Source organism: Talpa occidentalis, unplaced genomic scaffold (genome assembly GCF_014898055.3).
Source record: "Talpa occidentalis isolate TD23 unplaced genomic scaffold, MPIMG_talOcc4v2.1 talOcc4.15, whole genome shotgun sequence".
NCBI classification, from domain to species: Eukaryota; Metazoa; Chordata; class Mammalia; order Eulipotyphla; family Talpidae; genus Talpa; species Talpa occidentalis.
In genome coordinates, this window is record NW_023601543.1 from 58,114,757 (window position 1) to 58,186,845 (window position 72,089).

At 39.8% G+C, this 72,089-nt stretch overlaps 2 protein-coding genes across 5 annotated transcripts in view; one reads left to right on the forward strand and one right to left on the reverse strand.

The window, feature by feature from the left end:
- Positions 1-9,459, forward strand: part of ZNF41 (zinc finger protein 41) — a 55,640-nt gene extending 46,181 nt beyond the window's left edge. For both annotated transcript variants that reach the window (XM_037512451.2, XM_054695755.1), the window contains exon 5: positions 1,285-9,459. In XM_037512451.2, the coding sequence (XP_037368348.1) occupies positions 1,285-3,338 (2,054 nt within the window). In that variant the 3' untranslated portion in view covers positions 3,339-9,459. The remainder of the gene's footprint in view (positions 1-1,284) is intronic.
- A 16,341-nt stretch (positions 9,460-25,800) lies between these two features.
- ZNF157 (zinc finger protein 157) lies at positions 25,801-53,046 on the reverse strand. Of its 3 annotated transcripts, none has more exons than XM_037513077.2 (5): positions 53,002-53,046; positions 49,547-49,753; positions 29,786-29,912; positions 29,404-29,499; positions 25,801-28,496 (listed from the first exon to the last, which is right to left on the reverse strand). In XM_037513077.2, the coding sequence occupies exons 2-5, from the start codon at positions 49,616-49,618 to the stop codon at positions 27,271-27,273; spliced, it is 1,521 nt and encodes a 506-aa protein (XP_037368974.1). In that variant the 5' UTR covers positions 49,619-49,753; positions 53,002-53,046; the 3' UTR covers positions 25,801-27,270. The 3 variants fall into 3 exon arrangements, with proteins under 3 accessions (XP_037368974.1, XP_037368975.1, XP_054551731.1); XM_037513078.2 differs by lacking the exon at positions 53,002-53,046 and adding an exon at positions 52,829-52,893; XM_054695756.1 differs by lacking the exon at positions 53,002-53,046 and adding an exon at positions 36,999-37,168 and having other exon boundaries at positions 49,547-49,584.
- Between the last annotated feature and the right edge of the window lie 19,043 nt (positions 53,047-72,089).

Sequence of the window (72,089 nt, forward strand, 5' to 3'; positions counted from 1 at the left end):
CCAGGGGAGGCCCTGAATTGACATCTTATTTCAATTTTCCATTATTGATTCTTCCAATTCAGGAACAAGTTATATATCTCCATTTATTTAGGTCTTTTTAAATTTCTCAGTGATGTTTTATACCTTTCAGTGGATAGGTCTAGGTCAGAATTAGCCCTAAGTACACCATATTTTATGTTGTTTTCCTCTGCTTTATTGATACATATATAACATATAACATTATGTAAATTTAAGGCATATAATGTGTTGATGTGATGCATTTATATATTGGAAAATGATTACCACCATAGCATTATTAGCGCCTCCATCCCAACAGTTACCATTTCTTATTCAGGGTGATAACATGTAATACCTACTTTATTATGAACATTCAAGTGTATGATACAGTGTCATTAGTTATAAATCACTATGCTATACCTCAGACATGGCACATTTCACATCTGCACATATTCTGCTGGCACGAACAAAGTGAGGCTGGCAAGTGTGATGCACAGCTACATTCTATTACTATGAAAGAAGAGAAGAGTAAATTTTGGTGGATGGCTTGCAGTTCCTGCCATAGATGACTTTGCCTCTCCTACTTGACATTTGTTGAAAGAATATATTCCTGGGAATATATTTCAGCCAGCTATAGTGCTGGAGCACAGATATCCACTTGGTGTTTGTCTGTGTCAGAATGGCAAATGTTACCGTAGTTTTTTTCTATATATATAGAGAGAGGAATAGGTGTTTGAGGCATATAAATTTAATGTTGATATTCATAATGATTCAGAGGGAAATGCAAGAAGCAGAGCAATTGGTAAGATTTTAGAGCTGATATATAGTAAGGAGATACAATCTGAAATATTTTTCCCATGCCGATTTTCCCTTAAATGACTTCTGCTTAACCCTGCTTACTATCCAGACCTTCTACATAGTAGATATGGATTTCTATGGTTCAAATTCCATTTCCCTCAATTATTTACTTGGATATTCAGCAAATCACATACTTCTCTGTGCTTCTATCTAGTCATCTGTAAAACATGACTGGGGTACTGGTAGATACCTAATACTTAGTATTAAATGGCCTGTTTATGTGTAAAGCATTCGGAACAGTGCCTGATAGATCATGAATGGTATATAATTGTTTTTCATATAGCAATTTTTTATTGGTACATTATTATTATTTTCATTATTATCAGATGAATTTTTCCATTTCTCGTTCATCCTGTCTGAACTACATATACCCTCTATCCTCCTGTAATTGTCTTTGAGTCATTTTCACTTTTTTCTGCTTCTCTTCAGGTAAAGATATTGGGCAAACCCGACAACAGAGAATTTCTGGAGCAGTTTCATTCCACCATGGGAAATTTGGTCAACCCATAAGAGAAGATTCATTCTGTTCCATTTTAGAAGAATTATGGCAAGATAATGACCAGCTGGAGAGATATCAGGAAAACCAGAATAACCCTTTAAGTCATGTGAAAGTATTAATTAAGGATAGGAGCAACGAGTGTAAAAACATTGAAAAAATAATTCATGGGAGTACCAAACTTGCTCCCGCAATTAAAAAATTCCACAACTGTGATACATTTGCAAAAAATTTGAAGCATACTTTCAACTTATATAACCATAATGGAGGCAGTGCAACAAAGAATCTTGATCTGATTTTTGGAAAAGGTAACAATTTTGCCCATAGCTCTTCCTCTACTAAGAATGAGACTGCTGATGCAGGAGTGAGTTCCTATGAACCTAATCAATGTGAAAAACATCTTGGCCACAAACAAGTCCTCATCCACCACCCAAAAAATCATATTGGGGAGAAACTTTATGTATGTACTGAACGTGTAAAGGGCTTCACCCAGAAGTCACATCTCTTTGAGCATCAGAGAATTCATGCCAGAGAAAAATCCCATAAATGCAACAAAAGTGAGAAAGTCTCCTCTCAGAAGCCACAAATTAGTGCAACTCAGGATGTTTATACAGGAGACAAATCCTATGTATGTACTCAATGTGGGAAGGCCTTTACTCTCAAATCAAACCTCATTACACATCAGAAAATTCATACTGGGCACAAACCATATAAATGCAGTGAATGCGGAAAAGCCTTTTTCCACAGATCTTATCTCTTTAGGCATATGAGAATTCATACAGGAGAAAAACCTTATGAATGCAGTGAATGTGGAAGAGGTTTCTCCCAGAATTCAGACCTCAATATACATCAGAAAACTCATACTGGAGAGAAACACTATGCATGCAGTGAGTGTGGGAAAGCTTTCACAAGAAAATCAGCACTGAGGATGCACCAGAGAATTCACACAGGAGAGAAACCCTATGTATGCACTGAATGCGGAAAGGCCTTCATCCAGAAATCACACTTCAATACACATCAGAGAATTCATACAGGAGAAAAACCTTATGAATGCGGTGACTGTGGGAAATCATTCACTAAGAAGTCACAGCTCCACGTGCATCAAAGAATTCACACAGGAGAAAAACCCTACATATGTACAGAATGTGGAAAGGTCTTCACTCATAGGACAAATCTCACGACCCATCAGAAAACTCATACAGGAGAGAAACCTTATATGTGTGCTGAATGTGGGAAGGCTTTCAGTGATCAGTCAAATCTCATTAAACACCAGAAAACTCATACTGGAGAGAAACCCTATAAATGCAATGGCTGTGGAAAAGCCTTCATATGGAAGTCACGCCTCAAAATACATCAGAAATCTCATATCGGAGAGAGACACTATGAATGCAATGAATGTGGGAAAGCTTTCATCCAGAAATCAACACTAAGCGTGCATCAGAGAATCCATACAGGAGAGAAACCTTACGTTTGTCCTGAATGTGGGAAGGCCTTCATCCAGAAATCACACTTCATTGCACATCATAGAATTCACACTGGAGAGAAACCTTATGAATGCAGTGACTGTGGGAAGTGTTTCACTAAGAAGTCACAACTCCGCGTGCATCAGAAAATTCACACTGGAGAAAAACCAAATATATGTGCTGAATGTGGAAAGGCCTTCACTGATAGGTCAAATCTCATAACACACCAGAAAATCCATACCAGAGAAAAACCCTATAAATGCAATGACTGTGGAAAAACCTTCACTTGGAAGTCACGCCTCACAATCCATCAGAAATCTCATACTGGAGAGAGACACTACAAATGCAGTAAATGTGGGAAAGCTTTCATCCAGAAAGCAACACTTAATATGCATCAGATAATTCACACAGGAAAGAAGCCCTATGTTTGTACAGGATGCCAAAAGGCCTTCACTGACAGATCAAATCTCATTAAACACCAGAAAACTCATAGTGGAGAAAAACTCTACAAAGCCCACGCCTGAAAAAGTCTTCAACTCGAAATCACAACTGAGTATTCATCAAAAGTGTCATGATGGAAAAGAGGCATGTCTTAAGCTGCATTCATTGTGTAGGGGGGATTAGATAAAATGGCTGAAGGCTTGAGTGACTAGACGGCAGCCAAAGCCAAGTATCATTCAGGCGATTGGAAATACAAATACCTGCATCACCACAGTTGGTATGTGATTGTATGTGTAGGGAGACATTGATAAGGCATTTGAGCAGTAGTCCTGTTTGATGTCACTATTCACATAGGAACTGTCAAGCTCCTGCAAATGGTGGAAATAAAGACCCCAGGAGATGACTCATAATCTCTTATGTTTCACTTTGTTGGATAAAAGACTATGAATTCAGCACTGATTAGTTCTTCATACCCTGAGATGTGAAAGTACTCAGTACTGGTCCATTTTGTTTTCAACTTTCCAGGGTGAGGAGAAGAGTTTCCATTGTCCAAATACCTGCAGGGTACTGAAGTCAAGGTGAAAATCTATTTGGGAATGTAGGCCTGTGAGCAGAAGTCAGACTTTTTGTGATCAGTGACATTTAAGATACAGAAAAGATTGCCATGAAGAACTGTTCTTTCTCTTCCCTTTGAGGAGTCACCATAGGATATTTTTAAAACATGAAATATCAATTTCAAACTTAAGGTCTGGCTTAATGAATTGGCAAATTAGACATACCTCTAGCCTACGTACTGGAGTATAGTTATGAAACATTACATACATCTAAAGGTTATCATTAGTCTCTCATTAGTACCATGCTGTGGTAGCAGGTGTTTCACACCTAAAAAAAAAAGTATGCATACCTTCCAACAGGTAGCACATAAACTACTGTTTATGTAAGCTGCAGACAGTAGACCTCTTATTCCCCTGGTAATTGACCCTAAGCCATGGAACTGAGCCACAGTACCTAGGACTTGCAGTCTTTTCCACTGAAGCCTCTTTTCTCTTTGGGATTGCCATTTGAAAAAGAACGGCTAAAAAATGGGTTTCAATATACATAAGTTGATTTTGCCTTCTAATTTGGTTAAGAAATATTGATTTTCTACATGCATATTATAAGTAGTTTTCTGTAGATTGTTGTAGAATAAAATCATGTTGCATTGTAGCTGGATTGTTACATTGTAGAAACCACTGCTTTTTTCAAAAAGCACTGATATATATAGACACTTTCTCATTTTCCCTTAAACATTTTTCTACACTACTCATAAGAAAGTGCTTTTTTCTAGCATGCAATTTTATTTTGTTTTTAGACCTTTTTATTAACATATAATGCATACAGAAAATGCACATATCATTAGCATACAGCTCAATGAATTTTCACAAACTGAACCTGCTCAGATCAAGAAACAGAACACAACCAACAGTTCAGAGGCACCCCCTTACCACTCCAATTAGGAGTCACTATCCTGACTCCTAATAATATAGATTGGTTTTGTCTATTTGATATTTTCTATAAATTGAATCAGTTGTGTTTTATGTTTTTGTAATATACTCTTTGTGTCTTTCTTCTTTCAATCATATGATGAACATGAGATTCATCCATATTGTTAAATGTGGTTATAGATAATTCATTCTCATTGTCATATTATATTCGATTGTGGGAATATATTACAATATGTTTATCCATTCTACTGTTGATGGACATTTGAGTTGTTCGCAGGTTGGGGACATGAGGACTATTGCTGCTATATGTATTTTCATACTATGTATTGGTGAACATATTTATGAATTTCTGTTATGTATAGATCTAGGAATTGAATTGTCAGGCCTACGGTATTCTTATGCTCAGATTTATGTTTTAAAACTAGTTTTCCAAAGTGTCTCTTCCAATATACACTCCCATCAGCACAGTATGCAAGTTCTAGTTGCTCCACATCCTAGTCAACACTTGGTATTTTCCACCTTTTTTACTTTAGCTACTATGGTTGGTGTATAGTGATATTTCAGTGTGGTTTTAATTTTTACTGTCTCATCCCCCAATCCCATCCTAGTAACTTGCAAGACAGATGACTGATGTCTGTAACTTGCAAGACAAATGAGGACCAGGTATGCTCTTCACATGCTTGTACCATTTTACATGCCACCATCAATAGTAAGCAGTTACTAAGTTTAAATCTTCCCACACACAAAAAGTCCAATGCCACTGGCTAATTGCGTTAAACATTTATAATAGAAATAATATCAACATTCCACAAAATCTTTCAGAAAATAGAGTGGAAGGAACACTGCTTAACTCTAAGAGATCTGTGTTACACTGATATTTAAGCCATATACACTTCCCACAAGAGAACTACACACCAGTATTCCTCATGAATGTAGACATAAAAATCTTCAACAAAACATTAGCAAATTGAATCTAGCAATATATAAGGGAATTACACATCATGACCAAGTGGGGTTTATTCCAATGATGCAAAGCTGCTTCAACATTAATAAAATTAGTCAATGTACTATACTATATTAATTAAAGAAAAAATACATGATCTACAGATTTAATACAACTTTATCAAATTTCTAGCAGACTTTCTTATTCAAAACTTGATAAGCTAATTCTAAATTTAATTTAGAAATAGAAAGGACCAAGACTAGTAAAAAGGAATTTGCCAAAGAAGAACAAAGCAGGAGGACATTCACCTCTCAATTTCAAAATTATTACAAAAATACAATAATCAATACAGTATGTTACTGACCTTGGGGTAGTGGAACAGAATATTGTCCCAAGAATAAATCCTTGTACTTAGGGAAAACATGTTTTTTACAAAAGTGTGAAGGCAATTCAGTGAGGGAAAGAATAATCTCTTCAACATATGATGCAGGGATCATTGTATACCCACATACACACAAAAATGAATTTAAGTCTTATTCCATAAAAACACAATAAAAATTAACTCAAATGGATCACAGATATAAATATAAAAGCTGAAACTATGAGAGTTTTAACAGAAAACATAATATATGGTCTCTATGACCATATATTAAGCAAGGAAACTTAGATAGGACACCAAGACCATGATCCATAAAAAAAATAATATAAATTGTGTTTCATCAAAACCAAAAAGTTTGTGCTTCAAAAGACACCATTAAAGTGCTAGGAAAACTAGACAGTCATATGCAGAAAAATGAAACCAGATCATTCTTTCATACCATACACAAAAGTTAATTCAAAATGGATTAGAAACTTGGATGTAAGACTGGAAACCATAAAATGCATAGGAGAAAACATAGGCAAAACACTCTATGACATTGGCTTCTGTGATGTATCTGGGGACTCAATTCCAATGGCACGGAAAACAAAAGCAAAAATAAACAAATGGGACTGCATCAAACTGAAAAGTTTCTATACTCAGAAACTATAGTTAAAATAAAAGGATGCCCTGCTGAATGGGAGAACATATTTGTACATCATGCATCTGACAAGGAGCTAATATCTGATTTACAAAGAACTCATACAGCTCAACAAAAATGAAACAAAGAATCCTATCCAAAAAATGGGCAGAAGAGCTAAATAGACCCTTCTCCAAAGAAGACATACAGATAGCCATAAAGCACATGAAAATAAGTTCAACATTGCTTATCATCAGGGAAATAAATGCAAATCAAAACCACAATGAGATAACATGTCCATATCAAAAAACCCAGCAACAGCAAATGCTGGGGAGGATGTGGAGAAAAAGGAACCCTCCTACATTGTTGGTGGGACTATTAACTGCTCCAGCCCCATGGAAAACAGTATGGAGGTTCCTAAAAATATTAAAAATAGATCTACCATATGACCCAGAACTTCCACCCAAAGAATGCAAAAATACTAATTTAAAGGGATATATGTGCTTTACAGTAGTGAAGTTATGGAAAACAACCTAAGGGCCTCCAAACAGATGAGTGGATTAAGATGTGGTACAGATACATAATGGAACTCAGTTATAAAAAAAAAAATGAACTCTTGCAATTTGCTGCAACTTGGATGGAATTGGATGAAATTATGCTAAATGAAACAAGTCAGGAGAATGATAAATACTGGATGATTTCACCCATATGTGGAATGTAGAAAAACAAAGCAAAGGGACTGACAAAACTATACCAAAACAAACCCTAAAAATATAACTGCAGAACTGAGGCTACTAGAGGGGATAGGAATAGGAACAAAGTGGGTAGGGGACCGACTTGTCTATGATAAAGGACTATGAAAGATTTTGTGCTGCATGTGGTGTGGTGACGGGCATCTGAGGAGGTGTGAACCTATTCCCTTAAATCATGTACAGTGTTGTAAACCAGTGTTAGATAAAAAAAGAGAGAGAGAGAAAGACATCTTTAAGAAAATAAAAATACAAAACACAGACTCAGAGAAAAAATCATAAATCATGTATCTGATAAAGAACTTATTGCCAGACTATATAAAGAACTTTCACAACTCAATAAAAACAAGATAAACAACCCATTTTTAAAATGGGCAAAAGATTAAAGAGACATTTCATCAAAGAACAAATACAAATAATCACATGAAGAGATGCCTAACATCAGTAATCATTAGGGAAATTCTAATTAAAACCACAATGAAAAATGATGTAAAAATATATAAATAAAAAATTCAAAAAAAGAAAAAAAAACAAAGGTATTAGAAAACAAACAAACAAACAAAAAAAAAACAAAAACCAACAACAACAAAAAAAAACACAATGAGGTAGGGCCTCAACTGCCTGGTGCAGGCAGTTGAACACAGCACTGTGAAGCTGTCCGCAGCCTCTGCAGCACAGGTTCGATTTGGCTGGCCACTTGGCATGGCAGACCTCTCCTGTCTCTTCCACTGCTCCCCTCAGCAGTGTATTTCAGCCAGTCTGCCTGTTATGTTCCCCACTCTGTCTCTGGTGAATCCTCTAACCCTCCCACACATCTGGCCTGTACCAGAGTTCTTGTAGCATGAATAAATACATCTTTAAAAAAAAACGCACAATGAGATACAACTTTATCTGCACTCAAATGCCTATAACAAAAAAGACAATTAGGGCCTCCCCGGTGGTGCAGTGGTTGAGTGCTGGGCTGTGAAGCTGCCCACAGCCTCTGCAGCACCCTGCGGCACCAGTTCTATCCCCGGCTGCCAGTGAGGGTCCCACATGGTGCACAGACCTCTCCTGCCTCACCCGCTGCTCCCCTCAGCAGTGTACTTCATCAGTCTGCCTGTTCTGCTCCCCACTCTGGTTCTGCTGAATTCTTTCACCCTCCCGCGCTTCTGACTGTACCCAGTGCTTATATAAATAAATAAATAAATCTTTTTTTTTTTTTTAAAGACAATTATAACAACTGTGGGCAAGTATATGGAGAGTCCAGAATTTTCATATGTTTCTAGTTTGAATAAGTTCAAGTTTATCGCTTCTCGGCCTTTTGGCTAAGATCAAGTGAATAAGTTCAAGTTGTGTAATGTTTTGAAAAATTTTGGTAGTCTCTTAAAATATTGATTATAAATTTACCATATGACCCAGCAATGCTAATCCTCAGTATTTACCCAAAAGATATGCAACATTTATTCACACAAACAATTGCACTTGAATATTCATAACACCATTATTCAAATGTGGCCAAAAGTGGAGACAATTCAAATATTCATCAACTAGTGAGTGGATAAACAAAATGTGATATATTCAACAATAAAAAGGAACAAGTGCTAATAAATAGTAAAACATGAATACACCTCAAAACCATTCTGCTAAGTGTAAGAAATGGGACACAAGAGACCAAATGTTGTGTTTGTATATTTTATTTATATGAAATGTGCAGAAAAGGCAAAGCTATAGAGTCCTGTAGGTTAGTGGTTGTCTGGGGTTAAGAATGAGAACAGTTATTAACTGTAAATTAAAGCAAAGGATCTAAATGGAGTTGATGTAAATGTTCTAGAACTTTATTGTGGTGATGGTTACACAATTAAGGAAATCTAATAAAGCTCATTGAGGTGATCTTTAATTCCTTTCCTGTTTAAACATCTGTATTCCCTGCCATAACATCTGTGGCCATCTCTAGCTAGAATGAAGTGTTGTCTTGGCACCTGTTGTATACCTAATAAATTCATTTTTGAAAAAGTCATTGAACTGAAAATTTAAATATGTAATATAAATCATACCTCAATAAATGTGTTTCTTTTTCAGAGTTGTTTGACTATGTTAGATCCTTCATATTTCTATGTGAGTTGTAGAATATGTTTGTCCGTTTCAGATATGCTATATGACCCAGAAATTCCACTCCTAGTTATCTACCCAATGAACACAAAAACACTAATTTGAAAGGAAACCTGCACTCTTATGTTCATTGCAGCACTATTTACAATAGCCATGATATGGAGACAAGCCAAATGCCCACAACAAATGAGTGGATCAAGAAGACGTGGTGTATATACTTAGTGGAATACTACACAGTGATCAAAAAAGATAAATTTGTGCCATTTACAGCAACATGGATGGAGCTGGAAGGGATTACGCTCATTGAAATAAGCCAGAGGAGAAAGATAAATACCAATGGTATCACTTATATGTGGAATATAGAGAAACCAAACAAAGGTTCAGACAGACAAGCATTAAAACCAACCCTTGAAAGCTGACTATAGATCTGAGGCATCCTGAAGGGGAGGAGAAAAAGGGGTGAGAAAGAGAGGGAGGAAAATAAACTATAGTGTAGGAGGACTATGGTGCTTTGGTGGTGGGAGAGCTATGGTGACCACACCTGAGGGGAGAAATCCTGTACTGTCGAAATGTTAACAAAGTTGTAAATTAATCGTACATCATTTAAAAAATAAATTAAAAAAATTTTCTCCTTTCAACAGCAAAAATGAACGAACAAAAAACACAACAAAAACCCTGCTGATATTTTTATTGGGATTGGTTTCTATCTGTACATTTATTTGACAAGAATTGAAATCATTAACAATTTTGAGTTTTTTTACCCCAAAAGCTTATCTCTCAAATAGAGTATATCTCTTTAAGGATTGTGTCTTAGGGCCTCCCCTGGTGGCACAGCGGCTGAGCTGGGCTGCGAAGCTGCCAGCAGCCTCTGCAGCACCTGCCGGTTTGATCCCAGGCTGCTGGCCTCCGGCGAGGGTCCCACATGGCGCTCAGACCTCTCCTTCCGTACCCGTCGGTCTGCCTGTTCTGTTCCCTGCTCTGGCTCTGGTGAGTTCTCTCACCCTCCCACGCTTCTGACTGTACCCAGTGCTTGTATAAATAAATAAATAAATAAATAAATAAATCTTAAAAAAAAAAAAGATTTTGTCTTAGCTCTCAGGAATATTTTGTACTTTTTAGTGTATCAGTCTTTCACCTCTTCTGACAAAATCTTTCCCTCTTTCATGTTTTTGATGACATTTTACTTAGTGTTGTCTTATTTATAACTTTAAAGTCATTGGATACATGTTCTTGATTTTGTGCTAATTCAGTTAGTCTCACCCTTTGATCTATCTCTATTTTTACTTATGATAAACTTGTGTAGAAATATTTAGCATAGAAATCAGCTGATGTTTAGATAATTTCAGTTTTTCAGGCTATTCATTTTTCTTCAGTAGTATATCCTGAAAAGTCTTTGACTCAATTTCCCAATATATTTGACCATCAATATAAATATAATCTTAGCAACAATGCCAGAGTTAGATCAGGTTATAATGTGGTAGCGGAGGTAACCTGTGTTCAACACTGTACATATAATCAATGATAATATATCGTGTTAACTTTTAAAGATTTATTTTTATTTATTTATGCATACATGAACTGGGGTGTAGGCCAGAGGTTGGGGGGCTGGCTAAGAGGATTCATCACAGACAGAATGGGGAGCAAGTGGCGAGACAGTCCCTGGCCAGGGATGGAACTCAGGCTGCAGTGGTTGGTGAGAGCTTGATAGCGCTGAGACTTTAACCCCTGCACCACCAGGGAGGCCAGAAATATTTTGTTAAATTTTAAATCAGGGTGTTCTTTCATTAAGTGTTCTTTCAAAAAAAAATATAATACAAATAAAATAAAATGATAAAATATATTAAGAGTCAAAATTAAGAGTCAATATTGGCTCATTACTAGAGTCCTGTTAAGTCATCAACAACTGGTCCAGTTCGTCTCCCAAAGGAACACATTCAGCTTTGAGGGATTCCATTCAATTTGGTCAGTTCCCAAAGTAGGAACAGTCTTGGAACATGCGGCTTCATTTTCCTCAGGCACGTGATAAAATTTAGTTAAGAGACAATACTGTCTCTTGCTTTGAGACTCTCGGAGTACCAAGGTAATGGATTTCCCTTGTTACATAACCCATTTAGTCATTCTTTTACTCCAGTATCCTAGCACTGAAGAGATACAACAAAGGGAGGGAGTTGACGGTGATAAATTATTTGACTGCTGTTCCAATCTCCATGTCTTCAGAAAAAGATTCCACGTGGGAATTTCTCAGACTGATTCTTGACCTCTCTCGATGAAACAACTGAAACAGGATGGGAAATATTTCACAGGGGAACTGTGTCAATTTGATAGAAGCCCTGTCGCTCTATGAAGAACAGCTCAGACAACTGCCTTGTCTTGTGGAATTCTCAGGGAAATTGTCCATGAGCCTTCATACTTGGAATTGTGGGTATTCTACCCTTAGGAAGAAAGCTAGACCTTGAAGATCAGCTTTTAATTCTGTTCATTGTATTTTTTCTGTTGAAATTTCCATTTGATTTTAATCTGTATTTTCTTTACCATTGTCAAGACTATTTTTTTGTTGAAACTCTATTTTGTCATTTGTTCCGAATGTGTTTATAATTGTTCATTGAAGCATTTTTACTATGACTGCTTTAAAATCTTTGTCAGATCAAAGGAGCAAAGACTATGCATTGGAGCAAAGAAAGTTTGTTCAATAAATGGTGCTGGGAAAACTGGGTCGCTACATGCAAAAGAATGAAGCTTGACCACTACCTCACACCATACACAAAAATCAACTCAAAATGGATTAAAGAACTAGACATATGACCTGAAACCATAAAATATATAGAAGGAAACATAGGCGAAACACTACGTGATTTGCACATCAAAGACATCTTTACAGACACATCACCCAAAGCAGTGATAGTGAAGGCAAAGATCAACAGCTGGGACTACATCAAATTAAAGAGCTTCTGCACAGCAAAAGAGACAATAACAAAAACAAAGAGAAACCCCACCAACTGGGAGAACATTTTTGCACCCAACACTAATGATAAAGGACTGATCACAAAAATCTGCAAAGAGCTGATGAGACTCAACAACAACAAAGAAAATAATCCAGTCAAAAAATGGGCAGAAGAGCTAAAAAGAAACTTCTCTGAAGAGGAAATGCAAATGGCCAACAGGCATATGAAAAAATGCTCAACATCACTTGTCATCAGGGAAATGCAAATCAAAACTACCATGAGATACCATCTTACACCAGTGAGAATGGCACATATTAAAAAAACTAGCAACAACAAATGTTGGCGAGGGTGTGGAGAAAAGGAACTCTTCTGCACTGTTGGTGGGAGTGCAAACTGGTCCAACCACTGTGGAGAGCTGTGTGGAGATTTCTGGACCTACTAAACATAGAGCTTCCATATGATCCAGCAATTCCACTCCTAGGTATTTACCCAAAGGACACAGAAACATCCATTCCAAAGAGCACCTGCACCCCTATGTTTATAGCAGCACTGTTTACAATAGCTAAGCTTTGGAAACAACCCAAATGCCCAAAAATAGATGACTGGATCAAGAAGATGTGGTACATATATACCATGGAATATTACTCAGCATTCAAAAAAGATAAACACATGCAATTTGCAGCAACATGGATGGCGCTGGAAGGGATCATGCTCAGCGAAACAAGCCAAAAAGAAAAAGAAAAATACCGGATGGTCTCACTCATAGCAGGAATCTAGAAAACTTAAATAAGGGACCAGGAAAATGAATAACTATAAGAAAGTGAAAATCAAAATCAACAAAAAACTATGAACCAGAGACACTTTTAGGGGGGCGGGGGCGGGAGGGGAGGGATTGGGGTCAGAATGGGGGGGCTGCAATTGTATGGGGAATATAAAAATAAAATTTATTATTTAAAAAAAAATAAAAAAATAAATGAAGAAAAAAATAAATAAAATCTTTGTCAGATAATTCTAATATCTTAGTCATCATGGGGTTCACATGTATCAATTGTCTTTTTTCATTCAATTTGATATCTTCCTAGTATGACAAGGGATATTCAATTGAAAGCTGATTACTTTAGATATTATGAGACTCTGGTTCTTGTTCAAGCCTTCTCTTCTAGATGACTTTTTCTGACACCACTCCAGCAGGGAAAAGGAATGGAGGGTGTTGGTTGCTAAAGCCAGGTATGGGGAGAAGTCTGGTTTCCACACTAGGCCTCTATTGATAACAGAGTGGGGAGACTCATTACTGCTGGGCATGCTGGAAGTTCCACTCCCTAGTAGGGATCCACTGATATTTCAACAGATGGGACAGATGGAAGTTCTTCCTTATTGTTCTCCACATGACCCCCAGTGATACCACCCTGAGGGGACAGAGGAGCGCCTTGACGCCTCCGTGTGAGAGAGGAAGTCCAGGCTCTCCATATGGTCTCCACTGACATCATGAAGGGGATGATTTGTTACCACCCAGGGGGGACAGAAGTCTAGCTGCCTAGTCGATCTTTTCTGATGCCCCTTGGCAGAGGGTTGGTGTGCTTTTACAGCCTGTTCAGCGTAAAAATGTAAGTTCCTTGCTTGGCATTTGTTGGTATAGGTGGGAGTTGGAACACATTTTTTGGATGCAATAAAACTATTTTCTCAAAGTCGAGTGTTTTGTTTGGCTGCCCATTTCCTTTAACTTCGAAAAGAAAGCAGTTTTTTTTTTTTTTTTAACATCATTGTTCATTACTGTATAATGTTTGATTTCTCCCCTTAGGTGTAATTTCTGTAAAATACCCACCACCAATTCACCTGTCAACTGTCACCATAGTCCCTTGTGCTCTTCCCGCCTGTTGTGCCCCTTCTCCTTCTGTATGTCTTGGATTTATAGTTTGCCTGTGAGTTTTGTCTTTTCTTCTGACCCCTTGCTTGGTTTCCCTATATTCCTGTAAGGGAAGCCATTTGATATTTTTCTTTTTCCTTCAGACTTATATCATTGAGCATAATATCTTCCAGCTCCAACCATGTTGCTGCAAATGGCATGAGTTTATCTTTTTTGATTACTGAGTAGTATTCCATTGTGTATATGTACCACATCTTGACCCACTCATCTGTTCTTAGGCATTTAGACTGTCTCCATATCTTGGCTATTGTCAATAGTGCTGCCATAAACATAGGGGTGCAGGTTTCCTTTCGAATTAATGTTTTTGTGTCCTTTGAGTAGATTCCTAGGAGAGGAATTCCTGGGTCATATGGTAGCTCCATTTTTAATAATTAGAGGGTCCTCCACGCAGCAGAAAGCAAGGTTTGTAGGGTATTTTTCTTGTCTGGGACCATTTCCTGGTAGCCGGGTCCTCCAGCACAGCCTCCTATAAATGAGGCAAAAAGAAAACCCACACTGGACTCGGAGGTCCCTAGTCAGTCTGCTTTCTTCACTCCGTCATTCAGAGTCATCTTATGTTTGTTTTGAAGAAATAATTTCCAGGGATTTTTGTTGTTGTTGTTGTACATGGTGGGACAAAAAAAGGTATGTACCTCTATTGCATCTTCTCAGGAGTAGAAATCTTACATTTGGTTTCTTTTTTAATAGTTCCATGTCTCTACTTTTTTGAACATGTGGAAGACAGTGATAATAACTGTCTTCCTAATTCTTTGTCTCCTAATTCTAACACCTGTGTCAATTCTGGGTTGGTCAATTGATCATTTTCATTATGTGTCTTGTTTTCCTGACTCTTAGCATGTTGGGTAGTATTTGATTAAATGCCAGACATTGTGAATTTTACTTTGTTGGGTCCTGGATACTTCTTCATTTCTATAAATTATATTGAATTTTTTTCTGGGACACAGCAAAACTACTTGGAAGCAGATTTATTCTTACATGTCTTGCTTATCCAATTCATCAGGTGTATCTGAAGCAGTGCTCAGCCTAGGGCTAATTATTCCCCAGTACTCAGGCAACAACTTCTTGAATACTCTACCCAATGTCCTCTTTTTCCAGTCTGGTTGGTGAGAACAAGCACTATTCCCAGCTCTGTGTGAGCATCAGACACAATTTCCTCTTATCCTTTGATGGTTCACTCCCTGGCCTCAGTTATGTCCGCATACACACGTGCTGACCAGTCCTCTATCAACTACTCAAGGAAGACAACAGGCAGATCACCTGGGTTTTGAGTTCTACCTCCCATTTCCTCTAGACTCTCAGTACATCTCAACCCAACTCAAGGAACTTGCCAGACTTCTTAGTTCCCCCTCGGTATGCAACGACCTGGAAAATGTATCAAGCGAATATTTTAGACCAATTGTAAGGTTCATCTTATTTGTTTCCCTTTTCCCAAGATACAACTGTTCTTCGTTGACCGATGTCCAGTGTCTTCAAAACCCTTTTTGTTTTTAATATATTTTGTCTGTTTTTTTTTTTTTTTTAATAGAGGCATGTTTTTTTCTTTATTTGTTTGTTTGTTTTGTTTATACATGCACTGGGTACAGTCAGAAGCGCGGGAGGGTGAGAGAATTCACCAGAGCCAGAGCGGGGAGCACAGCAGGCAGAAGGACCGAAGTACACTGCTGAGGGGAGCAGCGGGCGGCAGGAGAGGTCTGCGCGCCAGACCTGTGGGACCCTCCTCTGGTGGCCGGGGAGCAGCCGGGGATCGAACCGGCGCCACCGAGGCTGTGGGCAGCTTCACAACCTTGCGCTCAACCGCTGCGCCACCGGGGAGGCCCTATTTTGTCTGGTTTTTGTTTTATTTGTTTGTTCCAGGCACAAAGGTAAATCCAGTGTCTGTGACTCCATCTTGGCTAGAAGTCACAGGCAGGAATTTATAAATTTGGAGATTTGTCAGTGGAGGTTATTAATAAGAGATATGTTCAAGTTTGTATGATTTTTAATGAATGGGGAATATTGTAACCCAAGTTTGAGATACCAGTGATCATCAGTGGAATTATACTTGGGGAGTATTGGTAATAAATAGCAATTCTGGCAAATGTACAACTACAAATAGATGTAAATGAATGGGGAGATATAATAGCAATTAACAATGGAGTATATGTCAACAGAGGTATTTGTGATGGGCATCTTTGTAAAACACCCTCCATATGCCAATAGGCAGGTAGTGCCTCACAAATACAGCAATTTGTCACCAAAGGGTATAAATGGGTTAAACCACTAGCTGGGTATTTAAGAATATAGAGATTTTTTTAATGCGCAAGCAGCAGTGGGATAAATGTTACAGGGGCTATTTATTATTAGAGATTTTCAACAGGGATTATAAATAAGAAACATGCCAAGGGGTATTAATGAATAATAGTTTTTTAATTTTCTTTTTTAAAATTTTACATTATTCTTTATTTTTGTACAATGTGTGCTTTCTCCTCTCAGGTGTAGTCCCTGCAAAATTCCCACCACCAATTCACCCGTGCACCATCGCCATAGTCCCTTGTGCTCTTCCCTCCCCTAGCCTGGTCCTGCTCCCTCCGCCTCCCCTGCAAAGTCTCTGATTTATAGTTGCCTGTTACTTTTTTTAATTTATTATAATTATTTTTCCCCTGACCCTTTATTTGGTTCCCGTATATTCCTCCTTTGAGTGGAAGTGGAACCATCTGGTATTTTTCTTTTTCTTTCTGGCTTATTTCACTGAGCATAATCCCTTCTAACCCCATCCATGTTGCTGCAAATGGCATGAGTTTATCATTCTTGATTGCCGAGTAATATTCCATTGTGTATATATGTACCACATCTTCTTGATCCACTCATCTATTTTGGGGCATTTAGGTTGTTTCCATATCTTACCTATTGTAAATAGTGCTTCAATAAACATAGGGGTTTGGGTATCCTTTTGAATTAATGTTTTTGCGTTCTTCGGGTAGATTCCTAAGAAAAGAATTGCTGGGTCATATGGTAGCTCCATTTTCAGTAGTCTGAGGAACCTCCACACAGCTTTCCATAGTGGTTGGACCAGTTTGCACTCCCACCAGCAGTATAGGAGAGTTCCTTTTTCTCCACATCCTCGCCAACATTTGTTGTTACCTGTGTTTTTAATATGTGCCATATGAATAATAGTTTTCAATAACAGACATCTATGAGTAATATGGTTTTTATTTCAATGGTTTTTATTTCTCAGTGGGGATGTTTGTCAAGAGAGATCATGGATGGAAATATTTTAATAGGTATTGTTGAATGGGGCTATTTATCCCCCAACGAGTTGATGAATGAAGGATTTGCCAATGAGAAGGTGTTTGTGAAAGGGAAGATTCGCCAGTGGGGATCACTGATAGGTATATGCCAATGGAATATTTATCAGTAAGGTTTAAAAAAGTGACTTCAGTAGGCAGAATTCTAAGAATGACCCCTAATATCTCTCACCATTATACAAAACGCTTCCCCTAGAATGTGAGTGGAACATGTGAATATGAGATATGACTCAATGATTATATTACACAGCAAAAGCAAAAATATTGCAAATAAATTAAAGATAATCAGTTGATCCTAAAATAGGGAGATTATCCAGGTGAGCCTAATTAAAGCACCCAACACTCAAAAACACAGTTTTCTCCTGCCGGCGGCAGAAGACGATGTCAGAGAATGTGGAAACAAGAGAGCATTTGGCACATCCTAATTGGCTTTGAGGACAGTGAGGGCCACGTAGCGAGGGATGCAGTTGGCCTCTAGAAGCAATCACTGGCTGTTGCCAGCAAAGGAATGGGAATCTAGTACTACCACAAGGAACATTTGCATTCCATCAATAATCCTAATAAGGCAGAAATGGATTTTCCCTGAGAGCCTCCAGATAAGAGTCCAGTGTGGCCAACACTTGGACTGGGGCTTTGTGAGACTATTAAGCAGAGAACCCAACCAAGTTCACTTGGACTTCAGATTGACAAAAGTGAGATAATAAATGGGTGTTGTTTCAAGATGCTAAGTTTGCTATAAACTAATAACAGTATTTTCCTGTTGGTTGTTTATGAAAGAGGGAATATGCCACACTGAAGAGAGAGGACTTTTGGGGAAATTATTTACCAAAGATTTGGGCATTTGTCATCTATGATGCTGGCTACAGCCGAGCTTCATCAATGTGGGGATTTGTCCGCAATGAGGACAGTATAATGGGGAAGTAATAAGGGTTGAATTGTGTTCTCCATAAACATACACTGAACACATATTTCCTCAGAATGTGACCTCACTTGGAAATAGGAACAAGAACATTACCATTTGGGGTTGTCCTCAGAAGACTTTGAAAGTGTAGGTATTTGTCAATGGGGATTTGCACACTAGGAATGAGTGTACGATCATCCTAAGAAGATGATCGTACACTACATTACAGGGCCTCCCTGGTGGCGCAAGGGGTTAAGCACCACACTGTGAAGCAATTCACAGCCTCTGCAGCACTAGTTCAATTCCCTATCAGCCAGGGAGAAACCCACATGGCAGGGCAGACCTCTCCTGTCTCGCCCGCTGCTCCCCTCAGCAGTGTATTTCGTCAGTCTGCCTGTTCTGCTCCCCACTCTGTCTTTGGTGGATCCTCTCACCCCCTGCATCTCTCTGGCTTGTACCCCAGCTCTTGTATGCATAAATAAATAAATTTTTTAAAAAAAGAAAAAAAAGAAAAAAAACATTACAAATGAATATATTAAATATTTGTAACATCTTTAGGAGAGATTGTCAAAAGAATGAGCAAAATTAAGGATGACAGGGTGCATGAAATTACTAACATACATTATTTCCAATATTGTAAGTTATCATTTCTAATTAAACATTATTGGTAATATTATAAGTTATCATTACTGATAATTTGTCACTACTGAGTTATAATAAATTAAATTATATTTATCATGATCTAATGAATTAATTGTTAAAGATTTTTAAAAATAAATAATGTTTACCATTACTACACTAATAATAATAACTAACAAATACTAATGGAGTCCATAGGTTCTTGGCTACTGCAACTTTAAGTTGTAGTACAATAAAAGCAAGACCTCAAATAAGACTGTTTTCTTCCAAATTGGAAGGGAATTTCTTTTTCTCATCAACAATATTACAAAATGGCATAAAACAACATGATCTTATTCAAGAACCTGTTGTAGTTACAGAGAGCTAGCTAGCTATGTGCTTAGCACTGTTCTACGCACTTTACATATATGACTTTATTTAATATTCACAGTGTTTTGATGAGTTAGGCATTATTTTTACCCCCATTTTACAGACATAGAAACTGAGTCATGCAGAGGTAATATTTCCCCAATGACACACAGAGTAAGGAAAAGACAGGATTTCCCCCCTCAAAATTGTAAAATTGTAATCAGGCACTAATTATAACTTTAAAAAAATGACAAGGACTCAAATTTTAAGATAATGACATAGTTAATTATTTTTATTTTAATATTTTTTAAACTTTATTGAAATGGAATTCACATACAATAAAATTTACCCACTTAATTTTAGTATAGCCACAGTTGTGCAATCATCACAATAGAATTTTAGAATATTTTCATCATCCACAAAAGAAACCCCATACCCATTAGCAGCCATTTTCCATTTCTCCCACCTCCCCCATCCCAAACTTAGACAACCACTAATCTATTTCCTATCTTTATACTTTTGCCTATTCTGGACATTTTATATAAATGGGATCATACATTATATGGTTTTTTGTGACTGGTTTCCTTCAATTAACATGTTTTCAAAGTTCATCCAGCACTACCCTGTATCAGTACATCATTCTTTTTTATACTGAATATTTCCCCTCATGGATGTACCATATATGAGTTATCCACTCATCAGCTGATGGACATTTGCATTGTTTCCACTTTTTGGTACCACAAATAATGCTAATATGAACAATTGTATGTAAATTTTTGTATGGACATATTTTCATTCTTTTTGGATGGATACCCAGGAGTGGAATTGTTGGATCATATAATAACTCTATGTTTCACATCATGAGAAGCTTCCAAAATGGCTGCACCACTTTACGTTCCACCAGCAACGTAAGATGGCTCCAATTTTGCCACATCCTCACCAATACTTGCTGTTGTCTATCTTTGGGATTCTAGTCCTTCTAGCAGGTCTGTGAAGTGTTAACTCATTGTGGCTTTGATCTCCATTTTCCTGATCCCTAGTGATGTTGAGTAGATTTTCACATGCGTGAGCCATTTGTAGCTCATTTGCAGAAATATCTACCGAGATCCTTTGACATTTGAGGTGGATAATTTGTTTTATGTTTTTTATTATTATGCTACAAGACTTCTTTATATATCCTGGATATAACTCCTTTATTAGATATATGATCTGCAAACATTTTCTCCCGTTCTGAGGGGTGACTTTAATTTCTTGATAGTATCATTTTCAGTACAAAAGTTTATAGTTTTGGTGAAGTCCAACTTATCTTCACTTTTAAAAAATTTTTATTTTATTTATTTTATATATATATATATATATATATAGAGAGAGAGAGAGAGAGAGAGAGAGCGAGCGCACATCATTCTTCCTTTTTGTATAATGTATGCTTTCTCCTCTCAGATGTAGTCCCTGTAAAATTCCCACCACCAATCCCCCTCCCCGCCCCCTGCACGAACACCATAGTCCCTTGTGCTCTTCCCTCCCCTGTTTCAATCCTTCTCCCTCCCCCTCCCCCTCCCCGGCATAATGTCTCTGATTTATAGTTGCCTGTTAATTTTGTTTTTTATTATAATTAGTTTTTTTCCTGATCCCTTATTTGGTTCCCCTACATTCCTCCTATTAGTAAAACCATCTGATATTTTTCTTTTTCCTTCTCACTTATTTCCCTGAGCATAATCCTTTCCGGGTCCATCCATGTTAGTGAGAATGACATGAGTTCATTTTTTTGATTGCTGAGTAATAGTTCATTGTGTAAATATATCCGCTTTGTTCTATAATGTGTGCTTTTTGTATCATAGCTAAGAAACCACTATAGGGAGGATTTGAATGCAAATCTGGCTCCAAGTTTATGTTCTTCATCATTATACTTCACTGCATGTCTAGAAATTAAATCACTGTTAGAAATACTGCACATGAAGTTATTTCTCTGAGAATTACATGTGTTTTGACATGGAAAAAATACCCCAGGGGTGAGCACACCCATCCAGCACCCTCCAACCCTAGCACAGACCTCTGAAACATTCTGGGTAGGGACAGTGAGGTTCACCTTTTAGGGAGAAAGTTTGAGGTTCGGGTGAGGGAAGGGCTGGCCCCCAGGTGACCATTTGAGTTGAACCCTGAACCCATGCCGCACACCTCACCCCCACATGTTCTCTTCCAAGCAAAGATTCTCACACTGACTCGTAGAACTCTGGGAAAAGGGCAGGGTAGGGTTGGTCACTTTAATGGATTTTATAGAAGGGAAGATGGGAGGAAATTTAGTGACTCCAGGACTACAGGTGCTCTGCCAGAGCCATGCCATGCTTGTGAAGCACACAGCCTCTCTGTAGGGTCTGCTTCCCTCTGGCAGCAAAGCTAAAGGGATTGACCTCTGCAGCTTACAACTCCTGCTTGTTATTTAATGTGCCCAGCCACAGCCAGTATATACCACAGTCCTCTGCGTTGAGAAACAGCTGGAGAAACCAGAAAATAAGAAGTATGAAGCCTGAACATACTCAGGATTTAGGTAACAACTAGGAAGGGAAGACAATCATTTCCAGGTATTAGGAAACAGCCAAAAGCAGCAGGAACAAACCTGTGCTCCCAGACAATACGCCAGGGCTGAGGAAATATCTTGGGACACTGGAAAACAGCCCAAGGGACCAAGCCAGTCACTGCAGAGATGTGGAATAGTCAGAGACCAGAGGAAAACTCTAGAACAGCTAACTAAAAAAGGAAACCATCTCTAAATGTCAAACAACAGCCAGAAACAACTGGAACACAGTCAGAGAGATTAGGGAATAATCTCAGGCTGAGGGAACAGCCAAGGAAATAGCTGGAGGCACAAGGGGACAGTTTCTGGACCCAAGAAACCACAGGATCACGATCATGAAACCCCTGTAGAAACAAAAGTCCTTGAATTTGGAAGACAATCAGAAGGAACACAAACCAGCCAGAGGAATAAGGGGTAGAGTCTGAGGCCATAGCCAAAAAGCCCAAGGAACAGTCCCTGGAGTGCCTAGAATAATAACATAACCAACAGAGTCTAAGAAACAAACGCAGGGACTAAACAAACAGCCAACAAAGCAGCAGGAGCTATTAGGGAATGATGACTGTACCGAAAATAGGGCCAACGGAAATTGTGGGCCGTGATCACAGAAGGCATTCACCACATTCCTGGGGATGCTGGCCCCTTAGTACAGTGTATCTACACTGACAACAGAAATCAAAGCCACTATACTGATGGCTAGTGGGAATTCAACAGACACAGCCATGGAAGCTAATACAGTGTTAGCAGACATAGCCGAGAACTTATGGGGGTCCAAACACTGCAATGGTGTCTACTACAGGATCACTCGAAAGCACGAAGGGCTCTGATGTAGGGTCGGCACCGAGTTTCAGGCACCATGCCGGACCTATGAGGTCCAAACACTGTACTCGGGCATGATGATGGGGCAGCAGCCACAGGGAAGGGGTAGTGAATGGGCTTCTAGTGTGAGGGAGACAAAATCGCTTTAGTGGGGGCTGATGGCTCATCAGCAGCAGATTAATGTGAGATCAGCAAACACTGGGATGCTATCTTATGAAGAGCAAAGACACCAGACTGATGGGCAAGATCAGCAGACATTAATTAATATAGGGTCAGCAGCAGATACTGTAATGGAGAAATGTGAGGCAAACACAAACCTAGTAGCTGGTAGTCAGCAATCAGTGTTGAGACTAATACGGGGTCAGCACACATAGTGATGGGTTCCACTGCATGGTCAGCATGCACTCTGCTGAGGCACCACTGTGTTCACATGCTGTGCTAGAGGCTAAAAGGAGCTCAACACCACAATGATGAAGGTTAATACATGGTCAGTAAATACTGTGACTGGCACTTCTGAGGATCGAGGACACTACTCATGGCTAAGGGGTGGTCATCAAGGTGAGGCTAGTGTGGGATCAGCAGATACTGTGCTGGAAGCTCATGGAGGTTCATCTGCTCTTTGGCCAACTGTGGATCAGCAGAGAGAGTGATGGGAGCTAAGGAAGGGCCAGCAAATACATTGTTGGGCTTCATGGGTACAGAATAAGCTGTGCTGTTGGCTAATGGAGGATCAAAAACACTGATGGGAGCTAATGTAGGGTCAACAGTCTCTATACTCGCGTCTCAATGTGTCAAAGAGACAATACGAGTGGTTAAGGAAGGGGGACTCTGCAGACCCAGTGATGGGGTCTTACAGGAGAACATACTTTGTACTGGTGGCTAATAAATCAGAAGACACTGAAGCATGGTCAGCAGATACACTCATAGGTCTTCAGTAAGGTCAGAACACACAGTGATGGGAACTATTTTAAAGAAAACAAACATTGCCAGGTATCAGGTTAAAAAACTCAAAACTCGGTAAATGAGGGATCAAAAGAGAGTGACAAGATGATGTGAGTACTGCAGACACTGCTGGGGCTCAGGTCACCAGAGGACCAAGCAGAGGACTCAGGATTAAAGTCACCATATTGGTGGTCAATTGGGGAACAGCAGATTAATAGTGATACAACTGTGCTGTGCTAAGTGTTTGTGGGGGTCAAAGATACTGTAACAGGAGCTAATAATAAAAATCAGTACACAGAGCAATAGAATCTGATGTAGGATGGGCAGACACTGCAATGAGAACTCACGGGATTAAATATATGGTAGCCAAGGGGGGATCAACATGGAATCAAGAGACACGCTAGGAAGGTGATAAAACACAACGCTGAATGCTAATGGGAGGTCAGCTGTCACGTGCTGAGTCTAAGGAGGGCAAAAAGACATAGCACTGAGTTAGTGGTGGACCATCGGTCACTCAGCTGGAGGCTCAAGAGTCAAAAGATACTATGCTGTGAGCTAAAAGGGGAAGCAAACATTGTAATGGCAGCTAAAAAGGGTGGTGAAGAATGATGTTATGAGTTGATGGGGGTGAACAGATGACTCGAGCAAAACGCTGTAAGACAAGATGTTGTGAGCTAATGGTAGGTCAGCAGAAATTCTTTTCTGGACTGAAGGGAATGATAAGAAGTGCTGTTAATAAACACTGTGCTGACAAGTCCAGGAGGGTAAAAACTACTGTGGTGGTGACTGCAAGAGGATCAGGAGAGAAGACTGGAAGAATTGGGGAGATGGCATCTTGATCCATTTAATTTACACTTAGTAAATGAGGGTGAGAGCATGCTGTACACAAAATGCAGAAAACATAAGGTGTATATTCAAGTATATGTTGTATTGGGGGGGATCTGATAATTCAAAAACCCTTTGTCATAATCATTATGGAACATTCAGGAGAAAAAAGGCAAAATGGTATTTAATTGCGCATCAATTGACGTACTGCTGCCAAACACTAAAGGCAAAGCTACACTTTTGCTTATCAAAAAACACGCAAATGATTCCTGCTATGAGTGAGACCATCTGGTATTTTTCTTTTTCTTTCTGGCTTATTTCGCTGAGCATGATCCCTTCCAGCACCATCCATGTTGCTGCAAATTGCATGTGTTTATCTTTTTTGAATGCTGAGTAATATTCCATGGTATATATGTACCATATAGCAGGCATCTAGAAAACTTAAATAAGGGACCAGGGAAAAGAATAACTATAAGAAAGTAAAAATCAAAATCAACAAACAACTATGAACCAGAGACACTCTATGGGAGGTGGGGGGCAGGGAGGGGAGGATTGGGGTCAAAATAAGGGGGTCGCAATTGTATGGGGAATATAAAAATTTAAAAAATTATATAAAAAAATTTAATTTTTTCATTTCAAAAAAAAAAAAGATGCAAATGAAACATTTGCAAAGGTGAAAGGTTTGCCACTACCAGACCTCTACTAAAGGGTATATTTCAAGCAAAGAAGAAAATGATCCCAGGGCCTCCCCGGTGGCGCAGCAGTTGAGCGCTGGGTTGCGAAGCTGCCGCAGCCTCTACAGCGCCAGTTCGATCCCCGGCTGCTCCCCGGCCACCGGAGGAGGGTCCCACATGGCGCGCAGACCTTTCCTGCCACCCGCTGCTCCCCTCAGCAGTGTACTTCGGTCCTTCTGCCTGCTCTGCTCCCCACTCTGGCTCTGGTGAATTCTCTCACCCTCCCGCGCTTCTGACTGTGCCCAGTGATTGTATAAATAAATAAAAATAAATCTTAAAAAAAAAGAAAGAAAATGATCCTGAGTGGAATGCAGAAAAACATTTTCTCAAACTACTAATGAGAGTAAATAATTAAGACTTAGAAGGGAAATATCAATATTTAATAAACCTATGAAGCTTCTGTATCAATCAGAATCCAGCTAGGAAACAGAAATCATACCAGTTATTTTAACAGAGAAACTTACTGTAAGGCATTTTTAATGACTTATGAAGTAATTGACTATGTAACTGAAAAGAAAAAAAAAAGAGCATATTGAAATTATAGAGGCAGAAACTGCAGAGAGCAGTATGGTTAGAATAACAAAGGGAAGAAATTGGAATGATTAAAAGTAAGAAGGTTGGAGGGGTCATCACATGTGACCAGGACTCATCCCTTAAGGAGGTGGCACCAGCTAGCTGCTGCCAGTGTCTCTGAGAGGGTGGTACCATCAGGCTGTTTGGAGAGTATAGAAAACTATTGATTGAATGAAATTGTTGCTGCAGGGAGGAACTAGTGCTACAGAGAGAAGAAACAATGTTGAGCTGACATTCCATGGACAGGGAACTAACAGGAAGAAAAAAAAGAAACAAGTTCCTTCTTCCTTTCCCAGCTTCCAAATTTATATTAATGTCTGTTCTTGGCAAGAACCAACAGGGAGCAGCTGGCAAGACAGAAACACATTCTGCAGAGTCACAGCCCCAACATCACAAAACACAGTACAAAAGTTTGGGTCTGGGACACAATAGCTGAATAATTGGCACAGAGCCTACACCTTTTGCGCCCCATCAGTTCCACTTGTAGATTAAGACACTACACACAGAGATGATACAGATGTCTCTCCCTAGGAGGATGGAGAGACAAAATGAATAAACCAGATCTATATTTATCCACATGGCTAGATCTTGGAAATGTAACATTCCATGAAAAAAAAGAAAGCTGCAGAAGTTTAAATAATGTGTGATACCATTTATGTAACATTTTTAAAAAACAATGTAGTATTCTCTATCACAAATTTCATCCTACACACAAAAATAAACCAAATTCAGGATAGATTAATATTCTAATTGGTGAAAGGAAAACCTTAACTTTATAGGAACGTATAGGAAAATATTAACACCTTGAAACTGATAATATTAAAACATAAAGTGTCGACATAAAAAAGGAACAAAATTAAATTAACCAGCCAGAGTCCGGGAGAAGACCTTTGCAACACACGACTAAAAAAAGGATCTTTATATTCTTATATATTAAAAACAACAAGAGCAGAAAACATTTAAACCAAGAAGGAAAAGATAAGCAGCCCATTGGAAAACATGAGCAAAGGATATAGTCAATGCACATAAAAACCCCAAGTGACCAATGAACAGTAAGAATATGTTCAACCTCACCCCTAATGGGGGAAAACCAAATGAAATGAGAACAATGAGCTACCCATCCCCTAAAAGGATCAGGATATATTATTAAACCAGTATAGGAACCGAATTAATACAGGTGCACTCCGCATGGCCTGGTGATGAGAAGGTCCAAAGGGCTTGATCCAAGGTCCAAAGGTGTGGGGAGACTTTCACGGAGCTGTTTTCTCCACAGTACAATGCAAGGGCCTGCCTATGTGAGTCCGCTTGTGCTCCGTGAGGTGTGCCTTTCGGCAAAAGGCTTTCCCACACTCTTGACATTCAAAGGGTCTCTCTCCTGCGTGAATTCGCTGATGTTCAATCAGGCGTACTTTCACGTAGAAGGCATGTCCACAGTCACTACATTCATATGGTTTCTCTCCTACATGAGTTCTCTGGTGTTGACAAAGGGATTTCTTCATACTGAAGATTTTTCCACATTCGTTACATTCATAGGGTTTCTCTCCCGAATGCATTCTCTGATGTTCAATGAGGCGTGCTTTAACATAGAAGGCATTGCCACATTCATTACACTCATAAGGTTTCTCTCCTGTGTGAATTCGCTGATGTATCCAGAGAGATGAGTGCACTCTGAAAGATTTGCCACATTCATTACACTGATAGGGTTTTTCACCTGTGTGAGTTCTCTGATGATTATTGAGAGTCATCTTCATTCTGAAGAATTTCCCACACTGACCACATTTGTAGGGTTTCTCGCCTGTATGAATTCTTTGATGTTGATTTAGGGATTTCTTTGCACGGAAGTTTTTCCCACAGTCACCACAGATATAGGGTTTCTCCCCTGTGTGAGTCCTCTTGTGTTGTGTGAGGGATATCTTTACTCGGAATGTTTTCCCGCATTCACCACAATTGTAAGGTTTCTCCCCTGTGTGAGTTCTCTGATGGATCATGAGGGTGGCCTTCTCGGAAAAGCTCTTTCCACATTCAGTACATTCATAGGGCCTCTCTCCTGTGTGTGTTCTCCGATGGAGAATGAGTTGGGACTTCCTGCCAAAGGGTTTTCCACATTCATTGCACTCAAAGGGCTTCTTCCCTGTGTGAGTTTTCTGATGAGCAATGAGGTATGACCTTGCACTAAAGGTTTTTGCACAGTCACCACATTCATAGGGTCTCTCTCCTGTGTGTATTCTCAGATGTTCAATAAGGTTTGATTTCCTGCAATAAGTTTTCCCACATTCATGGCATTCAAAGTTTCTCTCTCCTGTGCGTGCTCTTTTATGTCCACCAAAGCTTGTTTTCCTATAGAAGGCTTTCTCATATCCATTGTATTCAACAGTTTGATCCAAAGTTTGAATTCGCTGGTGCTGAAGGTGGCTGTTATTATGCCTGAGGGTATTACTCCCAACAGAACCGTTGCCACATAGCAGTGAGAGAGATGCTTTAAAAACAAATCAGATCATGTGACTTTCACTCAAAACCAACAACGACTTATCTTGTCACAGTACAAAACTAAAGTGTTTAACACAGCCTATAAAACTCCATGATTTGGTCCCCTGAAAACTCTCTGATATCACTTCTTAACATTCTCACTCCCAACCCTCTTAAGCCACACTGGTCTTTGCTATCCCTAGGATATATCAGAGATGAGGCTTGCTACCTACTGTTTTCTCTGCCCAGAAGACTCAAAATCTACATGGCTCCATTTCCCTCACTTCACTGATGTTAGTGCACTAATGTTAACTTTATTTAAAAGCTTCCCTGACAACATTCCATAAAAGCACACACCTAGTCATTGTCTGTTGCCTTGCACTGATTTTCTTTTCATCATCAAACATTGCCTATTAGCTTGTTACTGGTCTATGTTCCTCATTAGACTGCAAGCTCCATGCAAACAGAGACATTATTCTAGGTGTGGATCCTCACACCTAGAACATGGTCAGTCTATAGTAGAAACCGATTTAAGATTCAAGGGATGACTAAATGAATGTATAAATGAACGGCTGGCAACAGACAGCATCCGGGGTGACTGAGATCCAGGGCAACTGAGAATACTAAAGAGTGACCAGCTAGGAATAAATATCTCAGATGACACAGACTGGGAGAGTAGAGTGGTAAAAACTCTACAAAAATCAAGATAAAGTTGGGGAGAAGCACATAAGTATGAGCATTCTACTGGGATATGTAATTTTGTTATCTGAAACCTTCTGTCCTCCAGTCATTTTCAAAGATGCAGGGCCTCTAAAAAGTGGTTCCTGGAAAACAATGCCCAAAGACAACCTTTGACCCAAATTCCTGAGCTCTTATTTCCCCCTCTCTTCTGCTGTGTCTAGCTCAGGCTTACTTACCCGGGTATCCATGGCCTAAAGATTGCTCCTCTAATATCCACAGCTCTTCTCCTTGCTCCAGCTTGAAGATCATTTCTGGTTTGGCCACGCAGAGGCCTGTTAATGGGAAATGGCATAGGATGTGGGCCAAGGTGTCTGAGCTTTAGGGCCTCTGGTAGAGAAGGTGCATCTTCCTGAGCTGCACAAGGAAGGGGGCCCGTTTAAACCTTTCAATAGGGGACGTAAGAACACACACACTTCCTGGTACCCCGAGCTGATTAATCATCTGTGACCCTTGAATCTAAAACTAAAATGTCACTCAACTCTGCAGAGGCTTCATAGGTTACAACAACCAAGAAAGGAACCACAGGCTACCAGGAGTTATATGGACAAAAGTCCTTACCCACAGATGCCAGGTTGCGATAGTTCTCCAGCATCACATCCTTGTACATGGTCCTCTGAGCAGGGTCCAGTATGTGCCACTCCTGTCGGGTAAAATCCACAGCCACATCCTCGAAGGACACAGATTCCTGTAACAAAAATCTACAACCATCAGAATGGAACACATGGAAAACGTGTGTGGGAACTAATCTTCTCAACAGAGCACTATTGAGAGTTGGCTAGAAAATGCTAATTGGACACCTGACTCAGTGGCTTACTTCATTTACTTTTTGGAGGGGAAAAAAAAAAACAGAAAAGTTCTGCTACTATTAACTTCTCAATTCACCAAGAAGACTACTAAGTTACGGTGTGCCCAGATGTCTCAATTGCTAGGGAAATGAAAAGGACTAGGACAAGGGTCCTGCTCTCCAGGAGCTCATGCCTGGTAAAGATACTTTGGATATGAATGGCATTAAGAGCTATGTTGGACATGTGTATAGGTGCAATGGGCTTGCGCGAGGGATAAAACAGGATTCCACTTTGTGTTAACAGACACTTCACTTGTTATGGTAGAGCTTTGCATCTTTAAACAAGAGTATCACCTCCCTCTTGAATATGAGATAGTAGCATAAGGCAGAAAGAGATAAAACACACATGGCAAATAATGGAACTACATACATAGCACAGTATGACAGGAAAACGGTGCTCCAGGCTTTGATGACATAAAGGTCTATATAGGCACTTAGGAACCAGACATGAAGGGATTTCAAACTTTTTTTCTATAGATCATCAGTTGTCCTCCACCAGAGTGTTGTCTGACCATCCCGCAATATGTTTATATTTGTTAGTTACACAGAAGTACTGTCAGGTGGGAGAAAGGCGTAGCTGCATAAGCTGGTGGGCAGAGGCCGGCATCATATGTTGAGATTAGCAAATAGGAGAGACAGTGGGTTGGCAGAAGGGAAAACTGAGACAGATACTGGACCTGAGCTGGGGTGTTTACAGCACATTCTGATAGATATCCAGCTGGAAGATATATATGTTTCTGAAGCTCAGAAGAGAAGGCTTTTAGGCCAAGGATTGGGAGGCAATGATGTTTTGGTACTAGGTGAAGCCACCAGAATAAACTGAATGGCTAAGAGAAAACACAGAGCTTGAAAGAGGCACCAAGTACAGAGAGAAGCACCAAGCACACAGTCCGCAGGGACACCGATATGACATGAAGACTGAAGATAGGTCCCTGAGAGACAGAAAAAAAATAAAGGAAAAATCCTCTTTTCTCTTTTTCATCAAGCCCTGCCACAAAGTCCATCCCAGTGCCAAAGCTGGAACTTTGAAGTAGCAGGTCCCTAAAATTCTAAGGGAGAAGAATTTTTTTTTTTTTTTTGGCCATAGGAACAGTGGTCTGAAGAGTGTGAGAAGGATCTGCATTGCTTCCTTCTAACCTCACACCACTTGGCTGCAAGGGCAAACCTAGTTGCAGAAAGTGAGTGCCAGACTGGAGAGACTAAAGTCCCAACTGTCTAAAAAGGGGACGCTCTGGGGCAGGAGTATAGGGGAGTCCACGCTAACAATACAGCTTCAAGGTATGTGAAGCAAAACTGAGAGGAGAAATGGGTAAATGCACAATTATGGCTGGAGATTTCAAAACCTCAGTAATAATGGGAACGGGTAGACAGAAGATCAGCAAGGATATGGAAAAACTGAACACCACCAATCAACCAACTGACTTGGCAGGACATTCCACTCAGAAAGCACAGTTATGTTTCTTCCAGTATGCATGGAATATTCACCACACTAGCTCATATACTGGATCATAAAAACAAACCTTTACACAATTAAGTGGTGCACTGGTACCAAGGAAAACTGACTTGGAACAAAAAACTCTTGAGATATATCCTAATAAAAAATATTAGAATATAAATACAAAGAAAAACAGTCCCAAGGCCTCCTGGGATAAAAAAGACTAGATAACCTACAAAGAGATTTTGATTGGCATCAACTCCTTATAAACAACCTACAAAGCAAGACATAGTAGAACTACATTAAAAGAAACTTAAGGAAAGATAGTATGCAAAGGAAAGTATATCCAGTAAACTACATCAAGTATCAAGGCTTTTAGAAAATTTTACTTTTTGATTTTTGAGTTTGGAATGTGCCAGAACACTTGGCCTTTTCTAAGGAATTAGGTTGTGCTGTCCCTGGGAGCCATGTGTGGTTTTTAAAAATTAAAATTTTGATTAATTAAAATGGAATAAAATTAAAAATTCAGTTCCCCAGTCTAGGCACATTTCCAGTGCTCACTTGCAACATGTGGCTAATTTCAATACTGGATGGCTAGATAGAACATCCCATCATAGCAGAGGTTCTATTAGACATTGCGATAGTACACGCTGAGCTTCATGCAACCACAAACAATGACTAGGAAGATTTGGGCAAAAAGACTGACACGAAGCATTCCACATATTTGATTGTAAAACTAAAACCAAAACAAGGCTGAACCCATGTATAAACATCAAGTATTCTGACAAAGTAGAAAAATGAAACAAAAAATGGAAGACATAGGTGACAAATTAGATGACAAAAGATTAATAAAGAAAAATGGTAAAGTGGGAAAATCATGAAAAGCAGATAGAGATTCCTCAAAAGAATCAGAATCACCATGTGATTTGGTGATCCACTACTGGGTGTGTATCCTAAGGAAACAAGATCAGTATCAAGAGTTATCTGCACCCCCATGTTCACAACAGCCAAGCTATGGAAACAACCTGTGTCCATCAATGGATGAATAGATTAAAAAAGAAGGGGTGTGTGTGTGTGTGTGTGTGTGTGTGTGTGTGTGTGTGTGTGTAATGGAATGTTACTCAGCTATAAGAGAGAAGGATAACTCACCATTTGTGACAGCATGGATAAACCTGGAGGACATTATATCAAGTGAAACAAGCTAGACCAAGAAAGACAAATATTGTATAATGGCACATATGTAGTATCTAAAAGGAAAAAAAAAGGAGAGGCAGAGACTAGAAGGCAGGGAGAAATGGAGAGATGTTGGTCAAAGGGTACAAAGTCATGGTAATGGATAAGTCCAGAAGTCTAATGTACAGGTATGTACTTGATAATATTATATTGAACAATAGAAATGGGTTCAAAGAGTAGATTTCAGGTGCACTATAACCAAAATAATGGTAACTGCAAAGAGATGATATGTTACTTGGCTTGGCTATCATAATCACTTCACTATGCATATGTATATCAAATCATCATGCTGTACACCTTAAATACACAATTTTTATAAATAAATAAAAAGAAAGCAAAAAAGGGTTGACTTACTATGTCCTATAAAAAAGTACTAACACAAAAGTATTAACATAAATGTAAGCACCATCAATCTTCCTAATTATGAAAAAAAGCTTAGAAAAAACACCCAGTAGAGGAAGCACAGTAATTGTAACATATATACACAGTAACTATCACATAAGCCAAAATTAAAGAATTGAGACCAAACATAACAGTAATACAAGGAAATGTGAATGGGCTTATCTCACCTATTTTAAGAAAAAGGTTTCCATATTGCCCTATAAAGTCAACCCGACACAAGGCTGCACACAAGAGACATGGTTAACACACAGTCATTCAAAAAGCTAAAATGAAAGAGATGCACAAAGATTTACCAATTGAAAAAAATTTTAAGGAGGCATTGAAATCCTGATACAACATAAAGCAGAATTCCAAAAGCAATTACATGGAACAAAGTAGGATACTTTGTAATATGAAAAGCCCTGTCCAAGTAGAAGATTTAATAATAAGGTGTTTGTGAATATCTATGCAAAAAGTAACAAAGCTAAAGCCTATATAAACCAAACACTACAGGGATGGAAGAAGAAGAGAAAAATTCTCTAAAGGAAGAATTTTAACATACCACTCACAAAATGACAAAGATTTAAGTGAACAAAAAAAGCCAATGATATAAAAGCCTGAACAACATAATCAGTGAGGTGGAACTTTTAGATAAATGTATAGTGAACACTACACTCTGAGCAAACAGAATATACCTTTTCTCAAGCCCACGTAGTGCATGCACAAAAAATATCATATATTAGGGAAGAAAGAAAGCAATCTCAGTAGGTTCCTCAAAATAGAAATATTACAAAGGACACGATTAAAAAAAAACAAGAAATTTAAGAATTCAAAATTAACAAGCTGACTCTAAAATCACATGAAAACAAAAGGGACCTAAAACAGCCAAAGCAATTTTGAAAAAAGAAAAAAGTCAGAAACCTCCACCACCTCATTTCAAGACTTATAAGCCTATAGTTCTAAAGACAGTGTGGTATTTTGACACGAGACAAAATAGAGTCTAGAAATAGAACCACACATACATGGTCAATTAATTTCTGACAAAGTTGTAAAGGATATTCAGTGGAGAAAGGACACTGTTCTGAACAAATTGCTCTGGAACAACTGGATTGTCATAGACAGTCCATTCCTGGAGGATAGTTCCTAACTGTTAAGACTGATTATCTCTAGAAGCTAAGAGTATAAGTAATTTTCAAATTAATTTTTTTTTCTGTTCATTTCATGAAGGTAGTGTCTGTGAGATTTCTCCATTGTAAAGTTACCAATTTTCTCTATGTAATTCATGAGTAATCTGTGGGTACCTATCTTGAGGCTATGTGTCTTTTTTTCCCCTAAGTTTCACTGGACATCCATCAACCAATCCTTGCCTGGCTCAATTATTACTACAATGGTTACAAAATGGATATTTTTCTAGCTCTATCATTCTTTCTACACTATTGGTCAATTGGAAATAGACCTTAAGGAAGAATTCTCCTCCATTCATTCATTCATTCTCAGTATGGACATGGTTTATCCTGGTCTCCACCCAGGCTCTACATCTGCTGGGAACCCAAGACCATAGGAACATGTGTGGGTAAAATGGCCAAGAGATAGAGAAGAAACATTTATGGGACTCTTTGGCACAGAAGTATAAGTTACAAGAAAATCTGTTGTTTAAGTCCTAACAGGGGCCACGATTAGAATGGGGAGGATGTAGGGATATAAGTTGATGGATATGAAAGTTTGGGTGAAAATGGAAGTATTTGAGGGACTTAATGTGAAATGGTTGTATCTCCAGCTAAATGTATTATTGAGATGAATTTTAGATCTGACTTGGGAACACCTCTTTTTCTTAAAGATTTTATTTATTTATACAAGAACCAGGGTACAGGCCAGAAGCGCGGGAGGGTGAGAGGATTCACCAGAGACAGAGCAGGGAACAGAACAGGCAGACTGACGAAATACACTTACCCTTTGGCCAGTATTAATTGCACATAATAAATGAGAATCTTTAGAATTGCCTGATCCCATGCAAGTTGTTATTATGAAGCTATAAAAACTACATAGTGGACAAAAGATTACAGCTTTAATTAATGGCATGATAGAAGCTGGGATCCTGATTCAACCAATTATCTTACAATAGTCCTGTGTGGCCTGTGAAAATTGTGGATGGCTCAGACACTAACAGTAACTACAAAGGCTTAAATTAGTATCGGCTAGAGTGTAGCCATAGTTTCTAATATGGCTTCAACAGTGAAAAACTACAGGAAGCTAAAGAAGACTGGTTCTCAGTGAATGATCCTGCAAATGATTTTTTTTCTCTCTATCTCAATATTGGAAAACAGTTACTTTTCCATGGGAAGGATCCCAACTTACATTTATTGTACTACTGCAGTATTATATGAATTCACCAGCTGTCATAATTCAACTGTTATAATTGGTTAGAAGGGATTTGGACTTGATGCAAATCCTAAATATAACAATACCCTACATTGCTAATATCATTATAATATCAGAAACTGAAGATCAAGCTAGAATGAATTTAAATGCAATAATTATATATATATATATATATATATATATATATATATATGTGATCAAAAGAGGCTTATAATCCTACAAAAATCCAAGGGCTCACTAAAATTGTGAAATTCTTAGGAACAGCCAGAGCAGGAGCCACCCAGGATATTCCACAGGCAGCAAAATATGAATTGTTGTTGTTGCCTATCCCTGGAACTAAGCAAGAAATAAAGCACCTGATCAGGTTACTTGGATTTTGCAGAATGCATGTTTCACACCTGTAAGTATTACAAGCTTCTCTCCATAAAGCTACCCAAAAGAAGGTCATATTTGAACAAGGGCCTGAAAAATGTAAGCTATACCTGAATTATAAAATGTGGTAGCTCTCTTGATGCCTTTGGATCTTTATGATCCACATTCAGATGATTTTGGAAGTGTCTGCAACTTGTACTAGTGAAGATTCAGTAGACTCATAAACAAAGTGACCAGGTTGACAAAGATAGAGGTTATACATGGACTCAGCAATATGGCCTTCCACTCACCAAGGCTGACTTGGCTACACCCACAGCAAATTTGCAAGCAGCAAAGACCAACTCTGAGTCCTGGTATGGCACCATTCTGGAGTGTAATCAGTCAGCTATTTAGTGGCAGGTTAATTAGATTGGTTCTGTCTCCATCATGGAAGGGGCAACATACTGGGATGGCTTCAAGGACTGAGCCTTGGGTGCAGAGTGAGAGGGTGGGGGTGCAGGTCCAGTGGCAGAGGACAAAAGAGGCAGGCAGTGCAGGAGTTGGAGGTATGGCCACAGATGCAGAAGATGGAGCCACCAAGAGCCCAAAGCGCAGTGCATCATGTACCAGAGCATTCTTTTTCAAGCGTTTAAAAACTAAAGTGACTTGCTCTGCTGGATTTAAAACTTGCTTGGGACCAATGGTCCCTCTATTCCTTCCAATCTCTCCCTTTTGGAATAGGGTTGTCTATCTCATGTCTGTCCCATCATTGTACCTTGGAAACAGACAACTTGTTTTCCATCTTCATAGATCCACAGATGGAGAGGAAAGTTGCCTCAGGATGGGTCATATCCAGAGTATAATCCCACATATGCCTGATTTAGATGATTTTAAATAATAAGAATTGAGCCTTTTTGAGCTAATGTTACTTAGATGAGTTTTTGGACTTGATGCTATAATGGGTTAAGACTTTGGGGGATGCTGGGATATGAATTTAGAGATCAGGGGATGGACTATAGTGGGCTGAATGGTGCACCCCCCAAATATGTCCACATCTTAACACCCAGACTCTGTAAATGTTACCTTATTTGAGAAAAGGATCTTGCAGATGTAGTTAAGAATCTTGAGTTGAGATCATCCTGGATTACCTGAGTAGACCCTAAATCCAATGACAACTGTCCATACAAGAGACAGAAGAGGAGAGGGGAGTGATGCTGGTTCCAGGGCACCATTCAGGTCACCATCACATTGGCCAAGAGGAGCAGCAAGGTCTTCATGGTGTTTGTGGCTGGTGATGATGACTAGTCTAAACAGATGGCTGCAAGTTGGGAAGATGAGAAAGTGACAGAAGCATCCTTAAACAGTTCTGTTGCTGTTAAAATCAATACCAAAAGATGCACTCACTAGAAGTTAAAGCATCAGTTGCAAACGGGAGTCAGGTAGAAACTTTAGTCTCTGTTTCACCCCACATTTGAACCCAAAAACACTTCTGGAAATTCTCAGTCTACATTGTGTCATATACCACCCACCTCTCCTGACACAAAGTCAGATACTTAAGCAAAAGGAGAAAGTTCAGGCCATGTTACTTGCTCTCAGAAGCCTCTCAGAGAGACCTACCCAGGACTTCACTGCCGGAGGAAAAGAAATAAAACATACGAAGAAAGGAAAGAAAAGTGAAAGAATGTCAAGAGGTTAAGAAGGAAATTGAGGGAGAAAACTGGAAAAAAAAAAGCGTTGGGTGTTAAAAAGGAAGCAAAAAGACTTGAAAGAAAGAATGTCAGTGCAAAGAAAGAAAAGGCCAAAGACAGGGCAGTTTAAGGACAAATCATATAGCAGACTGCATGGACCATGCAGAGTGTTGCTTGTTTTACAAAGGCAAAGAAAAAAGTAGAAGCTGCCGAAACTGCTGCTAAGCTGGAAACAGACAGAAAAGGAATTCAGAGAGAATCTTATGCAAGAGAAAGAAACACTATTACAATTCAATTCTGTCTTCCTGATGGCTCTTCCTTTATATAGCAGTCCCTCTACACTTTCCTTGTAAAAGGCATGACAGTTTGCAGCATAAGGAAGAAGATCCACCACATCCATGATCTAATCTTCCAGTGAAGACATTGGACACTGTTGGCTACAGTACTTTATCAATGTCTTGTCATCTGAATATTGAAGAATATTTCTAATTTAATAACGTTCCTCCTGCGCAGATTCCTTTGTTAACAACATAAGCAAAACACTCAAATTGTGCACCATCTAGAAACTCAGAAAAAAATATGACCAGCCAGAAAAGAATGCTAGAAACACCTGAGGAAGATTTCAAAAAGGAAGGGAAGATAGATTAGCACTGAAGATGATGGTGAAATGAAAAACAAATTCCACTCAACAGATGTAGTGAGACTAGCACAACAGATGCAATCATTGTTGTTTCTCTTATGATTTAATTCAACTAACATTCTCTGGGCAAGTAAACTGCTTTATGCTTCCCAACTAATCTATATTTTAAAGTGTTTCTTTAATGCTGTTAGTGGGTTAAAACTGTCTAAATCAGGGCCTCCCTGGTGGTGCAGGGGTTAAAGACACAGCACTATTAAGCTATTGGCAGCCACTGCAGCATCAGGTTGATCCCCGGTTAGGGAGCTATCCACATGATGCAGCAGACCTCTCCTATCTCACCTGCTGCTCCCCTCAGCAGTGTACTTCAGTAGATCCATCTGTCCTACTCCCCACTCTGTCTGGTGAATCCGCTCACCTCCTGCACCTCTGGCCTACACCCCAGTTCTTGTATGCATAAATAAATAAATCTTGGGGAAAAAACTCTAAATCAGAGAATCAAGAGATAAAATAATCAACTGGCTGTAATGTCCCAGCATATGGCAACCAACTATTTGCAGTCTAAAGTATCTGGAGGTCTGACACAACTTCCCTCCATCAACTTTCTTAGGCAGTATTCCATGAGCTATTATCCCTACGTTCTCAGATAACACGTTCTGTTTAGAGGTATTTTGTTCTAAAATTCTTAAACTCTCACAAAGTAACTGGTATATCATTGAGTATTGACTCTGGGTCAGAACAGCAACCTGAGTCCTCAGGGGAATACTACACCACAGAGAAAAAAAAATCTCCAGAACCCAACCACAAAGATTTCGAAGATCTTTTCTTCCTGTCAGATACAGAGTTCAAAATTGCCATCACAAAGGAATTCAAAGAAATGGAAAAAAAATACAAAAAAGCTCATCAAAGATATAAAAGAAAACTCAGAAAAATGAATGTGATTAAGGGAACAATTCATCAGGAAGACATTACACTCATCAGTATATACTCACCAAACAAAGGAGCACAAAATACATAAGACAATTACTACCCAACTGGAAAATAGTTATTGGAAAAAACATTTATGGCTAGGAACTTCAACACTCTACTTTCATCAATGGACAGAAAACCAGACAGAAAATTTTAAAGTACACAATAGCCTTAAACAAAAAGTTAGATCACATGGGCTTAATAGACATTTATAGAGTACTGCACCCCCCAAAAGCTGAATATACATTTTTCTCAAGTACACATGGGATACTTTACAAGATTTATCATATATGGGTCACAAGACAAGTATCAACAATTTCATGAAAATTGAAATCATAAGCATCTTCTCTAACCAAAATGGTATCAAACTAGAAATCAGTCACAAAAAGAAATCAAGAAAAATCTCGAATATGTGGAGACTGAACAACATGTTACTGTGTGACTATTCCGTTAATGAGGAAATCAAAGAAGAAATTAAGAAAACAAATGATAATGAGGACACAACCTACCAGAACATATGGGACAGAGCAAAAAAATTCTAAGAGGGAAATATATAGCAATACAGGCCCACATCAAGAAACAAGAGCTTAAATAAATAATTTTATCTCTCACTTTAAGGAACTAGAAAAAGAAGAACAAACAAACCCAAAAGCCAGAAGGAAGAAAGTAATAAAAAATGACAGCAGAGGGCCTCCCTGGTGGCACAGCGGTTGAGGGCTGGGTTGCGAAGCTGCCCGCAGCCTGTGCAGCGCCAGTTCGATCCCTGGCTGCTCCCCGGCCGCCGGGCGAGGGTCCCACATGGCGCGCAGACCTCTCCTGCTGCCCGCTGCTCCCCTCAGCAGTGTACTTCGGTCCTTCTGCCTGCTCTGCTCCCCGCTCTGGCTCTGGTGAATTCTCTCACCCTCCCGTGCTTCTGACTGTACCCAGTGCTTGTATAAATAAATAAATAAATCTTTTTTAAAAAATGACAGCTGAATTAAATGAAACAGACATGAAAAAAAAGTCCAAAAATTAATGAAATTAAAAGCTAGCTCTGAAAAAATAAACAAAAGTAGACAAACCTGTAGGTAGGCTCACAAGGAAGGGAAAAAACTCAAATAAATAGGATCAGAAACTAAAAGAGGTTACAACAGACATCTCAGAAAGTCAGAGGATCAGAAGTGATTACTATGAATATTTGTGTGCTAGAAAGTTGAACAACCTAGAAAACATGCATAAACTCTTATCAATAAACAATCTGAGGCTATATAGGGAAGAAATAGAAAAACTGAACAGACCAATAACAAAGTGTATCACACCACACACAAAAATCAACTCAAAATGGATAGAAGATTTGGATGTAAGACCTAAAACCATGAAATACAAAGAAGAAAATATAGGCAAAAATGCTCCATGACAGGCTTCAGGTATGTCTTTGTGAATTCATCTCCAACAGCAAGGAAGACAAAAGAGAACATAAACAGGGGCCTTCCTGGTGGCGCAGTGGGTGAGCACAGCACTATGAAGCTGTCCGCAACCTCTGCAGCTCAGGTTCGATTCCCAGCCGGCCAGGGAGCAACCCACATGGTGTAGCAGACCTCTCCTGTCTCGCCCACTGCTTCCCTCAGCAGTGCTTTTGGTCTGTCTGCCTGTTCTGCTCCCCGCTCTGTCTCTGGTGAATCCTCTCATCCTCCCGCGCCTCTGGCCTGTACCCCAGCTATTGTATACATAAACAAATCTTTTTAAAAAAGAGAACATAAACAGTTGAGACTATATCAAACTGAAAAACTTCTGCACAGTATAAGAAACTGTCACTAAAACAAAGTGACACCATACTGGATGGGAAAAAAATATTTATACAGACAGACATCCAAAAAGGGGCTGATATCCAAGATATACAAAGAAATCATATAACTCAACAAAAAGAAAACAAATAACCTAATAAAATATAGGCAGTAGAAATAAATAGTCATTTCTGCAAAGAGGACATACAGTGGCCAACAGGCACATGAAAAAAAAAATGCACATCATGACTTATAATCAGGGAAATGCAAATCAAAACCACAGCGAGATACCACCTCACAGCTCTGAGAATGGCCCATATCAAAAAGACCCAGAAAGAACCAGTGCTGGTGAGGGTGTGGAGAAAAAGGAGCCTCCTGAACTGCTGGTGGGAGTGCAAAGTGGTCCAGGCCCTAAGGAAAATGTTATGGAGGTTTCTCCTCCTAGGTATCTACCCAAAGAAGACAAATACATTGGGGTCAAAATAAGGGGGTTGCAATTGTATGGGGAATATAAAAATAAAATTTAAAAAAAGAATACAAATACACTAGTTGGGCGGAAAACATGCCTTCCCATATTCACTGCAGCACTATTTACAACAGCCAACCTATGGAAACAACTTAAGCGTCCCAAAACGGATGAGTGGATCGGGAAGATGTGGTACATACACACAATAGAAACTACTCAGCTATTAAAAAAGATAAACTTTTGCCATTTGCAACAACATGCATGGAGCTGGAGGGGATTATGCTAAGTGAAGTAAGTTAGAAGGAGAAAAATACTGGATGGTGTAATTTATATGCAGAATATAGAGGAACAAAAGAAAGGTCAGATAAAGCTAAAATAATAAGAGAACCTAGAAATCTAAATGTAGCACTGAGGCTGCCAGGGGTGTAGGGGGAGGGGGAAGGAGAAAGTGGAGGGGAGCACAATGGACTATGCTGGAGGACTAAGGGTGCTTTGTTGGTGGGTGTGTCATAGTCACAACACCTGGGGGGAGATCCTAAACCTCCGAAACACAAAGAATGTTGTAAACTACTGTTGCCTCAATAAAAATAAAGAAGAAAAAATAAATAAATGAATAATAAGATTGCACACACAAAAATAAAACATGTAATATTGCGTCAAGCAATATTAATTGGATGGGCTAGATGGAAACCAGTCAGATTGCTTGCGTCGCGCTGTGGAATGGAAACTGGAGTGCTGCCACGGGCAAGTTCTCTGTGCACTCACTCACCTGACGTGAGGCATATACTGGGCCTTATTGGAAGAGTTTGAATTCTTCCAGCAATGACTACTGAGACTTTGGACTACAGAATTCCATTTGAGGGGGGTTTCCTACATTGCTATCTGACATTAATTGAAGCCACCTCGATGACTGAAGGACATAAAATAATCTTAAAATCAGCGATACTCATAACGTCTAGGATGAGGTAAGATAAAAACTCTAATGGGGCTATCAGTGCTCAGAATACTTCCAGTGTGCGTGTGGGTGTGGGTGTGTGTCTGCGCATGTGCACCCAAGCGGTTCATGTGGGACCATGCTGCCTGGGAAACGCAAGGAGATACAGGAGAGGCAGGAGCCTCTCTTCCCCTAGGACTGACTCTGAAACTGTGTGAGGAGATGCAGGATTCTCCCATCACCTGGACACTACCCTATAAAGAGCCCTTGACCATCCGGTATTTTTCTTTTTCTTTCTGACTTATTTCGCTGAGCATGATCCCTTCCAGTGCCATCCATGTTGCTGCAAATTGCATGTGTTTATCTTTTTTGAATGCTGAGTAAAATAAGCCAGAAAGAAAAAGAAAAATACCGGATGGTCTCACTCATAGCAGGAATCTAGAAAACTTAAATAAGGGACCAGGAAAATAAATAACTATAAGAAAGTGAAAATCAAAATCAACAAAAAACTATGAACCAGAGACACTTTTTGGGGGGTGGGGGGCGGGAGGGAGGGATTGGGGTCAGAATGGGGGGAGGTTGCAATTGTATGGGGAATATAAAAATAAAATTTATTATTTAAAAAAAATAATAAAAAAATAAAGATATGGATGATGGCTTAAAAAAAAATAAAGAGCCCTTGATTGACTAATGAATAGCTACTTGTAGACAATCAAAGTTAAATAGAGTAGCTTGTGAAAAGTAAAACATAACAGTGTATGTCACAACTGAGGGTTGAATTCCAGGTTTTTTGTTAATTTTCTGAAGTGTTTCTTCCATTATCTAGAAAAGTATTTTTTCAACTATAGACACTGAAAATCATGTGAGTTAAATTAAGTTATAATGACAAAACAGGAAAGAATAAATTACATTTTACTCTAAAAAAAAAGGAGTGTGTGGCTTGTGGACATTTGCACAGTAAATGGACAACATTCTGCTAGGGAAGCCCCTACAGTGATGTGTCGCTTCACACTTTGGTCACCAACGGTGGACCCAACAGACCACACCATGTGGATGCGCGCAATTACATTCTATGACATTCGCACAACAACAAAATGGCCTAACACTGCATTTCTCAGATGATATCTCTATTGTTAAGTGGTGTACACGACTGCCTGGGTTCTGGAAGGTAAAAGCAAATCAGCTTGGTGGGCTGTATCACATATTGTTTTCCCAGCAGTGGACAAACTGATGAACTAACAAAACTTTAGTTTACACTGATTTGTGGTCTGGCAATACGGGCCATGGAAAGCTGGCCCAGGAACAGGAAACCCTACAGAAAACAGAGAGGCCATTAAACTTACACATGCAGATGCACATCAGAACTCCCAGGTACGGAAGGGAACTGGAATCAACAAGCAGGTTACCCTGTGTAAGTATTGAACTATTGTGTCTGCCGACAAAAGAGAGACAACGAATGGCGACACAACAGACTCCCTGGTGGGGAGGATACTGGTGTTCTTTTTCCATTTGACATCATGTCAAACCCCCTGGTAGATCTAGTGGCCACAGGACCAGGGCTCCAATGATGCAACTACAAAAGCTAGAAGCAGGGATGGCTCCTAAGCTAGAAACTGTAATTACACTTTTAAACCTTTATGCCAGAATTCCTAAGGGCCTAATAGGGCAGAATGTGCCATTACCCCACAGCCCCAAAAATGGGGCTAACAGTGAAAACAGCCATATTAGCTGGTGGTAAAGATAGCTGCTGCTCCTGCTTTTAAAGCCTTCATGGGGGCCTCCCTGGTGGCGCAAGGGGTTAAGACACAGCACGATGAAGCTAACCACAGTCACTGCAGCCCAAGTTTGATCCCCGGCAAGGGCACAGCAGACCTCTCCTGTCTCGCCCGCTGCTCCCCTCAGCAGTGTACTACAGTCATTCTGCCTGTTCTGCTCCCCACTCTGGTGAATCCTCTCACCCCCCCCCGACACCTCTGGCCTGTACCCCAGTTCTTGTATGCATAAATAAATAAATCTTAAAAAAAATAAAGCCTTCATGGCTGTACAGCTCCACTCGTCTGTCCGAGCTGCTCTCCTTCAGGAAGACAAGTGGAGGAGCAGGCAGCTCCACCCTCCACCAGTGGTGGATCAACAACAGGGCCAGCCAGATGGGGTGGGCAGCGGTTTCTTGGTTCCAAGATGCTGATGCCAAATGGGCCCTGAAAGCAGCCATGACACCCTCTCCAGAAGTGCAGTCTGGGGAGTTGGCAGTTGTCATGTGAAGGCCAGAAGTTTCAGAGCAGGGTGGCCACTGTGAGGCTGACAGCTGCCACTGAGGCCCCATCAGACCGTCTCAGAGTTCAGCTTGGTGGTCATTTTTCCAACACTATGGTCGTGCAAGGCATGCTGAAGTTTTCGCTCTGAGAACTGTGAATAATAAATTCTAATTTTCTTCTGCATTCTGGTCTCCTGAATATTATTTACTGTGTGCCACACAAAAGACCGCCATACTTTAATAAATGCATCATGGAATAATTTTCAATAAAAGGGATTGTGCATTTTGCTTTTTTCTTACTAGTTTTGTTGATAAAAAGGTTATAGGTCCAAGATGGAGTCACTTGTGCTAAGGTCCAAGTCATCAAACCCAGATTTAATATCTAACATAACCAGTTTCAACTCCTCCCAAGAATGTAATTTTAATCAGTCTGGAATTTCTGGTCAAACTAATCAAGGTAATCTGCCTGACAGATCCCTCTCATCCCTCAGGAAAAGTGGCATTGCTTGACACAATCTTGCTTACTTACCTAGCCCTCTGCCTTCCATTTCTTACAGCTTTTTGGAGCTCCTTTCTCCTTGCTAGATGAGATGCTACCCAGTTCATGAGTCACTTAATAAAGTTAATTAGCTCTTCAAATTTACTTGGATGAAGTTTATTTTTTAACAGATTACATTTCTTTATGCATCTGGTGAATTGACTCCCCAGGAACTGGACTCATCACTACATCCATTGGCAAGTTTTACCTTTAGTAACTGACAACAGCGCAGACATTGTTCCATACCATGAGTGACCACATGGTCACTGACCAGGGCACTCTCCTTCAACAATGGTTAGTCAGGCTCCTCAGAGCCCTCTTTTGGACTAGGTCTCATGCCTTGGCCTGCAAAATCCTACTAAGATTCCTTTTTTTAAAAAAAAGATTATTTATTTATTTATACAAGCACTGGGTACAGTCAGAAGTGCAGGAGGGTGAGAGAATTCACCAGAGCCAGAGCGGGGAACAGAACAGACAGACTGACGAAATACACTGCTGAGGGGAGCAGCGGGCGCAGCAGGAGAGATCTGTCTCGCCATGGGGGACCCTCACCAGCTGGCCAGGATCGAACCGGTGCTGCAGAGGCTGCAGGCAGCTTCACAGCCCAGCGCTCAACCGCTGCACCACCAGGGGAGGCCCCCTACTAAGATTCTTAAAGAAAATTCCTCCATCCTTGAAATCCAATCAAATTCTTCTTCCCCTACCCTAAACATAGTCACATTCCTCTTTCCCCTCCTTGATACCCAGCCAAATTCCTCTTCGTAATTTCACATCCACTCTGCCCATTGGCGGCAAGTGGCTACTTGCCTCTGTTGTATATGGAGTTTAATTCAAGCTTTCCCCCCTACTGAGTTAAATAAAGTCTTCCTTGCTGTTTTTTAACAAGAGTCTAGACAATTTGTCTTTGGCACGATTGAGGAATCCTCATCCCTTACTTATCCATCCTTTTTGATACTGAATCACATAGTCCCATGAGTCAGGTATTGTAGCAAATCCCACATTTTTTGACACCAAATGCTGTGCAATATCAAACCCCAATTTCTCAACTTCATGACACCAGCGTGCATCCTACAATTCAATGCTGTTCCGATACAAATAAGTGATTAGGGCAGGGTTGCAGGATAAAAGGTTATGTGAACATTAAAACACAGAAACCCTATTTAAATATGGTACAGAAGCTAGAAAGGATGCCCACACATGCATAAATCAGCAAGCTACAAGATCCAACACACCTTGCATCTCCCAAAGGAAGTGATGCCGTTTTCCCTTCCACTAGAAGTAAGTGGGGGGGGGGGCTCCAGACATTATACAGGGTATTGTTGGCCTTGGATTTAGGGACATGCACATGGACCTTGCCAGGAACACACTCTCCAATCTGCCCTCTTTTCTGTCATTTGTTCCCAAATAAACTCATTTTGTTGTCAGAATAACTGAATGCATTTTGTCTGAGGTCAATAGCTAATATATAAAAGTGAATTTCTTTCCTATAACCAGTAATGAACAGTTGAAATTTGAAATTAAAAACACAGTATCACTTACATTAGCACAAAAAAAAATACTTAGATGTGTACAAGATCTCCATGAGGAAAATCTATGTGAAAGAAATTAAATATATAAATAAATGTAGAGATACCCCATGCTCCTGGGTAGGAAAACACAAATTGACATGATGACAATTCTCTTCAACTTGACCTACAGATTCAATACACTCCCAATCAACTCATACCATTTGTGGCAACATGGATGGAGCTGGAAGGGATTATGCTAAGTGAAAAAGTCAGAAAGAAAAAGAGAAATATCAAATGGTTTCACTTACATGTGGAATATAGAGAAACTGAAGAAAGGTTTAGGAAAAAAGACAAAACTTGCAAGCTGACCATAGATCTGAGGCATCCAGAAGCTAGAAAGGGAGGGGGGAGGGAGAGGAATAAAAACAGGGGAGGGATGAGCACAAGGGACTGTGTTGATGGTTCACGGGTGGTTCGGTGGTAGGAGAACTATGGGACTAAACCTGAGAGGGAGAAATCAAACACTGTCCAAAAATGAACAATGATGTAAGAAAATAAATAAATAAATTTAATAAATTTTAAAAATAAAGGATGAAAATTAAAAAAGGATTATCCAATACTTGGGACTAAAACAAACCAAAAAAATTTACAGCAAACTATTTTGTAGATATCAACAAAAAGATTGTGAAGTTCATATGGAAAAGTAACAGACCAGAAAAACCAACACAATACTAAGGAAAAATATAAGTCAGAGGACTGAAAATAATTCAACTTTAAAACTTACTATAAAGCTAGACTAATCAGGACAGAATAGTATCAGCAAAAGAATAGACAAATATATCAGTGGGACAGAACAAACAGCAAGGAAACAAACCCACACAAATCTAGTCAATTAATCTTTGACAAGGGGACAAAGACAATTCATTAGAGAAATGGCAGCCTTTTCAACAAATAATGCTGAAACAGCTGGACATTCATGTACAAAAAAAGTAAAAAGAATCTAGGTATGATCCTTAACCTTTCAAAAGAACTCTAAATGAACTGTATACTTATAGGCAAACTATAAAACTTGTAAATGGTAACAGGAGAAAAGTGATCTTGGTTTTGGTGATGTTTTTAAATACAATACATCAAGTACATTCATGAAAGAAAAATTTTAAGTTTTAGTTAAAATTAAAAACTATTGTGTGAAACAGTTTTTATTTCACAGAAATACTCTGTTAAGAGAATAAAGAAACAAGCCACAGAATGGAAGAAAATATTTGCAAAACACAGTTGATGAAAGATTTGCACTCAAAATATACAAAGAACACATAACACTCAACCACAAGAAAACAAACCCACCGAAAGAAGGGCCTAAAAGGACAAAATGTCTGAACAGACACTTGACAAAAGATGATACACTGATGGCAAATAAGCATCTAAAAATATATTCAACATAATTTTTCATTAGGGAGATGCAAATTAAAACATTGAGATGCTATTACATACCTATTAGAATAATGAAATACAAAAATCTGACAATATCAAACACCGGCAAGGATATGGAGCAACTGGAATGCTCATTAATTTCTGGTAGGAACACAAAATGGTGAAAACTCTGGAAGACACGGTGGCAATTTCTTATAATGCTTAACAATCTTACCATATGACCCAGCAACTATACTCCTAGGTATTTATCCAAATGAATTAACAACTTATATCCTCACAAAACCTGAACATAAGTGATTATAACATCTTTATTCATAATCATCAAATGCTGGAAACAACAAAGATCTCCTCTGTAAGCAAACTGTGGCATAGCCATACAATGGAATATTATTCAGTGATTAAAAAAATACATTATCAAGCCATTAAAAGACAGCAAGGAACCTTAAATGCAAGCTGCTAAGTGAAAGAAGTCCATCTAAAGAGGCTAGATATGATCTCAACTGTACGGCATTTTAATTAAGGCAAAACTATAGAGACAGTCAAGTATCAGTGCTTGAGAGAGGTTTAGTTGGAGAGAGAAGGACGAATAGCTGAAGCACAAGTAAAACTATTGTGTATGAAACTATAATGGTGGATATGTCATTATACATTTGTCAAAACCCAGATGTACAAAACAAAGAGTGTACAACACAAAGATGGAACATTACTGTAAACTATAGACTATTATTAATAATAATGTATCGATAGTGGTTCATTAATTCCAACAAATGTACCACATCAAAATGTGAGATGTGAATAATAGGGGAAACTGCTCCACAGAAGGGGGCTTTAAAACAGATGGAACTTTGTGTATTATCTTTGTGTATCTAGATTATTCTGTAAATCTAAAACGGTGCTAAAAAATCAAATCAATTCATTGCTTTAAATGCCCCCTTAACATATATTCCAGTAATTACACTCACTTGCATTTATTTATTCCACACAAAATTCTTACACAGTCAGAGCACCTTTTTCCGTAACAGGCAAAAACTGGAAACAACTAAAATGTCCTTTCAACTAATGACTCCTTAAAGAAACTGAACTACGGATCTACCCTGGAATACTATGCAGCAATAAAAAGGCGCAAACTATGCATGTGCAAAACAACTTGGGTGAATCTCAGAGAATTACACTGAGCAAAAAAAGTCAATCCCAAAAGGTTACATATGGTATGATTCCATGGATATAACATTCTTAAAATGACAAAATTATAGAATTGGAGCACAGATTAGTGGTTGCCAGAGGTAAAGGCCATGGGAAGGAAGTAGTTGTGGCTATTAGAGAGCAACATGAGGGGTCCATGTGGTAATGGAAACATCCTGGGTATGATATCATACCAAGGTTTTGCAAGATGTTAAAACTGGGTGAAACCGGGTACACTGCATGTGAATCTACAATTACTGTATCTCAAAATTAAGACTTATCTAAAAAGATAAAAGAAAAAATGGGGAAAAATTCCTCCTCCTTACCTCAAATGATCTGTCAGTTTGTCCTGGAACCAGGACAAGGAACCTCTGAGGTGATTTCCCATTAGCTGGCATGTTCACCCTGGGTCTCAATCCACCTTCCAAAGCTGGAGGGGCGTCTGTACATGGACTGGAGTCAGAATGAATGGAAGATCCTGCAGCCTCCAGTAAGGAGAAAGCTCAACAGCTCCACAGAGACACCAAGAAATCCTAAAAGGACAGTATCCATGTCATTAGTGACATTGCATTCACCCTCAGAAGTTTAGCAAGCCCCACTTTAATTATGAGTCAGGATGAATTATGGAAATGATCACATTTGGGGTCAAATTAATGAGTTCAGTGTCCTTTATATCTTGCGTGGATCCAGGAGGCTTCCTTACCCAGCTCATGCTCAATTCCAGGTTTAAGGCAGAGCTGTGTTTAGGACAAGGGTGGAACCAAGGCAATGAATGGTGCTGAAGCCCCATGGGGCTGTGCAGGGTTCAGAATTGCCCATGGTACCTGGTGGGTTGTGGAGGCAAGAAACCTGGAAATCTGATAATTTGAATAAAAGAGATCTGTTTTGCCCTCTTTAATAATTTCATCATTCTAGGGTGAAAAAATTCCTTTCTACGGGGAAGCTTTTAACCTCTTTCCAGAAGATGGTTTAATATTAACAATATTGTTCAATGACTTGGGTGGTGGGACATGCTGTAATTAACTTACACCCAAAATAAATTTGACATAATTCAGTAGTCAGTACTAATGAAAACTCAAACTAAAATTAGGCAAGAAGTACATATCACCAAAATCATTTAGAAACATAGCCCTAAAATACCATGCTATAAAGTAAAATGAGAGAGTAGCTCTCTTTTCCTCCCTGGCTGCCAGAGGACCAGTGTCATCAAGAATGACACAGTAACTATCTGGCCCAGGAAGTTCACGACCAACCGTTTCCCCAGAAAAACAAATGGTCACTGACGTCCTTCACTCTGGGAAGGCAACAATACCAAGACAGAAAATTGGGGAAAACTAGCTAAAATGTACAAGACCACCCCAAAGTCATCTTTGTATCTGGATTCAGAACCCACATTGGAGGTGGCAAGACATCTCTGGCTTTGGCATGATTTAAGAGTCTTTGGATGACGCAAAGAAATACGAACCCATAGACTTGCAAGACATGGCTGTAAGAGAAGAAAAAGACGTCAAGAAAACAGCGACCCCACCGACTGGGAGAAAATTTTTGCACACAACACTAATGATAAAGGACTGATCACAAAAATCTACAAAGAGCTGACGAGATTCAACAAAAACAAAGAAAATAAACAGTCAAAAAATGGGCAGAAGAGCTAAAAAGAAACTTCTCCAAAGAGGAAATACAAATGGCCAACAGGCATATGAAAAAATGTTCAACATCACTTGTAATCAGGGAAATGCAAATCAAAACTACCATGAGATACCATCTTACACCAGTGAGAATGGCACATATTAAAAAAAAAAACTAGCAACAAATGTTGGCGAGGATGTGGAGAAAAAGGAACTCTCCTGCACTGCTGGTGGGAGTGCAAACTGGTCAACCACTATGGGAAGCTGTGGGAGATTCCTCAACCTGCTAAAGATAGAGCTTCCATATGATCCAGCAATTCCACTCCTAGGTATTTACCAAAGGACACAGAAACATCAATTCCAAGGAGCATCTGCACCCCTATGTTTATAGCAGCACTATTTACAATAGCTAAGCTTTGGAAACAACCCAAATGCCCAAAAATAGATGACTGGATCAAGAAGATGTGGTACATATATACCATGGAATATTACTCAGCATTCAAAAAGGATAAACACATGCAATTTGCAGCAACATGGATGGCGCTGGAAGGGATCATGCTTAGCGAAATAAGCCAGAAAGAAAAAGAAAAATACCGGATGGTCTCACTCATAGCAGGAATCTAGAAAACCTAAATAAGGGACCAGGAAAAAGAATAACTATAAGAAAGGAAAATCAAAATCAACAAGCAACTATGAACCACAGACACACTATTGGGGGGGCGGGGAAAGGAGGAATTGGGGTCAAAATAAGGGGGTTGCACTTGTATGGGGAATATAAAAATAAAATTAAAAAAAAAAGAAAACAGTGAAAGGAACGTAAGAACAGAATGAAGATGGAGGGACTGCCAAGGCCAGCATGGGTGCTGGCAAAATGTGGCAAGATTGGACAAGACAAGTAGTTTCTGCAGTGACTATCTGTGGCGATTGTGCAGATTTTTCATGAGAGTATTAATAAAAAAACCTTTTATGTCTGAAAAAAAGTTAAATTATAGAGCTAGTGTCATTAAAATTAACAAGATACAGAAGGCTACTATAACTCAAAATTGTTTTGCTGGTTCTGGCTCACAAAATTGAAGATGAAATAATCAGAACAATCACTGCAAAGAAACTAAAATGACATTTTCTTTGCCAATGAAATGATTTTATACATAGAAAACCTACTAGGCTCGATAAGAATTCAGAGTAAATTGATAAGGGGCTAGATACAAGAGAAAATTATAGTTTTCCCTCTGTAACAGCAATGATGAGATGCGAACAGGGAAAATCCTTTAGTAATGATAGCAAAAAATATACAAAATACACAAAGTTCTTTATTGAGGTAATATGATTTAGGAGAATAGGTTTACACCTTTTCACTCCTCAGATGTGTGATACCACACCAAAATAAACTTTTTAAGGAGTCAGACCTATATGATTGAAAAAGTTTTTTTTTAAAAATTACAAATATAAAAGTCACATATACACCATATCCCTGGATAAGAAGATTTCATAAAAATGTCAACTCTCCCAATAAGATGGTGTATATAAAATTTTGGGGATGCAGTTAAAGAGATTCACAAAAGGAAATTCATGTTTTTAATTTTTTTAACAAAGCAGAAAGGCTGAACATTGACATATTAACATCCAAATTTAGAAGCTAGGTAAAGAGAAAATAGTACAGAAGAGCAAAAATTAAGGAAATAGAAAACAAGGGTACATCAAAGAGGATCAACAAGAGCAAGAGTTGGTTGTTTGTAAAGCCTAATAAAGTTAGCACACCTCTGGGGAGTCTGATCAAGGGGGAAAAAATTAAACACGTACAATTAAGACTTTACAAAAAAGATGCAGTAAGGAATCTTAAAAACTGAACCCCCCCCCCCAGAAGCCGCTATCCCTGACCCGTATTGACAGCAATTCACACTAGGTTCTTTAATTCCTCACCAACTGACCCCATAGACTGACAATGTATCTAGCATTCCCCAAAACCAACAAAGCCATCACCTCTAAATCACCATAGGGACAGTCACGCCTTAAACCCTCGTGCACACGCATTTATCGCGCGCGCCAACAAGACTTAAACAGCCTCAAAGGGCCACTTCCGTTTCCTGTCCTCACCCCTGACACTGGTTTTGGTTTTGCACATGATAATGAGGGCTGTGAAGCTGTCTACTCACTCTGAGCAAGGTGCAGTTACGGATCGGTGGAGACTTTGTCCAGGAGTGGTGTAGTCGGGCGAGGAACATGGCTGCGCCGAAGCGTTCTCCTATGGGGGCCGCCATTTTAGCATCTATTCCGTACAGTGGGCTGTTCCACAGACGGAGGGGGCAGGGGGTGATGGTATAAACCTTCGAAAGGCAAGCTTCTAAGAGGGGCTGGTCTTTGGAATTAGGTTCTGTAGGTCTGTATAAAGTTTACAGAAGCAGAGATGCCAACTCCTCCATCCTGGGGGCAGAGGGGAGATGTGCCTTGATCTTCAAGGGAGATACCACGTGGGAGAGGGGGCGGTGAGTCAGGGTTACAGTTCCTCCTCCCCACCAGAAGACACTGGAAGAAATTAGGGTGATACCGTGCCCCTCCTGACTAATACCACGGGGCAAGAGAGGAGGAGTCTGGGCTGTACAATCTTCTCCTGGGAAGAGGGGAGAAAAGTTAGAATGGTAGGATGTCTTCCTGATGTAGTATATGTAGTCTGTAGGAGACATGAATCCCCTTTAAGCTCTATTATCTCTTACCCCACTAAATGATAGTAACTAGGAATACTACTACTGCTACTGCTACTACCCCTGATGATGATGATGATGATGATGATGATGATGATGATGATGATGATGGTGGTGGTGGTGATAATAGTCTTTGATACGGACAACTAATGTTTGTCAGTAAATTATGATGAAAACACTTCTCCAAGACGTGCCCCAACTCCTGCTGTCAACCAGATTCTAGCCACTTTGCCTCTCTTATATGGACATTCAGGAGCTGTTACTGATGCTTGAAAGTGAAGAAGAGAATTCAGAGTGTTCTTTATCTCTGTGCTCCTAAGCCTCCTTCAAAATCTAGTCCATGTATACCTTCCGGTAGGGAGACTTCTCAGACAAGAAGCAAGGGCTCTTTTCTCTATTGAAGGAATTTCAAACTCAGCAATTAGGACCTGACTAAGTTCAGGTATGGATTGTTGGGTACCCTAAGGACATTAAAATGCTCTCTCTGGGGGCCTCCCCGGTGGCGCAGCGGTTGAGCGCTGGGTTGCGAAGCTGCCCGCGGCCTCTGCGGCGCCGGTTCGATCCCCGGCTGCTCCCCGGCCACCGGAGGAGGGTCCCACATGGCGCGCAGACCTCTCCTGCCGCCCGCTGCTCCCCTCAGCAGTGTACTTCGGTCCTTCTGCCTGCTCTGCTCCCCGCTCTGGCTCTGGTGAATTCTCTCGCCCTCCCGCGCTTCTGACTGTACCCAGTGCATGTATAAACAAAACAAACAAAGAAACCAGCAAACAAATAAATAAAGCATGCCTCTATAAAAAAAAAAAAATAAATAAAAAAAATAAAATAAAATGCTCTCTCTGGGCCTCATCTCAACAACCTGGGGAGTTGAGTGTCACTCACTTAGAGTATCCCATTTTCTCTGTCTCCGCTATTGTATATGTGAATTAAATGGAAAACAAATCGGCATATGTGAAAACATTAATGTGACATTCCCATTTCTCCTCTCTGCTTCAGATCTCAACTACTAGACCATCATTAAATTTTCTTCCATCAATGTTCATTTGATTAGACCTCCAAAGCAGACCTCTGTTACAGATGCCTGGGTTCAAGTTCAAACCACAGGGGAAATGATGCTTGTAGAGTAACAGAGACCCAAGTTCAAGAACTGAACCTGAGATTCATGGAAGATAGTTCATTCTTGATAGACTGCTTACAGGCCTTGGGTTGTAGGCTGTAAAACAAGATGGTGATTTCTGACAGAATCATCAACTTTGGTTTTTAGATCAAACCAGGGAAATTGATGATGGAAAAGTTAATCTTTTCCTAGGCTAGCCTCAGCTCACTACAACTCCTGATGGCAACATGAGGAGAGACCCTGAGGCAGAAACCCATTTGGGGGAGAGGGGTTGCCATTCAGCCAAGCTACTGTTACCGAACGCCGGCCTCAGTTTCCCTCAGCCAATAAAAGGAAACTAAGTTTGAGGAAAAGGAAAGCGGTTTTATTTGTCGACAAATGAGGAGGGAGGCAGACTCATGTCCGAAAAACCACCGTCCTGCTCTTTGGCAGTGGGCAGGGTATTTATACAGGGGGAGATGGGTAGGCATCCGCGAAGGGGAGGGGGAAGGGGTCAGCACAGAGACAAGTGGGTGCCAGCTCAACAGGGAGATGGATGGGTGTCAGCTCATTCATCTTAAGGGAAGGGGAAGGTGTCAAGGCACAGAGACGGGTGATCGCCAACTTGTTTTCCTTAGGGCGAGGGGGAAGGGTCTACAGGGAAACCGGTGGGCGCCAGCTTTTTTTTCTTCCCAAGGGGAGGGGAAGCTGCAACAAATGGGAAAGACAAGTCATCAATCCTGTTAATGCTAGATAAGGGGAATTGCAAAAAAATGGGGGAAAGACAAACTTGTTAACTGTATCACTACTCCCAAATGTTTATAGTTTTAAGCTTCTCTGTTTAATCTGGACAGAGAACTTGAATCAAGTTAGAGAAACTTTTCAAGTGAACTTAATCCTCCAATGCCCCCAAATCCAAATATACAAGAAGCTTACTGGGAATCTTTACTGGTAAAATTTTCCAAGGCTTCCCCTATCACAAGCTTTAAGCTTTGGGTCCTATAAAGTTAGAACCTTTACTGACCCCACAGTGATATTTAAACCTTTTCAGTTTTGTTATTGATATATTTATCCTGAGATGATAGAAATACCTGTGTGTGTGTGTGTGTGTGTGTGTGCAAAATCATACAGATGTATGAGAAGTAGTATCGAATAAGTCTAAGTTTTCAAGTAAAAAAAAGAAAGCTTCTCTGTTTACTGGTAATTCATTGTACAACAATAGATAATCTATACAAGCATTTAAAGTTTTCGTATTTTGTTCATCGTGGATTGTTCATCATGGATTGTTCTTGTTAATTTTGACTTTCGAAAGGATTGCACTAAAATGTTTTTTATCTTGATTATGGAGTTTTTGGTGCCCCTTAAATTCTGCACTTTGAGGCAGGTGCCTCATTTGCCTCATCCTAGTCCCAGCCCTGCTGAGAAATCTTGTTCTCCAAAATAACAGACCATCAGGGGCATTGCTATTGAAACTACATCAGTAAGAATAAAATGCCCACTCTTGCCTGGAGGAGCCAGGTCACTTTGACATAGAAAAGCAGCCTCAATTTTAGCCCAAGTGCAGAGCTTCAGAGATGTGGCATCTGAAGTCAACATGCCACATCTATTTTTACTTCAGTGTTTCTAAATAAAAAAAGACCCTGTATCTACTTCACAGTTCAGATCTGACATTAACTCTTTTGTATACCAACCCGCTTTGCTTTAGGCTAATCAAAGAACCACTTCATTTAAATTTTAACTATGCTCTACTCTTCCCCTAAACCCCTCAGTAATTCCATTTCTTCCTTTGTTTGGTGAGATAAGGATGATTAACCATGCCTGTGTGCCCAAGACTGAGGAGTTTACTGGACAAGGGATAGTCAGTGTTAAAATCAGGAAAGTCCCAGGCAAACTGGAACAGGTTGGTGACCATAGGTCAGATCCCCCACAGTTCCTAGGGTGTGTGGTCTCCCTTGCTGCAGTAAGTTAGTAAAACTATCTCTGTCATACCAGGAACACGACCAGGAGTCATTATCAGAAGGACTTTATCAAAGTAATTAATGTTGGAAGAGTTCACAAAGGTCAAATTTGAAATCAGTCCTAGTATATACTGATGGTGGAAAAACTAACAGGCCTTGGTTCAAACAACAGATCAGAGGGCTATGGGTGGAGAAATAGTTAACTGAAGGCTGAATGCTAAACCAGGCCAGAGACGCATTGGTGATGGAAGAGTTATGAGAACTCTAGTTTAGCGATGGACTAGAGCAATGCTGACAGAGTTGAAAATTGGCCCAGAGGGTAAAAATGTTAACGGACATATATTTTAGATTTTGACGACAACAAAGTCATTGATGGTGGATTGTTTAACAGATGATCAAGTTTGAGGGCCAACCAGATGAGCAGTAGCGGTGGAAGGGTTAATAGACACCAGCAAATTTGAGTTCTCTTCTGGAGACCAAGTCTGAGGGGTTGTCGATAGATGTTGCAGCCGGCCAATGGCTATGTACAAGAGGTGGGATCTGGTTTCTAGTGACCAATGAGATGAAGCAGCAACCAGTTACTAGGGAAAAGCCACGTTGCTAAGTACTAGTAGGAGAGGCAGGGTCTGGCCTGAGTTGCTACTCACAAATAGCCAATGACTGCAAGAAAAGTTGGGCTTCAGTCTCTTCAACCTATGGCAAACTGTTACAGGTAGTAGCCCTCATTACCTTGTGAAGTGAGGCAATTAGCCAATGGCTGCATCTCAGAATCAGGCTCTGGTCTCCCCAGTCATATGAGGCTGCCAGGTCTGTCAATCATCAGTGGTCCCCATTGTCAAATGCAGGGAGGGGGTACAGGTAGCTGCCACAGCTGTGTGAGGGAAGAGGAAGTGGATGGGGGTGAGACCTGAGTTTGCTTTGGCCAGATGGTGCAACTGACTGATGTTCCAAACTGTGTGTGGAATACAGGCGATAGTTTCCTTGGCCAATGAAATGTGACCATCCCTGTTACTACGGAGAAATAACTTTGCTGTTCCAAATTACATCAGTAAGAATGGAAGCTCTCATTCTTGCCTGGAAAATCTAAATCATTTTGACACAGAAAAACAGCCTCAATTGCTAAACCAGGTAGAAGAGGAGCAAGAAACGTAGTACAAGGAGCTGCAGATAGATGACACATTAAAAAAAAGAAACCAGTGAAATTAACTGAATAATACATTTTATTTAAAGTGCATATCCAAAACACATAATCAGTGTTTGAAATTATTAATGAAATATTTGGCATTCTTTTTGTGGTAATAAGTCTGTGAATTCATGTGTATTTTTACATTTACAACACAGCTCAACTTGAAAGCTAAATTTTCATCAGAAATACTTGAATTGTGTTTAGATTTTATAAAACATAGGTGAAAATATACCTTAATATTCTTAAGTTGTTTCAAATACACTAAAGGGTTTTCAATAACTGAATTGATATTTTAAATGTTTGATTAATCAAAATCAGTTCTGCTTCACTAGCCTCATTTCAAGTGCTCAATAGCCATATGTGGCTAGTATTTTCCATGGCTGATAGCACAAAATTATAGACAACATGCCATTGATGGTGGTCAAATCGAAAGAGGCATGATTTTGAATTGTAGACCAGAGACATGAAAAGTAGAAGAACTCATAGAAGCCAGCATGAAAAATATATAAAAGATGGGCACTGGTGGTGAATTATTGATACAAGTTCATATTCAAGGGTTGATCAGAGTAGCACTGATGGCAGAAGTATTAACAGAGGCATGGGTTTGAGGTCAGACCTGAGAGGTAATGATAGCTAAAAAATAAAGATTTCCAGTCCAGGCAAAAGAGCAAGACCCATTTGTCCCTGCTCCTTCCTGTGAAGCACAACTGTCAACCCTGGGAAAAAGCAGGAGACAAAGAAAAACCACGCAAGGTGGTGAAAGTAGGTCAATCCTTTTGGGTTCCCAGCTCTGACGGAAGGGCACAGCACGAGGGCATCTTAGGTCCCTCCAGCCCGCAGAAGAAGGTAACTCAAACCCAACATTTCCTGACACTGAAAACTAGCAACAGAAAACAGTTCCAGCAGGCTCACTCCTCCCCTGGATCAAATGGATTTCCCTCTGACAACATGAAGCAAGCCACAGCCAATAGGAGATGGCTCAGGAACAGGGTTACCGTGAGTGGCCTTGAGAAATGCTCTTCTTCTCCACTGGCCTTGAGACTTCCTTTCCCTTCAAGGACCACCCTAAGGCAGACAGGGGGAGTCTGCAAGAGGGCTGTGCAACCATGGCAAGATGTCAGGCCTGGAAAACTTTTACTTTGAAGGCCCCCAAGACCTGAGATTCCTTTCTTCCAACGGGAAGCACAAGACTGGTGGGCAAAACCAGCAGGAAGGACCCCACCAGGTGGCCAGACTTGGCAAACCCTTCCCCCATGCAGACAGCAGGCAGAACCAGCAAGTGGAACTCAACCACGACATACATGCTAGCCCAGGAGGCCAGGCTGACCTTGCAAGCCTGCGATTCCCCTTTCCTGCACAGACTCCTGGGCAGCCGGAAGGCACTGGTTGGGGAACCCACCACATCCCTCTACCACTGAGAATCACCGGTGAACTGGCCAATGGAAATCCTCCCCGCACCACTGCCATGCCCGCTGCTCCCCTCAGTAGTGTGTTTCGTCAGTCTGCCTGTTCTGTTCCCTGCTCTGGCTCTGGTGAATCCTCTCACCCTCCCGCACTTCTGACTGTGCTCAGTGCTTATATAAATAAATAAATAAATAAATAAATAAATCTTTAAAAAAATCATGTCAAGATATATCATAATTAAACTTTTGAAGACTGAAGATAATGAAAATAACTTGAAATTAGTCAGAAGCACAACATTGTCTGCAGGAACACCAATTTATTTTTTTAAAGATTTATTTTTTATGCATGCAAGAACTAGGGTACAGGCCTGAGTTGTGAGGAGTGAGAGGATTCACCAGAGCCAGAGCAGGGAACAGAACAGGTGGATCGACAGAAATACGCTGCTGAGGGGAGCAGCAGGCAAGTCAGGAGAGGTCTGCTGCGCCATGTGGGTAGCTCACTGGCGAGGGGGGGATCAAAGTTGTGCTGTGGAGGCTGCGGATATCTTTATAATGCTGTGCTTAACCCCTTGCGCCACCAGGGAGGCTGGAAACACCAATTTAAATGACAGCACATTGGTGAGGAAATTGGAGAGATGTTGTTCAAGGTTACAAACTTGCAACTATGGCAGATAATTAAGTTCTGTAGCACTAATGCACAGCACAGTAACTGTAGTCAACAATACTGTAGTATAAACTTCAAAGTTGCTAAGAAGCTAAATCTTAATTATTCTCAACATGAAATTAAATGATAATTATGTGGTGTGGTAGATGTATTAGCTAATGCTATGGTGGTAATCATATTCCTATTGCAATGTATAAATGTATCAAATCAACACTTTAAGTTTGCACATTGCTATATGTCAGTTATATCTCCATTTTTTAAAATGCAAAAAAATACCAGATTTCTCTCATCTGAAGACAAGAAGACATTTTCAAAGTGCTGAGAGAAAAGAATTGTCAACTGCTAAGTCTATGTCTGATGACACTGTCCTTCAGTTTAAGTTAAAAGAGAGGAAATAAAGACATACACAAAGGAAAATGGAGAGAATTTGTTGATAGCAGACCCTTAACAATTGACTAAGGAAGTTCTTCCAAGAAAGAAAATGAGAAAGGAAAGACTATTAGAGTGTGAGGAAGGAAAAAAATCTCAGAGAAGAGAAGGAATATGTGTACATATAAGGCCATCCTGGGCCTCCCTGGTGGCTTAGGGGTTAAGTCTCAGCACTAACACTGCTATGGCCTGAGTTGGATCCCCGGCCAGGGAGGTGACCCACATGACGCAGCAGACCCCTCCTGTCTCACCCACTGCTCCCCGCAGCAGTGTATTTCAGTCGATCTGCCTGTTCTGTTCCCCACTCTGTCTCTGGTGAATCCTCTCACCACCCCCTGCACCTCTGTCCTATACCCCAGTTCTTGTATGAATAAATAAATAAAAATCTTTAAGAAAGACCATCCTCTTCCTCATAATGTCGAGACATCTCCATAAAAGGGGGAGGTACCATGTTCCCCGCCCCCATTGGATGAGGGGCAGAGCTGGGTAGCCAGGTGAAGCTATGTAATATGGAAGGCAGATGGGCTCAGGAGAGACGAGAGGAGAAAATGGGCTCCCTTGCTTCTTATCTCTGGGCTTGCACCAGGGACTTGTGGGACTTGGAGGAGACATGAAGGAGAGACATGTAGAGACACTTGGAAGAGATGTGGGTGAGAGACGTGGGGAGTCTGACTGACAATGGCAGCCATTACCTTGATTTGTACTTTGATTTTGCTCCTTCTGTCCCAGACTTGTCGGGCCCCTTTCTCCCCCTTTTTATGGTTCCCCACCAGAAGATTCCTTAGACTTGTGCCAAGCTTATGGGCCTTAGTGGCCCCACTTCAGGCCAGCCCTGTTTGGTTAAACATTTACCACTGAGGGGATGGGCAGTTTTGGGTGTTTTATTTGGAATATTCTTTTTTTAAAGATTTATTTATTTATGCACCCAAGAACTGGGGGAAATGGGGGGGGTGTAGGCGGGGCGGGGGAGGCGGTGAGAGGATTCACCAGAGTCAGAGTGGGGAGCAGAACAGGTGGATCTACTGAAATAACGCTGCTAAGGGGAGCAGCAGGCAAAACAGGAGAGATGTGCTGCTGTGGGTCAGCTCCCTAGTGAGGGATGGAACTAGTGGTGCAGTGGCTGCAGATAGTTTCATTGTGCTGAGATTTAACCCCTTGCATCACCAGAGAGGCCCTGGAATATTCTTTCTTCTCTTGCTTGCTATGCACACTAATTCTATTAAAGTTGTTTCACACTAAGTCTCCTTTGTCTTTGTGTGCATGGATGGTCGGGCCTCTTTACAGCGTGCAAGTTTGGGGGTCCTAGAGTACCCCTTGGTCACATGCTAGCAATAAGTTTTATATATCATATTGTATACTACGCACCAACAACCGGTGGAAGACTCTCAGGAGCAAAGAATCCGCGTGGGTTGTGGGCGAACTATGACTTCACAGCTGCCATTGACGATGTGCACTGTGGCAACAGGCTAGGACTGAGAGGAGGGCACAGATTTTAAAGCAGGTCTCGTCACAGCTGTAAGATATAGTGAAATCAAAACAGAGAGGAAAAATCATTGCCTTAAAAACTTACCTTAAGAAAAAAATAAATTAGGGCCTCCCCGGTGGCACAACGGTTGAGCGCGCTGGGTCGCGAGGCTGCCCACAGCCTCTGCGGCGCCGGTTCAATCCCCGGCTGCTCCCCAGCCACCGGAGGAGGGTCCCACATGGCGCGCAGACCTCTCCTGCCGCCCTCTGCTCCCCTCAGCAGTGTACTTCGGTCCTTCTGCCTGCTCTGCTCCCCGCTCTGGCTCTGGTGAATTCTCTCACCCTCCCGCGCTTCTGACTGTACCCAGTGCTTGTATAAATAAATAAAAATAAATCTTAAAAAAAAAAGAAAAAAATAAATTAACTATCCAATTAAAGGGGGGAAAGGAGAAAGCAGAAGTGAATAAATAAAACAGAGATGAAAGTGTAAAATTAAAAAGAAGATAGACCACATATATAATTCCAAAAGTTTTTATACTGAATAATAAATATGGACAGACCACTCATAGTTTTAACAAGTATGAAGAGTAAGAAAAACAAGAGAAATAACTGGAATTACAAAGCCTATTAAAAGAATCAGAGGAGACCATTTTGTTTGATATTATTTAAATAAATATGGGAATCTATTATAAATGAGATGGGTGTTTTTTTTTGTTTTTGGAAGACAAAAATGGACAAAATTAACTCTGAGGTAGAGAGAAAATAATGTACCAGAGAAAAACATTTTCCATAGAAGAAATGGAATGAAAATTCAGTTACTCTCCCAAATCACCCCAGACCCAAGGGAATCATGAGGGAATTTTTACCAGTGCCCCTTCAGTTCACCAAAACTTAGAAATGGTGATTCAGGCAATGATGGGGGCAGGGGTTCAGTAAGCTAAGCTTTGGGAAACGGTGGCATCAGTAATGGAAAGTCTGTGGGGGTGAGTGATGAGGGGGTGACAGACAGGGAGGTCTGTGGTATGAGTGATGGGGAATTGAGGTTAGTGATGAGAGGTCTGTGGGATGAATGATTGTCTGTTGGGTCACCGATGAGGTGTTAAGTGTTATTATTTCCTTGACTTCTTTTGCCCCATTATATTACAAGTACTTCTCACTGAGATATTGTTCTCATTTTCATTAGCTTGGCACCATTGCTCTCCCCTAAATTTCGTAACTCTCATTCTAAGTTTTCTTTCAACATTGACTTTTCTCACATTTTTCATCATTGCAGAAGCTGGCATTTATGCTGCATTTTGGTATGTGTGGGGGCACCTTTTTTTCCCCAAAAAAACTGTATATATTTTTCCTTTCTAATATGTGCTATTTTATGTGCTGTCATTCATTTCTTTTCTTTTTTAAATTTTTAATTTTTTTGTTTTTTAACATCCTTGCTTATTTTTTCACAATACAGGATTTCTCCCCTCAGGTGCGGTCACCATAATTTTCCTTCCACCAATGTGCCCACAGTCCCCCCCCCCCACTCTCCTTCCCCTCTCCCTCCTCCTGCCCCTCCCCTCCTGAGTGTCTCGGATCTTCAGTCTGCTTTCAAGGGTCAGTTTTACAGTTTTTCTTTGCCTGATCCTTAATTTTGTTTCTCTAGATTCTACATATAAGTGAGACCATCTGGTATTTATCTTTCTCCTTCTGGCTCACTTTGCTTAGAATAATCCCTTCCAGTTCCATCCATGTTGCTGCAAATGACATGAGTTTATCTTTCTTGATCACTGAGCAGTGTTCCAGTGTATATATTACATCTTCTTGATCCACTCACCTGTTCTGGGGCATTTAGGTTGTCAAAAAATGAGCAGAAGAGCTAAGTAGGCACTTGTCCAAAGAAGACTTGCAGTGACCAAGAGAAAACAAAAAATGTTCACCATCATTTATCATCAGGAAAATGCAAATCAGAACTGCAAAGAGCTACCACCTCACCCCTGTAAGACTGGTCCGTATCTCTAATTTCTTAACTAGCATTCACTAATTCCTCTAGTACATGCCAAGCCCTGACAGGGACAAACCTCATCTTTTTTCTGACTTTAATAGAACAACTTCTGTGGTTCCACCATTAATATGATTTGAGATGAAAAGATTTGAGATTAAAAGATTTTATCATATTAAAGAAAGATCTAATTATTAGAAGTGTTAAAAGTTTTATTTGGAGTGATCATTGGTTTTTATCACATCTGTTTTTGATACCTGGAAGAGAATCTGATTTTTGTCCTACCATCCGTCAATATAAAGAGTTATAGTAACAGATTTCCTTCCATGTGACACTTCTGATTTTCCCAGAGAAAAAAGAAACTCTTGCTAATACTGTATTATTCTTTTATTGGGTGGTACGTTTCTCACTGTTTCATATATGATAGCAATATATATCGATATGCATCAATATTTGTAGTTACTGTCTCATTTGTCCTCCTACTTTTGACAAGTTTGGGATCAGTGCAATGTTAAAATTCAAAAAATTGACAAGTTTTCCCTTTTTTCTAAGTTTTGGTGAACTAAAGGGGCACTGGTAAAAATTCCCTCATGATTCCCTTGGGTCTGGGGTGATTTGGGAGAGTAACTGAATTTTCATTCCATTTCTTCTATGGAAAAAGTTTTTCTCTGGTACATTATTTTCTCTCTACCTCAGAGATAATTTTGTCCATTTTTGTCTTTCAAAAACAAAAAAAACACCCATCTCATTTATAATAGATTCCCATATTTATTTAAATAATATCAAACAAAATGGTCTCCTCTGATTCTTTTAATAGGCTTTGTAATTCCAGTTATTTCTCTTGTTTTTCTTACTCTTCATACTTGTTAAAACTATGAGTGGTCTGTCCATATTTATTATTGAATATAAAAACTTTTGGAATTATATATTTGGTCTATCTTCTTTTTAATTTTACACTTTCATCTCTGCTTTTATTTATTCCCTTCGTCTGCTTTCTCCTTTCCCCCCTTTAATTGGATAGTTAATTTATTTTTTTCTTAAGGTAAGTTTTTAAGGCAATGATTTTTCCTCTCTGTTGATTTCACTATAACTTACAGCTTCCACTAGCCTGATGTTTTAAAATATTTTATTTTGAAACGAGCTCAAATTTACAGAGCAATTACAAGTATAACACAGAAAGATTTCATTTCCGGACCATTTTATATTAAGTTGCTTAGCTGATGTCTGATCATCCCTGGGTACTTCAATGTGTATTTCCTACAAATGAGGACATTCTCCTATATAACCAAAACACCACCTTCAAAATCAGGAAATGACATGAATATGTTATTACCCCATTCGATTCAACCCCATTCAAACTTTACCATGTGTCTCAACAATGCCCTTCTTAGCAAAAGGATCCAGTTCAGGGCCTCCCTGGTGGCCTAGGGGTTAAATCACAGCGCCACCATCATGAAGATCCACCAGAACAGCCTGAGTTTGATCCCCAGTCAGGGAGCTACCCACATGGCGCAGCAGACCTCTCCTGTCTTACCCACTGTTCCCCTCAACAGTTTATTTCAGTAGATCTGCCTGTTCTGTTCCCCACTCTGTCTCTGGTGAATCCTCTCACCCCACCCCCCACACCTCTGGCCTACACCCCAGCTTTTGTATGCATAAATAAATAAATCATTAAAATAAAAAAGGATCCAGTTCAGAATCATGTGTTCATTTATCAATAGTTGTCCTGCCATTTCAGTTTCCTTCAATCTGAAACAATTTCCACAGCCTTTTCTCTACTTTTACAGCCTTGAGACTTTTAAAGATTAAAAGCCAGTTATTTTGTTTGGATTTGTCTTGTGCTTCCTCAAGGTTAGATTCAGATTCTGCATCTTAGGTAGGAAGATCACAGAAGTACTGCTGTAGCTTTCTTGTTTCATTCTATCAATATTGAGGATATTCACTTTGATATCTTGATTAAGATGGTGTCTGGCAGGTTTCTCTGCTATAAAGTTATTATTATTGCTTTTGTGAAGAATGAGTATATAGGGCTTCCCTGGTGGCACAGGCGGTTGAGCGCAGTGCTGTGAAGCTGTCTGCAGCCTCTGCAGTTCGAGTTTGATCCAGGCCAGCCAGGGAGCTACCCACATGGCGTGGTGGACCTCTCCTGTCTCACCTGCTGCTCCCCTCAGCAGTGTATTTCAGTCAGTCTGCCTGTTCTGTTCTCCACTCTGTCTCTGGTGAATCCTTTTGCCCCCCACACCTCTGGCCTGTACCCTGGTTCTTGTATAAAGAACCTCTGCTAGATTATCCAAATAGTAACACTTTACATCACTATAGACAATATGAAAACCATGAAATTAACATCTACTCAACCCAGAGTTGATTCAGATTTCACCAGTTTTGGATGCACTCACTTGAGTGTGTTTAGTTCCATTCAATTTTATTCCATGTAACCATCACCACAATTAAGAAGCAGAATTGTTCCATCCCCACAAGACTCCCTCAGAGTACCCCTTGATTGCCAGAACAAACATCCACCTACCCCAGCCCTTGAATTCTTATTTTCAAGATTATTGTATAAATAGAATCATGCAGTATGTAACTTTCTGAGATTGCCTTTTATCGTTCACGGTAACTCCATTGAAATCCATCCAAGTTCTTGTGTTTGTCTACAGTTTGTTCCCTTTCATTGCTGAGTGATACTCTATAGTATGGATTTACCAACATTTGCTTAAACATTCATCTCTAGTGTTGAAAGACATTTGGGTTGTTTCCAGTTTGGGACTATTATAAATAAGGTTGTATGAGCATTCATGAGCATCTTTTTGCGTGAACATAAATTTCATTTCTCTGGGATAAATGCCCAAGAATGGAATTGCTGCAGTATATCTTTAGTTTTTTTTAAAGATTTATTTTATTTATTTATGCATACAAGAGCTGGGATGTAGGCCAGAAGTACAGGGATTGAGAGGATTCACCAGAGACAGAGTGGAAAGCAGAACAGGCAAATTGACTGAAATACACTGCTGAGGGGAGCAGGAGAGACAGGAGAGGTCTGCTGCACCATGTGGGTAGCTCCCTGGCCTGCCGGGGATCAAACTTGTGCTGCACTGGCTGTGGATAGCTTCATAGTGCTGAGACTTAACCCCTTGTGCCACCAGGGAGACCCCAATATGTGCTTAGTTTTATAAACTAAACATCACTTCCATGTAAGAATGTTTTCTACTGTTAGTGCATGGAGTATTTATCAGTGTCTGATCCTGTTGTCTAATGATGTTTTCCATTTGTTCTTGGTGAATCTTTGGTGACTTTTCTAATGGTTCTATCAGTTGCTGAGAGTAGGGCTGAAGTATTTAGCTATAGCTTAAGATATTACATTTAGGATTGCTGTGTCTTCTTAGTGGGTTGGTCTTTTTGTCCTTATGTAATATCCCTAGTAATTTTCTTTGGTCTAAAATCTATTTTATCTGACATTAATATAGTGAACTTTTGGTTTTTTAAACTAATGTCTGTATGATATATATTTTTTTCATTCTTTTGCTGTCTATCTACTGCATTGTATCTGAAATTATTTTTCTCTTGGAAAGCACATAGTTGAGTTGTGTTTTTATACCAAGCTCTACTTTTCCTTGGTTTATTTAGACCATTTACACTTACATTAACTATTAATATTAAGTATTGATATTTTAGGGCATAACTCTTTCATTTTAATATTCATTTTTGGTTCCTTTCCTGTGTTTCTTGTTCTTCTGTTGTCTTTTTCCTATACTCCTTTGTATTAGTGGAAAATTTATTACAATTTCATCTTGATTTATTTATAGTCCTTTTGAATATATCGCCTTATAATTTTAACGGTGGTTCTTTTAGGTACATATATGTACATGACATAGCACAGTCTAGTACAGAGAATTTATCTCTTTGAGTGCAGTATAGAAAACTTACTTTCATTTAGACTCCTTTACTCTTCCCACTTTAAAAATGTAAATGTTTAAAATATTTCCTCTACATACATTGAGCATTGCACCAGATTATTTCCCAATTTTTTCTCTCACCTGTTAAACACATTTTTTTAGGAAGGAGTAAAACTTTTTAAATATTTTTTTTACATTTATCTTTTTTTTAAAAGATTGATTGATTGATTGATTGATTGATTGATTGATTTATACAAGCACTGGGTACAGTTAGAAGCGCAGAAGGGTAAAAGAATTCACCAGAGCCAGAGGGGAGAGCAGAGCAGGCAGACTGACGAAGTACACTGCTGAGGGGAGCAGCAGGCGGCAGGAGAGGTCTGCGTGCCATGTGGGACCCTTGCCGGCGGTTGGGGATCGAACCGGTGCTGCAGAGGCTGCAGGCAGTCTCACAGCCACGAGGGGAGGCCCCATTTATCATTTTTTTACATTTTTGTACAATATTTGCTTCCCCCCACCCCCTCAGATTGAGTACCCATAGAGTTTCCTTCCCCAATGCACCCGTGCACCATCACCGCAGTCCCCCGTGCTCCTCCCTCCCTCCCTCTGATCCCTCTCCCTCCTCCTCCCCTGCAGGATGTCTCTGATTTATAATTGTCTGTTTTTTGCTTTGTTGTGGTTTGTACTGTTATTATTTTTTTTACACTGATGTCTTATTTGGTTCCCCTATATTCCTGTTAAACATATTTTTAATACACGTTGAGGACAGTGTGTTATAGATACCTCTTTTTACACTGCTCCATTGTTTTTTCCTTCCTGAAATCCCAACCTCTTCATGTTATCATTTCCTTTGTGTTTAAGGCAATTTCTCTAGTGATTCTTTAAGCATAAAGCTATTAGTAACAAATTCTCTTGATTTTTCTTCATCTATGAGTGCCTTTACTCCTCCCTTCATTCCTGAAGTATATTTTTTTCTGGGTATGGAAATGTGAGGTTGACATTATTTTTCTTTCAGCGCTTGACGATGTTGTGCTACAAGAAACCTGTTGTCATTTGTATGCTCTATCTTGATAATAGCAATAGATAGAGTGACTCATCTAGCCATTACTCTTCCTATATAAAGTGTGATGAAATTCATACTGATATGAATTTCTGTGCAAATAATCAATGTGAAGAAGTTCCCTGTCACAAGCAAATTCATTTTCAACAACAGGAAATTCAAAATGTGATAATAAATTTTACATGTGCTGAACGCAGGAAAGTTTTTTTGCAGAAGTCACAGCTCATTAAACATGAAAGAGATTCTACTAAGGAATATCCCTATGAATGTAATGAATGTGGGAAAACCTTCCGCAGGGAGTCATAATTCACTAATCATCAGAAGATTCACACTGGGGCAGGGGGAATGTTGTGAATGTGATGAATGTGGGAAAGCCTTGTCCTCAAAGTCATATCCCAATAAGCATCGGAGAAGTCATACAAGGACAAAACCTTTGCTTGTTCTGAATGTAGTAAAGCTTTTTCCTGGAGATCAGACATCATTATGCATCAGATGATACTTGCTGGAGAGAAATGCTGTAACAGCAATACATGCTGGAAAACCTTTGTTAGCATATCACAACTCATTAGACATCAGAGGATTCGCTGAATGTTGGAAGACCTTCTCCCAGAAATCATACCTCATGGAAGTAATCCTGGAGAAAAACCCTATTACTGTGCTGATACGGAAAAGTCTTTTCCCTAAAGTCAGGTCTCTTAATCACCAGAGAGCTAACACAGGACAAAAGCCTCAGGGATGTATGAATATAGGGGAAAACTTCTGCAGAAAGTCACATCTCACTGGACATCAGATAATATACACTGGAGAGTAGACTTATGTATGCACCAAATGTGGAAAATCCTTTCAACTGGAAATCATACTCACTTAACATAAGAGATAGCCTACTGGGGAGATGGAAGAGTACAGTGAATGTGAGAAATCCTTCAGCCAGCAGTCATTAGCTCATTAACCATCAGAGATCTCATACTGAGGAGAGAGCCTATGAATGCACTAACTGTTGGAAAGCCTTCGCTCAGAAATCATACTGCATTAGGCATTACATAAACCATACTGGAGAGAACTCTATGACTATAATGAATGTAATTTCCTTTAGCAGGAAATTAGAACTCACCACTTATCAGAAGATTCATACCAGTGATAAGCCCTGTAAATATAATGAATGCAGGCCTCCTTGGTGGCGCAAGGGGTTAAGACGCAACCTGTGAAGCTGTCCACAGCCACGGCACTACAAGTTTGATCCCCAGCCAGGGAAAGTTGTAATGGGGAATGATATTCAAAGACTATAATCTGGTTGCTAAGGTTACTCGTTGTTACCAAGTTGGTCATCATTTTCAGCATTTTTCAGTGAACAAAACCAGGAAATACATGTAATTAAGAAGGAGTAAAATGCATCATAATTTCATAGCATTATTTTCATTCTAATATAACACTACAGGGTTTTTACCTTACTTCTCTGATTTTTTTATTTGTATATCTTTTTTAAGTCTGAAAATCTTGGTTCCTAACCACATTGATGTCATTACTACTTTGCTTTAATTATCTATATGTATATATCTATATGTATATTTATCTGTAAAAAAATTTCCAAATAGCAATTCACGTTCAACTTTATTTTTAAGATTAACAATCACTTAGCTTATTAACATTTTCATTTATAAATATACAATTTGCGGGCCTCCCCTGGTGGTGCAATGGTTGAGCTGCGAAGCTGTCCGCAGCCTCTGCAGTGCCGGTTCGATCCCCGGCCACCAGCAAGGGTCCCACATAGTGCGCAGACCTCTCCTGCCGTGCCCGCTGCTCCCCTCAGCAGTGTATTTCGTCAGTCTTCCTGTTCTGTTCCCCGCTCTGGCTCTGGTGAATTCTCTCACCCTCCCGCACTTCTGACTGTACCCAGTGTTTGTATAAATAAATTAATTAATTAAAAAAAAAGAAATGAAGATTTAAAATATATATATATTATTGTACAATTTGCATATACAGGGAAAACGTAATTCTATGGACTCAGTAGAATACTAGAGACAGGGATGCAATCAGAAAAAAGATCAACTTTGGGGGAGGGAGCGGGAACTACATTCCTTCCCTATATCTACATAAACTTAGGAAGGAAAAAGAAAGAGTAACAGGATCATAATCCATAATAAACCTGGGTCTTGCTGTCTCAATTGCAGGAACTTTGACTTTATGATCTAGATATTGGGCTCTGGGCTGACCTGTTTCATGAATGATGATCTGAAACAGCCAGTCTTCCCCTTCCCTTGACTATCTAAGGCCCTAAAGTTAACTCCAAGCATTAAGAGAACAGAGCTTTTTTAAAAGCCAAATTGGCATGTGTACAGCATCAATGGCCAATTTCTTCCAGGCACATTATTTAACAGTACACATGAAGTAAAGTGCTTACTCAAACCTTAATAAGTCCCTTTCAACCTAACTTCTTGATTTACATTACCTAAGTGAGACACTCAAAAGGTTAGCATTATGGGGGTTGGGACCAGGAGACTGAAACATCCCAGCCCATCCTTATACCTAGTATGCATTTCATATCAAGATCAAATCACTAGTGACAATGAATTTCCAGGCTCAACTATGGTTGCCCAATAGAACTGGCCCCGTTGGGGACAGGGACACATATGTGTGCCCAAGCTTCAGTCCTCAGTTCTCCACCTTCAGTCAGAGAGCAGCCAGGGGAACACCAGGAGACTATTTGTTTCAGGGACATTTCAATGACATAATTCAAAACTCCGTGGTTCCCATAAATCCACCTTCAAAATTAATATGCCTGTGCAACATTGAAAACTGTGCTTAGCATTTCATGATAGTTAGTTTTGATAGTTAGTCATAACTTTTGTAATGATTACCATTTGGACAAAACCGTTCTTATTACATACGATGCAAAATCCTAAAAGCAACATTTTTAACCATCAAAACCAATGTCATACATCCCATCTGGTAAATGTCCACCATGTCAAACATCCAAAGAGATGACAGTTAAGTGCACTTACTTTCAGCTGGAAACAGGCGCTCCAGAGTCAACAAGTCCGGTCGAATTGGCTAGGAAAACAGACCTGTGGTCACCACCAAGGCCATTTAGCATCGGGTTCCATCTGGAATCTATTTAAGTCCTCCTCAGAGATGGAGTCTGCTGACCAGTAAAACAAAAGTGTGTGTATGCAACCGGCCACACAGAATAAAAGCAGAATTTGTGCTACCAGAAGTGTATTTTATGGAAAATAGGGCCACATGGAGCAGGGGGCAGGGATCTCCGGTGGACCAAAGTGCCTCTATAAAAGCATATATTTTAGAAGAGGGGGCGGAGCAACATGGCGGCGAGGAGACGCTGCGAGTAAGATCTCCCATTAAAAAAAGTGAATAGGGAGGAAAAGCGGCAGGTCCCAGTGAGAACTGGGACACGGAAGATAAACG

Coding starts and splice junctions, on each gene's coding strand:
- ZNF157 (XM_054695756.1), bottom strand. CDS start 37,082: ATGGTGCCCTGGAACCAGCATCACTCCCCTCTCCTCTTCTGTCTCTTG. Junction 29,500..29,785: donor TCGCAACCTGGCATCTGTGG/GTAAGGACTTTT, acceptor TCCCATTAACAG/GCCTCTGCGTGGCCAAACCA. Junction 28,497..29,403: donor TTTAGGCCATGGATACCCGG/GTAAGTAAGCCT, acceptor TTGTTTTTAAAG/CATCTCTCTCACTGCTATGT.